Below are 69695 nucleotides of genomic sequence, written 5' to 3'. Positions count from 1 at the left end.
TTTTGTTGTCTGATTGCTGATGCTAGAACTTCCAACACTATGTTAAACAACAGCGGTGAGAGTGGACATCCCTGTCGTGTTCCTGATCTCAGGGAAAAAGCTCTCAGTTTTTCTCCATTGAGGATGATGTTAGCTGTGGGCTTTTCATAAATGGCTTTTATGATGTTTAAGTATGTTCCTTCTATCCCGACTTTCTCGAGCGTTTTTATTAAGGTTACTGAATTTTGTCAAATGCTTTTTCTGCACCGATTGAAAGATAATATGGTTCTTATCTTTTCTTTTATTAATGTGATATATCACGTTGATTGATTTGCGAATGTTGAGCCAGCCCTGCATCCCAGGAATGAATCCCACTTGATCATGGTGAATAATTCTTTTTATATGCTGTTGAATTTGATTTGCTAGTATCTTATTGAGAATTTTTGCATCCATATTCATCAGGGATATTGGCCTGTAGTTCTCTTTTTTTACTGGGTCTCTGTCTGGTTTAGGAATCAGAGTAATACTGGCTTCATAGAATGAGTCTGGAAGTTTTCCTTCCCTTTCTATTTTTTGGAATCGCTTGAGAAGGATAGGTATTATCTCTGCTTTAAACGTCTGGTAGAACTCCCCTGGGAAGCAATCTGGTCCTGGACTCTTATTTGTTGGGAGATTTTTGATAACTGATTCAATTTATTCGCTGGTTATGGGTCTGTTCAAGCTTTCTATTTCCTCCTGATTGAGTTTTGGAAGTGTGTGGGTGTTTAGGAATTTGTCCATTTCTTCCAGGTTGTCCAGTTAGTTGGCATATAATTTTTCATAGTATTCCCTGATAATTGCTTGTATCTCTGAGGGATTGGTTGTAATAATTCCATTTTCATTCATGATTTTATCTATTTGGGTCATCTCCCTTTTCTTTTTGAGAAGCCTGGCTAGAGGTTTATCAATTTTGTTTATTTTTTCAAAAAACTAACTCTTGGTTTCATTGATCTGCTCTACAGTTTTTTTAGATTCTATATTGTTTATTTCTGCTCTGATCTTTATTATTTCTCTTCTTCTGCTGGATTTAGGCTGTCTTTGTTGTTCTGCTTCTATTTCCTTTAGGTGTGCTGTTAGATTTTGTATTTGGGGTTTTTCTTGTTTCTTGAGATAGGCCTGGATTGCAATGTATTTTCCTCTCAGTACTGCCTTCGCTACATTCCAAAGCGTTTGGATTGTTGTATTTTCATTTTCATTTGGTTCCGTATATTTTTTAATTTCTTCTCTAATTGCCTGGTTGACCCATTCATTCGTTAGTAGGGTGTTCTTTAACCTCCATGCTTCTGGAGGTTTTCCAGACTTTTTCCTGTGGTTGATTTCAAGCTTCATAGCAATGTGGTCTGAAAGTATGCATGGTATGATTTCAATTCTTGTATACTTATGAAGGGCTGTTTTGTGACCCAGTATGTGATCTATCTTGGAGAATGTTCCATGTGCACTCGAGAAGAAAGTATATTCTGTTGTTTTGGGATGTAGAGTTCTAAATATATCTGTCAAGTCCATCTGATCCAATGTATCATTCAGGGCCCTTGTTTCTTTATTGACCGTGTGTCTAGATGATCTATCCATTGTTGTAAGTGGGGTATTAAAGTCCCTTGCAATTACCACATTCTTATCAATAAGGTTGCTTATGTTTGTGAGTAATTGTTTTATATATTTGGGTGCTCCCATATTCGGCGCATAGACATTTATAATTGTTAGCTCTTCCTGATGGATAGACACTGTAATAATTATATAATGCCCTTCTTCATCTCTTGTTACAGCCTTTAATTTAAAGTCTAGTTTGTCTGATATAAGTATGGCTTCTCCAGCTTTCTTTTGACTTCCAGTGGCATGATAAATAGTTCTCCATCCCCTCACTTTCAATCTGAAGGTGTCCTCAGGTCTAAAATGAGTCTCTTGTAGACAGCAAATAGATGGGTCTTGTTTTTTTATCCATTCTGATACCCTATGTCTTTTGGTTGGTGCATTTAGTCCATTTATGTTCAGTGTTATTATAGAAAGATATGGGTTTAGAGTCATTGTGATGTCTGTAGGTTTCATGCTTGTAGCGATGTCTCTGGTACTTTGTTTCACAGGATCCCCCTTAGGATCTCTTGTAGGGCTGGTTTAGTGGTGATGAATTCCTTCAGTTTTTGTTTGTTTGGGAAGACCTTTATCTCTTCTTCTATTCTAAATGACAGATTTGCTGGATAAAGGATTCTTGGCTGCATATTTTTTCTGTTCATCACATTGAAGATTTTCTGCCATTCCTTTCTGGCCTGCCAAGTTTCAGTAGAGAGATCGGTCACAAGTCTTATCGGTCTCCCTTTATATGTTAGAGCACGTTTATCCCTAGCTGCTTTCAGAATTTTCTCTTTATCCTTGTATTTTGCCAGTTTCACTATGATATGTCGTGCAGAAGATCGATTCAAGTTACATCTGGAGGGAGTTCTCTGTGCCTCCTAGATTTCAATGCCTTTTTCCTTCCCCAGATTAGGGAAGTTCTCAGCTATTATTTCTTCAAGTATACCTTCAGCACCTTTCCCTCTCTCTTCCTTCTCTGGAATACCAATTATGTGTAGATTATTTCTCTTTAGTGCACCACTTAGTTGTCTAATTTTCCCCTCATACTCCTGGATTTTTTTTTTATCTCTCGTTTTCTCAGCTTCTTTTTCCATAATTTTATCTCCCAGTTCACCTATTCTCTCCTCTGCCTCTTCAATCCGAGCCGTGGTCGTCTCCATTTTATTTTGCAGCTCATTAATAGCATTTTTTAGCTCCTCCTGGCTGTTCCTTAGTCCCTTGATCTCTGTAGCAATAGATTCTCTGCTGTCCTCTATACTGTTTTCAACCCAACGATTAATTTTATGACTATTATTCTAAATTCACCTTCTGTTATATTGTTTAAATCGGTTTTGATCAGTTCGTTAGCTGTCGCTATTTCCTGGAGATTCTTTTGAGGGGAATTCTTCCGTTTCATCATTTTGGAAAGTCCCTGGAGTGGTGCGGGACTGCGGGGCATTTCCCCTGTGCTGTCTTGAATAACTTGCGTCGGTGGGCGGGTCCGCAGTCAGACCCGTGGTCTGCTCCCAGCCCACTGCTGGGGCCACAGTCAGACTGGTGTGCACCTTCTCTTCCCCTCTCCTAGGGGCGGGATTCACTGTAGGGTGGCGTGGCCTATCTGGGCTACTTGCACACTGCCAGGCTTGTGGTGCTGGGGATCTGGCGTATTAGCTGGGGTGGATCGGCAAGGTGCACAGGGGAGGGAGGGGCAGGCTCAGCTCGCTTTTCCTTCAGAGATCCACTTTGGGAGGGGCCCTGCAGCACCGGGAGGGAGTCAGACCCGCCGCCGGAGGGATGGATCCGCAGAAGCACAGAGTTGGGTGTTTGCTGGGGCAAGCAAGTTCCCTGATAGGAACTGGCTCCTTTTGGGATTTTGGCTAAGGGATGGGCAAGGGAGATGGCGCTTCCCAGCGCCTTTGTTCCCCATCAAGCTGAGCTCTGTCACCCGGGGCTCAACAACTCTCCCTCCCGTTGTCCTCCAGCCCTCCCACTCTCCGAGCAGAGCTGTTAACTTATAACCTTCCAGATGTTAAGTCCCGCTTGCTGTCCGAACACACTCCGTCTGGCCCGTCTGCTTTTGCCAGCCAGACTCGGGGGTTCTGCTCGGCCGGCAGGCTGCCCCTCTGCCCCGGCTCCCTCCCGCTAGTCCGTAGCGTGCACCACCTCTCCACCCTTCCTACCCTCTTCCGTGGGCCTCTCGTCTATGCTTGGCTCCAGAGAATCCATTCTGCTAGTCTTCTGGCGGTTTTCTGGGTTATTTAGGCAGGTGTGGGTGGAATCTAAGTGACCAACAGGACGCGGTGAGCCCAGCGTCCTCCTATGCCACCATCTTCCTCAACACCCTTTTAGTTAGACTGATAGAGAACATGCAAATGCAGTGGTCATACCGATGGTCTGTGCCGTTGCTAAGATGTAATGAAAGTGGTACTTAAAAATTTTTTTTTAAGTTTATTTATTTTGAGAAAGAGAGAGCATGAGTGGGGGAGAGGGAGAGAGAATTCCAAGCAGGCTCTGCACTGTCAGTGCAAAGCCCAACTCAGGGCTGGAACTCACAAACCATGAGATCATGAACTCAGCCAAGATCAAGAGTCTGATGCTCAACCAACTGAGCCACCCAGGTGCCCCAAAATGATGCTTTATCTGTTTTCTTACTCTTTAAAAAAAAACCTATCTCCAGTACTCTCATGAGAAGAATGCCAGATGAATTCCACTATTCTACAAAATTTTCCATCAGTACTTCTAAAAACTGGTAAGGTCATCAAAAACAAGAAATGCCTGAGAAAGTGTCACAGCTGAGAGGATCCTAAAGAGGCATAACCACTGAATAGAGCGTGGTCTCATGGATTGGATCTAGCGATAGAAAAAGGTGAATGCAAAAGAAACGTGAATAAAATATGGACTGTAACCACAATATAGTAATAATGGTTTATTAATTTTTTTTGAAAGTTTATTCGTTTCTTTTGAGAGAGACAGAGCACCCAAGCAGGGGAGGGGCAGAGAGAGAGAGAGGGAGCGAGAGAATCCCAAGCAGGCTCTGCACTGTCAGGGCAGAGCCTGATGTGGGTCTGGGCCCCAAGAACTGTGAGATCATGACCTGAGCTGAAATCAAGAATCAGACGCTTAACTGACTGAGCCACCCAGGGGCCTCCCCCGACCTTTTTTTTTTTTTTTTAAGTTTTTCATTTATTTTGAGAGAGACAGACAGAGCTCACAAGTGGTGGAGGGGTAAAGAGAGAGGAGTAATGGTTTATTAATCTTAAGAAATACAACAGACTCGGGTAGGGTGTTAACAAAAAGGGAAATTGGATGTGTGATCTGTTGAGACTGTACTATCTGGGGACTTTTTTTTGTAAATCTAAAATTATTCATCTTGAAAAAAGTGATGAAGTGATTTAAGGAGGTTAGGTTTTTTAAGTTTATTTTTATTTCTTTTGAGAGAGAGAGAGAGAGAGAGAGCACGAGTGGGGGGTGCATAAAAAGAGAAGGAGAGAGAGAATCCCAAGCAGGCGCCACACTGTCAGTGCAGAGCCCAGTGTGGGGCTGGAACTCACATACAGTGAGACCACGACCTGAGTGGAAACCAGGAGTTGGATGCTTAACTGAATGAGCCATCCAGGCACCCAAGGAGGTTAGATTTTGATCTTCAAAAAAAGGAGAGAGACAGCGAGAGAGAGAGGGGGTGGGGAGAGTTGATGAAAACAACCCTAGATTAAATTAAAACAAAGTGGATTGTTCAGTGTAAACATTAACTTTTGCTAACTGACCTTCTGTCGGGTGAAATCACACCAGGAACTTACAGACATTTCAGTCCTTGAATTGAGGGACAGGAGTGAATGACAAAGACAAAAAGAGTGGTAAACTGGCATCGGAGTTTATTTCCTCAGAGTATTGATCATTTATATAACATTTTTTGAGAATCTCTACTGTGCTAGCGCTAGGGATACAGCAATGTGTAAAACTGGGATCACTTGTGATCAGTGAGAAAAAGACAGATACATGGCAATATTATAAGATACGTACATGGAGAAAGGCTTGAGGTGCTATGGAAGAGTTGAAGAGGCAACAAGGGAAAAAGAAAAGGGGAAATGGGGGCGCCAGGGTGGCTCAGTCTGTTGACTGTTTGACTCTTGATTTCAGCTCAGGTCATGATCTTGAGTCCTGTATGGGGCTCCACGCTGTCATCTTGGGATTCTCTCTTACTCTCTCTCTGTCTCTCCCCTGCTCATGTGCCCTCTCTCTCTCTCTCTCAGAATGAATGAATAAAGTTAAAAAAAATAAGAGGGCCCCAGAGCTCAGTAGTTGGACCTCTCTTCTTCTCTGTCTATACTTACTTCCTCGAGGATCTCATCCAGTTCCACACTCAATATGTGTCTTCAGGGATTGATGATAAACCTAAATCTCCAGGCTGAATTAACACACTGAATTCCAGATTTGTTTGTCTGACTACCTAATCAAATTCTCCACTTGGATGTTATAGTGGGCAGGCCCCAAAATAATTTCCATGACCTCCACCTCCTGATATTTACACCCTTATGAAATCCCTTCCCTCTTAGCATGTGCTGTCTGGACTTACTAACTTCTAATAAACAGAAAAAAGACACAAGTGATGGGATATCAGTTCTTGGATTAGGATTTACAAAGACTGTGGCTATTGTCTTGGACAGTTTCTCTCCCTGTCTCTTGCTGAGATCATAGTACTGAACACCTCTTTCAGGAGAGATTTCCATGCCATCCTGTAAAGTCATCTTTTGGCTTATGAATTAGCTGTGCTTCTTTTAGGTGACACTTTGATCTAGGAACCTGTGGCTAGATTCCAGGGAATTCTTTTTATATTTTTTTGAAGAGAGAGAGCGAGAGCGAGAGTGAGAGAGCACTTGTGTGAGCAGGGGAGAGACAGAGGGAGGGAGGGAGAGAGAGAGAGAATCTTAAGCAGACTTCATACCCAATGTGGAGCCAGACACAGGGCTCAATCTCACAACTGGGAGATCATGACCTGAGCCAAAATAGAGAGTCCATTGCTTGACCAACTGAGCCACTAGGGGCCCCCCAGGGATTCTTTTTAGGTAATTAATAGAATCATGCTTTAAATGCTGTGACTTTAAAAATGTATAGCCACTGAGCTCAGATTGTTGACAGGACTTCCTTTCAAGGGGCTCTGTGCAGGAAAAAGCTCTAATACAACAATTAGGATAAAGAATTTGCCATAATTTCTAAGATTTCCTCTTCCATTTGAAATGTCACCTTCAGTCCTCAGGCTTATATTTTTCCTTTTATAAAAATCTATTAGGGGGCGCCTGGGTGGCTCAGATGGTTAAGCATCCAACTCTTGGTTTTGGCTCAGGTCATGATCTCATGGTTCATGGGATTGAGCCCTGAGCTGGGCTCCGTGCTGACAGTGTGGAGCCTGCTTGGGATTCTTTCTCTCTCTTTCTCCCTGTCCCTCCCTCACTTTCACTCTCTTTCTCTCTCAAAATAAATAAACTTAAAAAAAAAACTATTTGAAAAATATTGTAAACTACCAGTGAATGAAAAATAAATCACTGATAATCTGGCTGCAAAATGATAACCAGACAAAATACTAACCAAGTACTTGAAAAATGCATCTGGTGCTTCCTGGAAAACTGAATGACAGCAGGGCCATTAACCATTCTCAGGGAAATAGACTTTCTATACTTCTTATCACTGTTCTTTCTTACCAAAAATCCTCACTCCTTTTTTTTGGGGGGGGGGTGTAAAAAACATATAACATAGATTTGCAATTCTAATCATTTTTAGAAATGATTAGTGGCACTAATTGCATTCACAAAGTGGTGCGACCATTTAGCACTATTGATTTCCAAAACTCTTTCAGTTCCCCAAACAGAAACTCTGGATCCATTAAACAAAAACCCTTCTTTCCCCCTTCCTCCAATCCCTGGGTAACTACTAGTTACTCTTCATCTCTGTGAACTTGCCTACTCTACATGTTTCTCTAGTTACTCTAGATATAAGTGGAATAATGCAGTATTTGTCCTTTTGTGTCTTTTTCACTTAGCATAATGTTTTCAGGGTTATTAAGGGTTGTAGCATTATCAGAATTTCATTCCTCTTTGGGGCACCTGGGTGGCTCAGTCGGTTAAGGGTCAGACTCTTGGCTATTGTGAAGAATGCTGTTATGTACTATCATGTTCAATATTCTGTTTGAGTCCACGTTTTCAATTATTTTGAGTATATATCTAGGTGTGAAATTGCTGGGATGGGTATTCTATGTTTAACATTTTGAGGAACTCCAAACTCTTCCAAAATGGCGGCACCATTTTACATTCCCACCTGCAGCATGCAAGGGTTCCAGTGTCTCCACATCATCATCGATATTTATTTTCTAGTTCTGTCATTGCTGTTATTGTTACAGCAGTCCTAGAGGATGTGAAGTGGTAGCTCTTTTTTTTTTTTTTTTTAATTTCCCAAACCACTAAGCACGACACGGTTGTCAATCTGCAACAGGAAAAGCTCATGAGGATTTGTGGGACATTCTCCCAATGCACATCAGCTCTGTGGCTTGGCCACCAGCCCCTGGGGAGATGAACAAAATAGACATCAGTCTTTCTCTTCACGAAGCAACAAATACTTCATTAGGAGGAAGAATGACTTTGATAAACCGATGGTATTCATAATAGATGGTTTTCCTGAAATTTCTCCTGTCTCTTCCCCACATTCCCTCAGATTATCCTTTCTATGCTTCTTGATCTCTTGGAAGACATTTTGCAGATGAAAGCAGAAGCCTGTGGACTTTTATTTCCAAAGCTAAATTCCACAGAAGGTCTTTGAAAGAGGCAGTGAGAGAAAAGTGTTCATATAGACAATTGGGAAGGGATGTTTGGGAAGGGGTGGAGGTAGGGGAGGGTCTGTGGATACCAGGGGGCTAAGGACCCAGTCATGAGCCCTGGCAGCATCCCAGGGAAGGGCAGACCCCTCACAGAGCAGCTGTAAGGGGAGCTGAGGGATCCACGTGGAAACCCTGGGTTTCCAGTGCTGGTGCTGCTGCTGCTACAGTGTTGAGGCCGCGAGGCCGCCCTCTTCCTGGGCATGGTGGCCCTGTCCACGGTGATGAGAAACCCAAGAGAAAAATGGAAAAGGAGCAGCTAAAAGATGAACGGGACGGCTTCCAGACCAGGGCTCCAGGCCACTCATCAGATACACTTACAATGCCTCTGCTAATCTCTTTGAACAAGGAACCAATGACCAGTGGCGGCCCCTATTTTTTCCCACCTCATCATGTTGGCAGCACACATGACCCTGGAGTCTTAATAGTCCTGGTGTGGAGGATTTATGGAAATCATAAACTTTTACACCTGTCGATGCATCTTCAGTGGGTATGTTTTCCACTAGACAGAAAGAGAAGTCATCTATCCGGTTTTCTATTGGGGGCCCATTGCTCCTCACAATGCCCTCCATTTTGTGACAATTGAGCCATTTCTTGTTGTGTTGTTGTTGAAGGTTGTGAGTTCTAGCATGCAGGAAGAGCTGGAGACAGCACAAAAAACACCTGCATGTGACTTGTTCTAACGCCCGAGTTGAGGAAGGAGGTCTGTTTACTGGCCTTTGTGAGGGAGGTTTCCCACCATGCCTGAGGAACGTTGAAATAGTGGAGACCTGAATCTGTTCCTTACCAAAGAATGCAACGTGTGTGGTGACAGGTGGGTAGATAAAACATGAGGAAGCCATAAAGATAATTGCTGTGTTTGGACGGACCCAGAACTAATCGTACAGCGAGGAATCTCGTCTACCTGTCACCCTACCAGACTCATCAGCCGGAAACTGAAGCTGGGAACTTCAGTCACAGTTCAGATTTTGGCTTTAACTTCCTTCACTTGTTTGTTGTTATTTTAATTGAGGCAAAACTACAAACAGTAAAGTGAACAAACACGTACAGTTCAATGAATAGTTCCATGTGTAAATACGCAACCAGATGAAGATACAGAAAAAAACTCTAACACCCTAGAAGTCTCCATCATGTATCCTCCACAAGAACACTCTAAGCCCTTCCCCCCCCACTTAACAACAATTAGCAGCTCAAATTATACAATTATTTAAAAATTTTTTAAGTTTATTTATTTTTGAGAGAGAGAAAGAGAGAGAGAATGTGGGTAGAGAGGGGCAGAGAGAGAGGAGCCACAGAATCCGAAGCAGGCTCCAGGCTCTGAGCTGTCAGCCCAGAGCCCAACGCGGGGCTTGAACCCACGAACCGTGAGATCGTGACCTGAGCCAAAGTCAGATGCTCAACCAACTGAGCCACCCAGGCGCCCCTACAATTATTTTCTAGTTTAAAAATCGTCACCCGGCAAGGAAATATTCCACAAAACATACTAGGTCTTTATATTTAAAACCAGTCATTTGTTGCCTGGGCCTCTATTTATTATTGTCCTTTATAAGATGTAAACTCAAAACTTATATAAGTGTCTTTTATCTCTGTTGGGCACAGATTTTCAAGTCTCCTGGACTCTCCACCTCGAGCACTTGGGTAGCAGGGTTTTCCTGATTCAGGTTTCTTGGATGTGGAAAAAGAGTGAGTAAACCCCCTGGCTGTCCCTGAGGGGAGCTGTGTGCTCTAGGTCTGTAGTGAGGAAGGCAAGCCATCATTCAGGGTCACTGTCCCCAGGGAAAGATTTGTGAACATTTCTTTTTTAAGTAAGCCAAATGCCCAATGTGGGACTTAAGTAAGCCAAATGCCCAAGATCGAGAGTTGCCTGCTCATACTGACTGAGCCAGCCAGCTGCCCCTCCCAGGGAAAGATTTAGACCTGGACTGTTCCATGTGGCCAGTGCCTCTAGTTTAGCTATAGCCTCATCATTGCTGCCACCAACCTCAGACTCCCCCATGGCTCCCTAGATCAGTAGGTTTAGACAGCCTGCATCAGTAGGCTTAGTGGTTGCAGGGGCCAACATTAGGTGACCTTGTGTGACATACACACGCCTGAAGGCATTTCACAAGCATGCACACATCCAAACACCAGACTCTCATCCCTCAGACCCTGGCAGCCCCCAGCCCGGGGAGTGTAGTCAGCTCCCCGGGGCTGCCGGTTCCTGTAGGCCTGAGGACTGTCCTGGCCACTGAAGAAACCTGAGCGAGATCAGGGAGAGGACCTGAGCCCCTCCCACAGATGACAGTACATCTCAGGGGACGAGCCCTGTTGTGTGGCCTGTGACATTCAGATCGTCTGGTTTCACTGGGAATTAAACCGCTGAGGAAAAGGGTGGTAAGTATTGGGATTCTGAAGTGGTAACACATGAGAAGGGATTCCAAACCTTGCTGTGTTTCCCCCGCCTTTTCCAAATCCCTTTAGCCAATGCCAAGGGTGAGAGTTGAAACTCTGGCGACTGCCTTCTCAGATCCTGCCCTGGGAGGCTAGTCATTTATTTCGGAAGATTTACTCAGCCCCTCGGGGAAAGGGTCATGGTTTATACCGAAGCCAGTGGGGAAAGGATCGCTTGTTTTACTGAATGCAGAACATCTGTGTTTATTCCATGCCTTTTTCTTTTGTGTTGGTTGGTTCATCGTAAATCACTTAGGAGGGTAGGTGGCCGATTCATAAAATCTGATATTTCCTGTCAAAGAAAGTCCCGTAGATCATGGGGCACCTGGAGGGCTCAGTCGGTTAAGCGTCCGACTTCGGCTCAGGTCAAGATCTCCCAGTCTGTGAGTTGAGGTCATGATCTCTCGGTGTGAGTGCGAGCCCCGTGTCGGGCTCTGTGCTGACAGCTCAGATCCTGGAGCCTGTTTCAGATTCTGTGTCTCCGTCTCTCAATGCCCCTCCCCCTCTCATGCTCTGTGTCTCTCTCTGTTAAAAATAAACGTTAAAAAAAAATTTTTTTTTTTTAAAAGAAAGTCCCGTAGATCTTCCATCGGCTGTGACCCATCGGCTGTGATGTTCCGTGGTGCAGGGCAAACAGGACGAGGCATATTTTAGGTCGGGAAGTATAGTGAGCACACGTCTAAAAATGCTGTGCTCAGAGGGCTGGGCCAGTTTCCTTCCAGTGTGACAAAAGGCAGCAGATGCCCTCTAGACAGTCATGTTTTCAAATGGTCATCCCTTTGCAAAGGGTTACCAGGGAACACATTTCATTTACTTTGTGTTTTGCAGTAATTCTTTTTTTATTGATTGCTTTTTAGGGAAAGAAAGAGAGAGAGTGAGCGGGAGGGGGTCAGAGAGAGAGAGAGGGAGAGAGAGGATCCAAAGTGGGCTCTGTGGTGACATCAGAGAGCCTGATGCGGGGCTCGACCTCATGAACCGTGAGATCATAACCTGAGCTGAAGTTGGACCCTTAGCCGACTGAGCCACCCAGGCGCCCCTTTGGTAGTAATTCTCGAAGGGATTCTTATAGAGAGAAAAACAAGTTGGAGAATCAATGGTGACATCAGAAAACAGGGGAGAAATGCTAGAAATTATGGCAAATTCTGTCTTCTAATTGGGGGATTAGAGCTTCTTCCTGGACATGGGCACAGATCGCCCCTTAAGGTTCTGTTAACCCTCTCTTTCTGAGCTACATTCTCAATTCTTTCAAGATTCCCCGAATTCTCGTCCTTATTATAGCACCAGCTCAAGGTACCTGGTCTTATCATCTCAGTAAGATCCAGGTACAGATGTGGCTCATCAGGTGTAGGTCCTTAAGCACAGCTGCTGTAGTTCATTAACTCTTGCCTAACATTACATATCAAGGTTCCCCGTCACCCAATTTCCATTAACATGGCCCTCAGTCGTCTTTAGCCCTGTTCTGATTTTGCTAAGTTAACATTTGTTAAGTGGGGCACGGGGTGCCAGGTGGTGAGTTGTGGTTCAGTAAAAGACCACAAGAGAAAATGAAATAGAAAAGTTTATTACTCGCAGACCCTGGAGGCAGTACCCAGCATGCCTCGAAGGGCACCATGGGGAGGCGAAGGCAGGGGGCAGCCAGAAAGAGCAACAAAACTTGGGGCCCATGCTTTATTAGGGAATGTGGGTAGAGTGCTTTGGGGTCCCCCTCTAGGGCCGCATTGGTGAATATCAACCCAAAAAGGTGGGGTTTCGGTAAAGCCCCACGGGGGTCTTATTGAAGGGGCGCATGAGGCATGCAGGTGCTGGGAGGCAGGGAAGACCGTTGATGACAAGGGCTGTTGGGAAAGTCAGGGCAGGAACTTGGATTTGCCTGGACTCTGGGGCTGCCAGTGAGGCATGCACTTGCACGAGGGGCTAGTGTCAGTTCAAGGCCTCTGCAGGCAACCAAGATGGGTGACAGGGGAGCACAGAGCCCTGCTGAAGGGGCCACTAGATCCCAGAAATCTGTTTTGGATTTCATTTTCTTTTTAAAATTTTTTAATGTTCATTTATTTTTGAGCGAGAAAGTGCATGCGCGAGAGAGACAGAGCACGAGTAGGGGAGGGGCAGAGAGAGAGGAGATGCAGAATCCCAAGCAGGCTCCAGGCTCTCAGCTGTCAGCACAGATCCTGATGTGGGGCTCGAACTCACGAACCTCGAGATCATGACCTGAGCCGAAGCTGGACGCTTAACCGACTGAGCCACCCAGGTGCCCCTGGATTTCATTTTCTAGTGTGACTAGCCATCCACTAAGGGGGGGGGGGGCCCATTTTCCTCTCCCTGAGGCCCACACAATTCCTCTAGTGGGGCCCGGAGCTATAATTTTCATCTCCTGCAAACTTTTTGGTGAGTTTGTTTTAATTAACGAGACTTTATAAACCGAATAGTAAGGCAAAGCTGTTTGCCTTAACCTCATCTAGGCTAATAATATATGTATGATCATAATCTCTAAGCAATTTGGCAGGGGTTTGTCCCCTAGGGCTCTCCATTATAAGACTCATATTGCACAATCTGCCCTCTATCAGTGTGGAAGATGGCAAGATGAGCGAAAATCAAAATGGTAAGGGAAACATCCATTTGGTGAGCACATGTGAATAATGTCTTTTCTGAGGTCAAAAGCGTGGGGGTTCCCTGGGAGTGAGTACTAACACGGAATCTTTGGAGGAGACTGGTGGTTGGTGTAAGGTATTTAGAGATCTTAGGGCCGGGAAATAGGCAGTATTAGAGACTGGAGTAAAATTTCTGTCCATCTGGGGGACCACTTGTTTAAAAGCTTGAGGAGCATGTCTTTGAGTAGGTCATTGTGCGTCTTTATGTCTGGCCAAGGGGGCCTGTTGGCTAAGTGGTAACTCCATGAGATCCTATGTTCCAGAACCCGTGATTGAACACTTGGGAGGCGAAATGGGCACCTTGATTTGAATCCATAATGTCTGGTGGGTCAAAGGGAGTGAACATATGTCTGGTTAAGGAGGAGATCATGTGACAGGAAGCAGCATGCCTGGAGAGAGCTGTCAGCACAAGTCACCAGGTAAGGGATCAGCGATGATGGGCACATACCCAATAGCTCCAGCAGAGGGCAACGGTGACCCAAGAAAACATATTTGCCATCCCGCAGGGTCTGTCCCCCTGCTGCCCAAGCCCCACCTGGGAGGCTTTCAGGATTTTGTTTGGGAGCAAAGGAGGTAATTGACTACCCCCACTTTGGCTAGAGCCAGGGTGAGGGCCCGAAACAGGCCATGCTTGTATTCCCAGACAGTGAGGACTGTCCCTCCCCGATGGCCTGATGTAATATGGGCCCACTCCACTAGTGGGTATGCCACCTCTGGAGGAATAGTTGTGTCTGGGGCAATGTTGGGTATTCTGGTTCATGTGGGGTCTTGAACCAGGCAAGCCTTCTGGATAAGGATCTGCAGTGCGGTTATAATCTGTTTCTGTTGTCTGCCGGTGTGTGGGTGGGTTCGTGCAGACACAGAGTGACCAGAATCAGCATGTGAGGGTGGGCTGTTTCTCTCCGAATGGAGGCACCCCAGATAGGCCTTCCCTGAATCATGAAATGACCCCTTTGCCATTTTCTAGGACAGACAACGAGATCATTGGCTACCATCCAGAAGTCAGTAAAAATGAGCGTCCTTGGGAGTCTCGCTTTTGCAGCCTGTGTAGAGCCAGGCACACCGCTACTGATTCTGCTAGTTGGACCAGGCCAGGAGGGCCCTCCCGACTAGGAATGTGCCGCTGGCAGGATGATAAACTGAAGCCTTCCAGGCAGCTGCGTTGTGTACAGGGACTTTGCTGCGGTCAGTGAAAAACACCAATTCCCTTTCCACTTTTTATTTGTTTGTTTGTTTGTTTGTTTGTTTGTTTAGAGACAGGGCATGAGTAGGGGAGGGGCAGAGAGAGAGGGAGAAAGAGGGAATCCCAAGCAGGCTCCACCCTGCCAGCGCGCGGAGCCTGACGCGGGGCTCGAACCCACGAACCGTGAGATCATGACCTGAGCGGAAACCAAGAGCCGGATGTCTAACCGGCTGAGCCACCCACGCGCCCCCACTGCACCTCAGTGTCAATGGACAAGGGGCTGAGCGTGGAGGAAGCCGCATCCCCTCATAATTTGGAAAGGCCCTTAACACGAAATTTAGCCCTTTCTTGAAGGTATCGTTTCCTTTTTTTCAGTGAGGCCTCCGTGGCCAGGCCAAGCCTCTGCTGAGTCGAATCTCTGACCCAAAGCAGGGAAGGGCTTGTGTGTAAAGCAGTTTGAACTGTGAGAACATTAATGCCTCTTTCTCTTAAAGGGCCCAGTAAGCTGCCGAGATTCCGTGCTCATATATGTATGGTGAGTACAAGGCTGCTATCTGGAGCAGACGGTCGGTCCGGAACCCGCAAGCAACAAGGTAGAGCCACGTTTAGTCCAGTGACTCCACGAGGCATAATCAGGTATTGCCAGTAATTCAACTCAAAGTTCTGGGCCTGGAGGAACTAATGGCAGGGCCTGCTGTAAGGCAGTTGATTAAGCTTTTCCCCAGTAGAAAGAGGCTGATTTGCTTACAGCGGCATAAATGGGCCTCAGGAGACTGGAGAGGCGTGGAATGTGTTGCCCCCCAAAGGTGAAAAGGCCTCGCATGTGCTGTGCCTGCCGAAGCGTAGCAGGAGGCTTGACGGTGAGCGGTTGGTATTTTCCAGAGAGATCGACTCCGCAGCCCTCAGCGGACTGCACTCTGCCAAGAAACTTGACAGAAGTGGCCCGTCCTTGGACCTTACACGGGGCAACGGCAGTCCTCTGTGCTGTGAACGTTGTGTCACTAGATAAGAGTCTTCCTGTGTGGCATTCTCAGAGGGCCCCCATAGTAGAATGTCATCTATATGATGTCAGAGGCGGCAGTGGGTTAGTTTGAGTGGATCTGGATCTTGTCTGCGGAGGCTAGAGGCTATATCTGATGGGGGGCTATTCAGCTCCTCCATGGACAGCCAAGGAAAGGTATATCGGATGCCCCTGGAAGTGAAAGAAAATTGAAGTTGTCTTCAGTCTTCAGTCATTGGAACCCAATAAAACATGTTGGCTACAGCTAGGACAGCAGAGAGAGGCCCTGAGCCCTTGCAGACCACCTATTATCTCTACAGTATTGGGAAGGGGAAGCCTTGATGGCAGGAGCTGGTGCATTTAAATTTTGATAGTCACTTGTTAGTCTCTATTCATTGGTGGTCAGTTTTAACACTGTCCACGGCTCTTAAAGGGTGAGATGGTAGGGCTAATGACCCCGGGGTCAAGCATGTCTCTAACGAAAGGGCCAAAGTCCTTCTGTACTTTGCTTCAGCCAATATGTTGGTGTATTTAACATTTTCACTACAGGAGGCGATTGGACAGGTTCTCATTGGGCAGCTCTCCAGAGAAAGGCCAGGAATTTGGGTTTATTCCCAGGCATGTCACTGAGCGAGGGCACTGGTACTTCTGATAGGAAAAAACAAGAGAGCTGGGGGCCACCACCATTGGCAACTGTTCTAGACATACGGTGCCAATAGACACATCTAGATTAATATTCACTCCCTTTAGAGTTTCAGCTGCCATGCCTTGTAGACTGTAGGGTCACTGGGGGAACTGAGAAGGGTTACCTGGAATTGTCCCGACTTGAGCTCCTATGTCTAATAGGACCAGTCGATATATAAATGGGTGACTGTCCTTAGGAGGCGGGGCAAGCTCCAGGGAGCCACCAGGTCCCTAGGGTAATGCCCTGGGGAACTGATGGCTGCAGTTGGGGAAGTTGTTTGGGAGCAGAGGGGGCCTTGAGATCTTGGGCCATTGAAGTTGGCCTCTGTTAGTGAGATCATTGCTTGTTTTAGGGAGAGGAATTTGCACCAGGGCTACTGTGGGTCAAGGTCATCAGAGACCAATTGGCAGAACTGCCAGTATAGGGCACTGTGCTGTTAAGAATCATTTTAAGGGTCGCTTCCCAATAGGCTTGGCATGGGGCTCAGGGACCAGGAGGTGGGAAGGGTGTTCTGCAAGGAGCGTTGCAGGGCCTGGCGCCCAAGGGCTGGCATTGGGGTTGTGGGTTGTCTAGGCCCACACCTGGGAGTCTGTGTGAATATCTCCTTCATCGCTGACCACCATGTATATTCCCTCCAGGGCTTCCTGAATCGTATAGGAGGCCCCATGAAGTAAAGGAGTCCAGACTTGTAATTGGGGTGGGGGGTCGCTACAGGGAGAATTCTCTGGATTTGGGGTCGATTTGGGGCCTCTTTGGAATTAGATATAAAATCCAGATCATTTGGGTTGCTACATTTAAAGAAAATGAGAGGGGTGTCTGGGTGGCTCAGTCAGTTAAACGTCCGACTCCTGATTTCGGCTCAGGTCATGATGTCGGTTCAGGTCGTGAGCTCCCGGTTCGTGAGTTCAAGCCTCACGTCAGGCTCCGCACTGACCGTGGGGAGCCTGCTCGGGATTCTCTCTCTCTCTTTCCCTCTCTCTCTTCCCCTCCCAAGTGCGCCCCCCTCAAAATACATAAATTAACTTAAAACAATAAATGAGAAACTCATTGGACTATACCAATCTCAGGGAGAAGGAGTCGGGCCTCGTCTAGTGTCTTCCACTGGCTTTGAGAGGGTGGTTTACGTTTAATGGGTAGCATGCGAACTTCCTTGGGTGTTTTAGGTGGTACCAGCACCAAGTGCTCAGGCCATTTATAGTTCAGGCCATTCGATCTTGGGCCACCATGCCCGGGGCGGGGGGGGACCCATGATATTCCATAGGGCTGGGGTGGGGGACGGAAGGACCACAGCAGCAACAGAACTGCAAATCTGGGCTGCACGTGCGTTTGCAAGGAGCCACGCCTTCCCCAGCTGGGGTGTCCCTGTTGTGCTGGTTAGGACTTAGGGTTCTGGTGGAGCCCACCAAGACAGCAGTCAGAGAAGAGGGGTCTGCCCCTCCTCCTTCTAAGGGCGCTGCTGGCACCTTTATCCAGCAGCCCACACTCGGATGGAGGTTGCGACTCACATGCCCCAGCCATGAACTCATTCAACAGGACCTTGAGAAAATCATAGTTCATTTACCTACCAGTTGGCAGCGGGTCTGTGCTGAGAGTTGTGAGACATACCCAAAGTGGATTCCCTGCTGGGGGAATTCACCCTCTGTGGGCGTTAGCAGGTAGAAGACACATCCACCACCAAGCTCTGAACTGTATTCGGGGTCTTCTTCCCTTTACCTTTAAGGCTAAAGCATGTTCACAGCCAGGGAGTTTTCTTGGCCCATCCTGTAGAATCCCAACAGTCTGCCTTGCTTCCTTTCTCCCTCTTTCTCTTATCTTCAGTCCAGGCTGGCCGAGGGTCTGCTAACAACAAATTCTCTAAAAATGGGTTGGCCTCCCGTGCAACCCGGAGGCGCCTAAGCCATTAGACAAGCAGGTCCTACTCAGATCTTTCCTTGTTAATGACATCGCAACCCTGACTTCTGCAGTGACGCTGCTCGATTTTATGAGCCACCTCCGAAAACACTTTAGCAAGTGGTGGCCCAGCCGCACCTCTGATGTTATCTCCAGGACATTCTTTCTCATTGTTTTTGCAACATGTGTAAGCTAAGAATGTTCCAAATATTCAAGTTATGGTTACTGTTTGCTTACGACTTCCCTCTTTGATGCCTCTCTCCCCTCTTCCAACTTCATGTCAGGGGCAAAGAGAAACCAGGTGGTACCTTCAACGCTTTGCTTAGCAACCTCCTTAGTTAAATATTCAAGTTCATAACTTATTAGTTCTACTTTTCCCAAAACACTAGAACACAATTCAACCAAATTCATTGGTACGTTATAAGAAGGATCTTTTTTCTCTTCCAATTTCCAATGACATGTTCTGTCCATCTGAAACCTCACCGGAAGCATCTTTAACAGTCACATGTCTACCAGTACTCTATTCAGGATGGTGTATGTATCATCTAAGATGATAAAAAAAACTTTCTCTAAAGCCCTCTCCTTTTTTCTTCCTGAGCCCTCAAAAGAGTTGCCTTTGACATACATTTATCTACTAACAGTCTCTTCTGGGCAATTGAAGCATTTTCTAGCATGCACTTCAAAACCTTTCCAGCCTCTACCCATTACCAACTTCTAAGGCCACTTGCTTCTATATTTTTAGGTATTTGTTACCAGGAAGTAGAACTCCATATCCCAGTGCCAAAATCTGCACCACTATCTGGTACAAAGAACAGTAGGGATAGAAGCTATGCATAAACCCAACAACATTACTCCCACTGAGTAAGTCTGAATTAGCTACCATCACGGCTGAATGTCAATGTGCTGGGTCAATAATATGCCAATGTTGGATCAACAATGTGAGGCCATTTCTCAAAGAGACCAACTAGAATATGGATGCTGAATTGGTCACATTAGATCACTTTCAAGACCAAAGGGCAGTGGTTCATCTTGACCCGGATCAACCCATATTCTGGCTAAGTATTTCTTGCCTTCATGACTCCGCTAGAATAACCGTTCCAAGGCACAGAGAAGCACATGATTCACCCACACAAACTTATTCGTAACAGTTCATTGAGCCAAAGAAGACATGCATGGAGCGTGAAAAAAGGCATGGCAGGGGGATCATGACCACCAAACCCCCTGGTTCAAATTCGCACTCTGCCACACAGAAGCTGTCACTATCATAGAGCAATGGGATAGCTTTGTTAAATTTACAGTGCACCGAGAGCCAGTTAGGAGATGATACTCTGCAAAGACAGACAACTATTTCCAAATTGAATTACATACTCTAAATCAATGACCGCACTACAGTTCTTTATTCCCCATAGGTAGACTAAATAGTTCCGGGAACAAAATGGTACAAATTGAAATAGCCCCATGTACCGAACTCCTAGTACCCTACCTGGGGATTTCGTTCCCTTCATCCCTACAAATCAGACTATGTATATAACATGGGGGTCTTGGTATCCAGAATGGGAACATTTCCACCAGGAAACACGGGAAGAGCATCATATGTCAGATTCTGCTGACTCCACCATCATATCAGTTTCCTAGGCTAAGAGGCCAGAAGTCAAGGAAAAGAGTCACCGACCTGACTGGATTAATAAAGCCTCAGCATCAGCAAGACGCAAAGCCGATCCTTCCAGTATGCCTACACATTCTTTTCCTCCGGAGTTGTTCCACTGGGGTATCTCTTGGTACCTCCTTGCCCCACTTTGATGGTAAAGGGACATGGTAAAGTATGGAATGTAGGAAGTCTGACCTCTCAAAGATTAGGCCAATCCTGGTTATGGCTCTTACACCAGGACTGTCAGTGGTACCTAGGAGGTGTTATAGCAGAGAGAGAAGGAATCACACTCACAGAACTGAGATTAGGAGCAATGATGGGATCTATAGTTCATCAGACTTATTTCCTTTGGTAAGTTCTCCCTGAAGGAGCATTTCCATGGTGGTGATCGAACTTATTACACACATCATATGCATTGATCCAGCACAAGAGATGGGCTATGTGGGTTGTGGGACACCACCTAGATACCCCAGGCTGTTAGGAGTTTTAACAGATAGTGGCTCATAACAGTATCTATCTCTTGGAATTACCCTTGGTGAAAGGAAGGTATACCCTGCAATGTTGTATCCCAGGGGCACTGCCTGTATCCACTAACAGGTCAATGGGGGGTGCAGTGTAAAAAGCTGATTTCTACATATACATAGATGTGTGTGTGTGTGTGTGTGTGTGTGTGTATCTATTATACATATATATATTTTAGTAGAAATATCTGGTCTAAGTAGGGCCGTTAGGGTCAGATTTCTTTCTTTAAAAAAATTTTTTTTTAACGTTTATTTATTATTGAGAGACAGAGCATGAGCATGGGAGGGGCAGAGAGAGAGAGGGAGACACAGAATCCGAAGCAGGCCCCAGGCTCCGAGCTGTCAGCACAGAACCGATGCAGGGCTCGAACCCATAAACCGCGAGATCATGTCCTGAGCCGAAGTTGGACGCCTAACTGACTGAGCCACCCAGGCGCCCCTAAAAAAATTTGTTTTAATGTTTATTTATTTTTGAGAGAAAGACAGGCAGAGCACAAGCAAAGGAGACACAGAGAGAGGGAGACACAGAATCTGAAGCAGGCTCCAGACTCTGAGCTGTCAGCACAGAGTCCAACACGAGGCTTGAACTCAGGTACCTCGGGATCATGACCTGAGCCAAAGTCGGACACAACCGACTGAGCCGCCCAGGCGCCCCAGGGTCAGATTTATTCCAATGCTGCTGAGCAAACAATTGCATTTGCTTTAAATAAACAGAAAAATTACCAAATCTACTATTCGTATTGCCAAGCAAAATACATTACAGTTGTCAACTCTGAATTTCACATGGGCTGGTTTTACCAGGCTTCTGGAACTCAGTCTAGGAAAGTTAGAGGAAAAGACTTCAGGTTTCTGCTCTGACTTGTAAAGGGCATGAAAGATGTCATTCCTGTCCTCACAAAAAGAAGAAAAGAAACTACATAAACTGAAAACTATTCTTAGATCCATCAGAGAACTTAGGTCCCAGGGCACCCACCACTTGCCAAACTGAAGAGACAGAAAGCTACATAGAATCACAGCTTCCAGGGAGCAGAGGCGCCCTGCTGGAGCTGGCAGGAAGACTTACACCTTAATTAAAGAATTTTGTCAAAGTCTCAGCAGTAGACCAGTTTGGGATTTAAAAGCTCTGAGGCTGTGGGGCTCCCACACATTCATGGAGCCCCACCAAGTTCTCCCTATGCAGAGAAAAAAAAAAAAAAAAAGAATAAAATGCCTTTTCCTTCCAAGAGGCTGAGAAACAAAGTAAACATTTTGAAATACACTCAGAGCCCGGGGAGCTGTTCTTGGCTCTACTTTCTGTAAGGAAGGAGGGTCCTTAAGAGAAACGATGTCACCAAAGCCTTATCTGGCCTGGAGAAAGGCAGTCAACTTCAAACCCGCTAGCCTTTCTATCTCATATATCCGGAGAGAAAAAACAAAAACAAAAACAAAAAAATGAAACTCATCTGAAGATCACAGCTCAGAGACTCTTACCCACCACAAAGAAAAAGAAATAAAGAAATGAGATTAATATCCTAAGGGCTCTAACGGAAAAAGCAGGCTATACGCTAGAACAGACAGATAATACAAGGCAGACAGTTGGAAACTCTAGGAAGGAATGCATGGAAATGCTGGAAAGCAGAAACTCTGTAATGGAAATGATGAATGCCTTTGATGGGCTCGACAGCAGCCTGGACACGGCCAAGTGAAGAATCCATAAGCTTGAAGGCTGGTTAGCAGAAACCTTCCAAACTTAAATGCAAAACAAAAAACAGAATTTTAACCGTGAGACAGCAGCAAGCAGTGTGATATCCCTGCAATTGGGAATGCCAGAGGGCAAAAGGAAAATTGAGAATAACAATGCCTGAGCATCTTCCCAAATTAAGGACAGATCAAAAATCAGTGGAAAGGCCCTAAGGGGACTGATTTCTTTCAAGACGAGGCAAATGCACCCAGGCAGAAATTGTATCGTTGGTTGCCAGAGTTTGGATGGAGGTCATCGGGATTGCACGTTAATAGTTAATGGAATGGTTTCTTTTTGGGAGTAATGAAAAGGTTCTAAAACTAGGTGATCATTACAGTTTCAAAGTTTTCCCAGATACTAGACTTAGCAGAAAAATACTTCAAAGCAGCTATTAAATACGTTCAAAAACATATTTACATGTTTACACCCTACATATTTTAAAGCGTTACGTTTTTACGTATTAAAAAGATGTTACGTTCTTATTTGAGAACGAAAGGCATGAGAACGACAGCTTGTCAAATAGAAGATATCAACAAAGAGAATTTGTGACTTGGAAAGTACAGTTGCTGATGCGCTAAATCCACCCAAGTGTCTCCACAGTTGATTTGAAATGGCAGCAAAAAAGAATTCTCGAACGTGAAGATAGGGCCATAGAGATTATGACGCCCAAAGGGCAGGAAGAAAAAACACTACTGAATTCTCCAAGACAGCATAACACCTTTGATGTGCAGAATGTAGCCTTTTCAGACTGGCTTCTTTTATGTAATAATTTACATTTATGGCTCAACCATGTCTGTCCTCTCTTGATAGCTCGTTTTTTGTTTTTTGTTTTCTTTTCTTCTTTTTTAAGGTAATGGTCCATCCAGACAATGGACTCTTTATTTATCCATGCACCCACTGACAGATGTTTGGGCAATGATGAAGAAACTGCTATGAACATCTGTGTGCACATAAGTTTTCAACTCATTTGGGTAAATACCAAGAAGCGTGAGGGTCCCCATGTTTTCTCTTCAATTCCTCTCTGGCATATTGTGCATTTGCTATGTATGTGTTTTATAATAGCAGGTGGGGGCGCCTGGGTGGCTCAATCGGTTAAGTGTCCGACTTCGGCTCAGGTCATGATCTCATGGTTCGTGAGTTCAAGCCCCACGTTGGGCTCTGTGCTGACAGCTCAGAGCCTGGAGCCTGCTTCGGATTCTGTGTCTTCCTCTCTCTGCCCCTCCCCCACTTGTGCTCTGTCTCCGTCTGTCTCTCTCTCTCAAAAATGAATAAACACTTAAAAAATATATAATATAACATAATAGCAGAGTGTATTTATGTGCCCCTCCCTCACCCACCACAGCAGGAGACCCTTAAAGACCTTGTCTTACCCCCTGCTGTCTTCCTGGCACAGAACAGGTCTTCACAAACATTACCCGAAGGAATCAATAAGCCTGTAAGAGTAAATGCCTTTCTGAGCTTACCATTGACTTAGCCCCCGCCCTCCATCGCTACCCACCCTGCCCACATTTCGAGTAATTTCTTTTCCCTGTGAACCCATGGTTGCATCTGAAGTGAAGCAGAATGTTACTTTCCAAAATGGAAGGATTGCACCACATTGCACTTGCTTGAGTTTAACTCACAGTGACTTTCATTAACTCTTTTAATCAAAATTCAGGACTACACAAGCCGCGCGCTGACCTTCAGTACTTTTCACAGGACAATCCCAAGCCGTTCGCTGTGAGGTCTCACAAGCGACACGTCCTGACAGGCATTGCAACCCACGCAGTAGGTTTATTTTATTTACAGACGTGGGGATCAAAGTTCAATGCCACTTCAGGGCACTGCTGACGAAAAGAATTTTCGCAAAGTACACCTTTAAACAGTGTTGGCTGTCAGCTGTTGGAAGTATCTCAGCAAAATACCGCTTGGTGACTTTAAAGACAGCGGTTACCCACCTGCTCCCCCCAAAGAGCCTGGAGAAACAGCTTCTGGGGCCCATTGAGGAAAAAGTGGGATCAGGATCAACACACGCTTACTGTGACGTACTGAATGGAGAACTTTCTCCCTTTGAACTTTGCGTAATAAAGTCATTTTGCTCACGTTGGAGATCGCTTGTTCGGCCACGATGGCCTTTCAGGACCTCCTGGATCAAGTTGGAGGCCGGGGGAGATTCCACATCCTTCAGATGGTTTTCTACAGCATCTTCAACCTCATAGTGTACCCTCACATTTTATTGGAGAGCTTCACTGCAATCGTCCCTGGTCACCGCTGCTGGGTCCACATCCTCGACAATGACACAGTCTCTGCTAACAGCACTGGGATCCTCAACCAAGATGCCCTCCTGAGAATCTCCATTCCACTGGACTCAAACCTGAGGCCAGACAAGTGTCATCGCTTCCTCCACCTGCAATGGGGGCTCCTTCACCTGAATGGGACCTTCCCTAACACAAATGAGCTGGACACAGAACCCTGTGTGGACGGCTGGGTGTATGACCAGAGCTCCTTTCCCTCCACCATCGTGACGGAGGTAAGAGGCCCCATTTGCCTCTTGCGAGTACGAGGTCCGGGTGTTTAGAGGTAATAGCACAAATAACGAACATGCTCCAAGTTCTTGAATCACTGTTTGGGTGCTCGTTCTTTATTATTTCAGCAAATAGTACTTACGTCTTTCTTAGATACCACCAATCTGCATATTTTATGAGTCTCATGAGCTAAAAAGTAGACGTGACCTTGAGATTCTCCGGCTTTTATTCTCAGGAAGACCAAAGGTTAAACACATAGTTTGTGTAATGTGTTAAAGGTGTTGTTTGCAAATGAGACACATCTGGGGATATTGATCAAAACTTCCCAAAGCACTGACTGTGTCTCCAGCCAGCCTTAGGAGATTGGTAGTGAAACTCTGCCATCGGTAAATGTTTAAAGCTCTTCAAAGGATTGCATTCTGTGGCCCAGGCTGAGAACCGCTTCATATGAATATAGCCAACAGGTTTAGATGAGTCTTCCTACAGGGAGTTGTATTTAAGCTGATACCTGAATGATAACGGTCAGCTAATGCAAAAAACAAATGGAAATTGGAAGAAGGGGGGCTGATATACAGAAGCTTGTAAATCATCTCAGTTGTTTCTTTAAAAAATTTTTTTTTTAATCTTTATTTATTTTTGAGAGAGAGAGAGACAGAGTGTGAGCAGGGGAGGAGCAGAGAGAGGGAGACACAGAATCTGAAGCAGGCTCCAGGCCCCGAGCTGTCAGCACAGAGCCCGATGTGGGGCTCGAACTCACAAACCGTGAGATCGTGACCTGAGCCAAAGTTAGACGCTCAACTGACGGAGCCACCCAGGCGCCCTATATCTTAGCTGTTTCAATCAGGTTTCCATGAGGGGTTATAGGCTGCTATCGAGCGCTCCTTTGCTGGTTTCCTTCTCTTCCAGTGGGACCTGGTGTGTGAATCTCAGTCACTGAAATCAGTGACCAAATTCTTATTCATGGCTGGCATGTTGGTGGGAAACATCATATTTGGCCATTTATCAGACAGGTGAGTGTCTCTGGATCACTGGGATATTTTCTCGGGGGTATTTTCATGAACGAACATACCATTCTTCCATTAAGCAACAGTTGTTGTTACTTACACTGTCCTGGGGTTTCCTTAGTCCTGAGGGGTCTAGAAATACATGGGGAATCACAGTCAGTATAGCAAATGCTATTTTGTCAGCTGTGAGCTCAGTGTACAGGACACAGAAACAGCAGCTCCAGCAGACATGGGGACATTTTAGGACAGGGTTTAGGAAGGAGGTGACACAACATGTGGTTTAGGAAGGTGAGAAAAAGTTAGCCGTGGGAACAGAGGAAGGACATAAGATCCAGCCTGTCTGAAGGCACACATATGTAAAACAGTGTTGCAGATTTTGGCCTGGGAGGCCATATTCAGTCCCTCCTGGACCCTGTGAACTGAGCGCTTATGGATTTCCAGAGCATGATCATCATGTCCCTGTTTCCCAAGTGTGATGGGCAGGCATTCCCATTAAACTTGGGGTGTCCACAGCAATGTGTTTTGATGGTGTAGAAAAAAAACCTTTTCCAGTAACCTTGATTGATATTTTTGTTGCCAAAAAAAAGCACTTTAAAGGTAAGTTTTCAACCATGTAAAGGTAAGTTTCCAACCATGTCTGACTTTGGCTCAGGTTGTGATCTCATGGTTCATGAGTTCGAGCCCCACATCGGGCTCTGTGTTGACAGCTCGGAGCCTGGAGCCTGCTCCGGATTCTGTGTCTCCCTCTCTCTCTGCCCCTCCTACTCATTCTCTCTCTCTCTTTCTCTCTCTCAAAAATAAATCAACATTAAAAAAATCAACCATGTAGTTAATCTAATGACAACTGCCATTACCATTTGCGTGGGTGTATCCTATGCCTGACGGTACATCTCCTGAATTACACAGCCAACCATTGCCAGCACTGAGCACCTCTCCTCTGAGGATTATGGGGGATTAAGTTTCCCTTTACCACCTACCAGCATAATGTTATCTGTTAGGGCAGCTCAAAACTGGGAACTCTGAATGTATGACAGTAAATGTAGCTTATAAAAGTGTTCAGAGCCAGCGGGCCCATGTCTAACAGTTCTGTAATGCAGAGCCACCCACGTACAGGAATAAAAATAAAACCACATATCTGTGGCTGATTCACTTTTTGAAAAGGGTGCCAAGATCATGCAGTTGGTGAAATATAGCCCCTTCAACAAAAGGGGCTGTGATGACTGGATACCCACATGCAAAATAATAAAGTGTGATCCTTACCTAAAGCCATAACAAAGGTTAACACAAAATGGATTAGTGACTTAAAGATAAGAGCTAAAACCATAAAACTCTTAAAAGAAGACATTAGGGTAAATCTACATGACTTTGGGTTTGGCAATGGATTCTTTGGAATGTCACCAAAAGCCTGAGTGGCCAAAAACTAGACAGATAGATCAGACTTCATCAAGAATTAAAAACTTTCTGGGGGCACCTGGGTGGCTCAGTCGGCTAAGCGTATGACTTCGGCTCAGGTCATGATCTCCGGTTCGTGGGTTCGAGCCCTGCATCAGGCTCTCTGCTGACCTCTCGGAACCTCATGCCTGCTTCATATTCTGTGTCTCCCTCTCTCTCTCTCTGCCCCGCCTCTCCTTGCTCTCTCTCTTTCTCTTTCTCTCAAAAATAAACATTAAAATTTTTGTTAAAAATTAAAAACTTATGTACATCAAAGCACATTATCAAGAAAGTGAAATGATAACCTATGTAATGGGAGAAAATATTTGTCAATTATATATAAGCCATAAAAATAGGCAAATAGACCAATGGAATGGGTTTAACATTCAGAATACATGAAGAACTCCCACAACTCAACAACAAAAAGATAAACCAAAAAAATTTTTTTCAATGAATAAAGGACTTGAATATACATTTCTTTAAGAAAGATGTACAAATGGTACATAAACACATGAAAAGATGCTTGACATCATGATATTTAAAAAATGTAAGCCAGGGGAGCCTGGGTGGCTTAGTCGGTTGAGCATCCAACTCTTTTTTTTTTAAATGCATTTTATTTTATTTTTTCAATTTTTTAAAACATTTATTCATCTTTGAGAGGCAGAGAGAGACAGACAGAGCATGATTGGGGGAGGAGCAGAGAGAGAGAGAGGGAGACACAGAATCCGAAGCAGGCTCCATGCTCTGAGCTGTCAGCACAAAGCCCAATGCGGGACTCAAACTCACTGACTGTGAGATCATGACCTGACTCGAAGTCAGATCCTTAACTGACTGAGCCACCCAGGTGCCCCGAGCATCCAACTCTTGTTTGGGCTCAGGTCATGATCTCACAGTCTTGGGATCGAGCCCCACGTTGGGCTCTGGGCTGAGCATGGAGCCTGCTTGAGATATTCTCTCTCTCTCTCTCTCTCTCTCTCTCTCTCTTGCTCTCATAAGGGAAGGGGAAAAAATTAAGCATACTCTTGTCACACAATTCAGCAGTCGTGCTCCTTGGTATTTACCCAAAGGAACTGGAAACTTCTGTCCACACAAAAGTCTACCTACGGTTATAGTAGCTTTCTCTGTAATTTCCAAACCTTGGAAGCAACCAACGTTTCTTTCGGTAGGTGAATGCATATACGCTGTTGTACATCCGGATGATGGAATATTATTCAGTGCTAAAAGTGAAAAAACCATGGAGATAGTAAAAAGATGAGGGGTTGGAAGGAGAGAGAGAGAAATTAATAAGCACATCGCAGAGGCTTTAGGGCAGTGAAACTACTCTGCAGGCTGCTGTAATGGTGGGTACCTGTCAATACACATGTGTCAAAAACCACAGAATGTACAACACGAAGAGTGGACCCCAATGTAAACGGGGGACTTTGGGGGATAATGATGTATCGTTGTAGGTTCAATTGTATCAACTGTTTCACTTGGTGCAGGATATTGATAGGTGGGGACATTGTGCATGAGTGGGGGCAGGACGTATGGGAAATCTCTGTACTTTCTGCTCAGTGTTGCAGTCAACTTAAAACTGGTCTAAAAAATAGAGTCTATTTTAAAACACACACACACAAAAAGTAGTTTAATAGAACAAAGAAAAAATAGGAACATGTGGTTCATAAAGCCTAAAATAATAGTTATCTGGCTCTCTACAGGAACTATTTGCTGCTTCGTGCTGTAATAGCACTCTGAGGCTTTTTGTTCGTGTTCTTAAATCATTTCTCTCTGCCCTTGACCTTCTACAGCCTCTACTGATCTGTCTTCAAAGAGTCTCTCTTGTGTCAATATAATCGTTAAGCCCATCTAGTGAATTTTTATATCAGAAGCTACTTTTTCAGCTCTCGAATTTCAATTATTTTTGGCTTATCTGTTGCCGTCTCTCTGAGAATGCTGATTTCTGAGCTGTGATTTTCATATGTTAAAATCATATTTTATTTCTGTCTTAGAGGATAGTTATGTCACCACTTTAAAATCCTTGTGGGTTAGTTCCAAACTTTGTCTCCTCTTAGCAGAAGGTCCGCCAGATTTCCACTCTATTGGGAATGGATTTCCATTTTCTTGGTTCTTCCCATGCCAGGATACTATGAATTATATCTTGAATATGATAATATTAAGCTTGAAGATTCTATTTGCCATTGTTACTCACCAGTAACACTGATTCCATTTATTTATTAATTTTAATTTTTTTTAGTGTTTATTTTTGAGACAGAGACAGAGTATGAGCGGGGCGGGGAGAGAGGCAGAGAGACAAGGAGACACAGAATCCAAAGCAGGCTCTAGGCTCTGAGCGGTCGGCACAGAGCCCGACATGGGGCTCAAACTCATGAACCACGAGAGTGTGACCTGAGCCAAAGTCGGAAGCTTAACCGACTGAGCCACCCAGGTGCCCCCGATTCCTTTATTTCAGCAAATAACTTTCAAGCCTCAGATTTTGAACTCAAGACTGTTTCTTACACAACAGCTCCAACCTCAGTTCAGAAATTTGTCTAGAGTTGACCTTCTTTGAGCTTATTCTTTACATATATGCTTTAGTGGCTATTTAGGGGATGCGTGGTAGACATGATTTAAGGATTCCCTCTTTGCCACTTTCCCTTGCTGGAACTCTCACTCTCTTCATTGTTTCTAGTACCCCACCATCGGTGGCCTTGTTCCCCAGACCACAAGATGCATGGCGTTCACTTTGCTTACTGTGTGGATTGCACCTTACTCCAGTCTAATAGCCATGGAAATAGGACCCTCCCTGTATCGTTCTCCATCTGCCCTCCTTGGAGGGAGCAAACACTCCTCCCCACAGTCCACCTGCTTCTGTTCACTCTCTAGTAAGCTCAGGTAGTTCCTTTTTGTGTTCTGTTCATGTGTCTTTTCTGGCAGAGTGGAAGGCAAGCAGTAGCATTTAAGGCTTTTATTCCTGGAACCTGAAATGTATCCATCAGAGGCTTTTAAGAGGATTATTATGACAGGATCTTTTAAATCTTATTCTTTTTTTTTTTTTTTTTTTTTTGACGCTTATTTATTATTGAAAGACAGAGAGGGACTGAGCGTGAGCAGGGGAGGGGCAGAGAGAGAGGGAGACACAGGATCTGAAGCAGGCTCCAGGCTCCAAGCTGTCAGCACAGAGCCCGATGCAGGGCTCGAAACCACAAACCGTGAGATCATGACCTGAGCCGAAGCTGGACACTTAACCGACTGAGCCACCCAGGTGCCCCTTTTAAATCTTATTCTTGATGCTTGATGCTCCTTTGATAATTCACTGGGAGAGCCAGTGAATTATGGTGGTGGTAGGGAAACGGTTTAAGAGGCTCTCAAAATAATCCTTAGGAAAGATGGTGGGCATTTAAATTAGGAAGGTGTAGGGGCGCCTGGCTGCATTGGTGGGTTAAGTGTCCAACTTCGGCTCAGGTCATGATCTCGCAGTTCGTGAGTTCGAGCCCCCTGGCGGGATCTGTGCTGACAGCTCAGGGCCTGGAGCCTGCTTTGGATTTTGTGACTCTCTCTATGTCCCTCCCTGGCTTCCTCTGTCTCAAAAAATAAATACATGTTTACAAAAGAAGAAGAAGAAGAAAGGCCTTCTTTGGTAGCAATAATTTAAAAAATTAATTAATTGATTAAGAAGGTGTCTTGGAAATGGTAACAAGTAGCTGTATTTGGAACGTATTTTGTAGGTAAAGGCAACAGAGTTTCCTGATGGTTTTGGATTCTTAAGGAGGAGGCTTTGGTGTGGCAAATAGAAGGTCAAAAAATGGTATCTATAACTTCAGCCTGAGAAAATGGATAAATGCTGACACTGTTTAGTGATATGAGGAAAACAGAGAAAGCAGCCCATGGGGAGGAGAAAGTCAAGATTTCTGTTTTGGGCATAATGTATTGGCAGTGCCTATTAGTCACTCAGCAGGAGATACCAGGTAGAGCAAAACGATACTAAGAATATGGTCCTGCTTGAAAGCAATCTGTCCCAAATATAACCCTTAGCCAAGGCTGTACTCAATAAATACCCAAGTAGCCATCTTTCCATGACCTTCCCATTAAAGGGGGACAGGGGGAACAATATACGGCCAAGCAAGGAGATTCTAAATGGCTGCTTCAATGTCAAGGCCAGCATCCATTATGATGTGAATATCCCTCCTACCCATTCGAATACTACTTTCATCTACAACTTAAAATGATCAGTTTCATATTTTTGTCTGGGGATCTTCCTCCTTTCCTGTGTTGAATAGATATTTTACATGTTCAGATGGAAAGCAAGTGAAAACTTACTGGTTTGAACTTCTCACACAACTTGAACTTCTCTCCTTAGTTCCAATTCAGAAGTACATTGTTGGTGTACCCCAGGAGAAGCCAACGGTCTAAACCCCTGGTGAGGGTAGCCAAGGCTATAGACATGGGCTATTGAAATCCAGATAACTACCTTAGCAACGTGATCATAGCCTCCTTGTGCTCAAGGAACACTTGTCTGAGCTTAGATAGATTTACTCAGCATTGGTTCCTAGAACCCCTTCCCTTGAAATATCCAATGTCATCGCCCATTTTCTATTATTTATTTATTTTTTAGAGACCCATCATCCCATTTGCTGGTACATTCTCAGCTTAATGAGTAATAACACTCCTTCTTGGTTTCAAAAGTACCCCCACTGAAGCTGAACATTTTATGTTCACCCTACTTACTTATTCCAGACTGCAAGAGATGGGAGCGGGACCCCTGCCTCTCAGGGTTTGGAGAAAAGTGATCATTGCTGGCACATTCAAGCACTTTGATGGTGAAGAAAGACTTTATTGTAACCCCTTGATCCATCATACCGACTTTGAGAATATACAGAATGTCATGAGGTTATTTTCTGCCTACCTTCTTTCTGGGTCACAGGAACATTAAGAAGTTGGGCTGAAGAGGAGAAATTGATAGAGTTGAAACTGTCTACTTGTTCTTTACTGACCATCAGCAACAATATTCCTTCCCTATTCTCACCTCACATTGAAAGGACTCTCCGAGCCGCCAGCAAATAAGATGCAAACACGTACTTTACTTTTTTTTAACCTTTTGTTATTTTCAGACCAAAAAACACGTGCTCATGGTAAAAAATTAGAACGTAGATAAAACATATACATATATATGTGTGTGTGTGTGTGTGTGTGTGTGTATATATATATACATACATATATATATATATATATATATATATATATGTATATATTTTAGGGGCACCTGAATGGCTCAGTTGGTTAGATGTCTGACTTTGGCTCCGATTATGATCTCACGGTTCGTGGGTTTGAGCCCTGAGTCTGGCGCTGTGCTGACAGCTCAGAGCCTGGAGCCTGGAGCCTGCTTCAAGTTCTGTGTCTCCCTCTCTCTCTGCCCCTTCTCCCCTCATGCTCTCTCTCTGTCTCTCAAAAATGAATAAACATTAAAACAACTTAGAAAAAGGGGCACCTGGGTGGCTCAATCAGTTAAGCATCTGACTTCCGCTCAGGTCATGGTCTTACAGTTGGAGACTTCGAGAGTTCGAGCCCTGCCTAGGGTTCTGTGCTGAAGCTCAGAGCCTGGAGCCTGCTTCAGATTCTGTGTCTCCCTGTCTCTGACCACCCCTGCTTGTGCTCTGTCTCCCTCTTTCTCAAGAATAGACATTTAAAAATTTTTTTAATTAAAAAACCTTAAATCGTTCATAATTCCCATTCTACAAGACAACCGACCTAAACTCTTCAAAAAGGTAATGTCCCGAGAAAAGTGAGTGGAGTGATCATTCTAGATTTTAAAAGATTCACAAAAACATAACAATCATATACAATGTGTAAATACTGGAGCATAGACGGAAAAAAAGAAAAATAACAACGAAAAAATCATTTGGAGGAGCTTTTGGGCAACTTGAATATTGTCTGATAGCTGGCGGTGGAATTATTGTTAGTTTTCTTTAGGTGTGATGTCAGAGTTGTAATGATATAAGAAACTGCTTGTATTCTTTTTTTTTTATTGTTTATTTATTTTTGAGAGAGAGAGAGAGAGACAGAGTGCGAGCAGGGGAGGGGCAGAGAGCAAGGGAGATACAGAATCTGTAGCAGGCTCCAGGCTCTGAGCTGTCAACACAGAGCCCAACGCAGGGCTTGAACTCACGAACCATGAGATCATGACCTAAGCTGAAGTCGGATGCTTAACTGACTGAGCCACCCAGGCGCCTCTCGAAACCGCTTGTATTCTTAATACACGCATGCTAAAAAAAATTAGGAGTCTGTAACTGCCATTGAAATGGTTCAACAAAAAGAGTCTGTGAGTGGGGTGTGTGTGTGTGTTCACACATGCAAAGAAATAAAGCAAATATAGCAAAATGCTATCTAGTGGTGAATCTGTTTGGGAATTATACCAGTGTTAATTATAGTATTCATTTAAACTTCCATATTTAAAAATTTTCGAAATAAGAAGCTAAGAACAAATCCGCTCAAGTGGGAGCCAACATTCAATTTATCATATTTACAGACATCACAAATATATGTTTTAAGTAAATTTGGTAAAAATGAGTATGTAATTATGTAACCTCTTTTTAATTTTTAAAAATATTTTTATTTATTTTTGAGAGGGGGAGAGAGAGAGAGACAGAGCACGAGCAGGAGAGAGGCAGAGAGAGAGTGAGACACAGAATCTGAAGCAGGCTTCTGGCTCTGAGCTGTCAGCACTGAATCCAACGCAGGGTTTGAACTTGTGAACTGCGAGATTGTGACCTGAGCCGAAAGTTGGATGCTTAACTGACTGAGCCACCCAGGCACCCCTGTAACTTCTTTTTACACTTACGTTTACAGATCTACATCACATTTTCTTTTCAAATAAAATATTTTTTCAAATAATTAGGGAATGAACATATAGCCAAAAAAAGAAACACACACAAAGCTTCTCTAATTACCTGCATCAAACACAATTATTATTTAAAAAAAATTTTTTTTTAAGTTTATTTATTTTTGACAGAGACAGAGTGCAAGCATGAGCTGGGGAAGAGCAGAGAGAGAGGGAGACACAGAATACGAAGCAGGCTCCGGGCTCTAAGCTGTCAGCACAGAGACCAACGTGGGGCTCGAACCTGCGAACTGTGAGATCATAACCTGGGCCGAAGTCGGACGCTCAACCGACTGAGCCACCCAGGTGCCCCTCGTCAAACACAATTATTAAAACATTACTGTGTTAGCCAAGATAGCTAGTTACAGTAAGAACCCAAGAATTATAATTGGTTATTTTAATAAAATCGTGATTCTCGCTGTTATCATAGTTTGGTGTGAGTCATGTGGCCCCCATCTTCTAGGCAGTGGCTCAAGGAACCAGCACCTTCCATTGTGTGACTTTTTCATCAGCACATTTTTTGTTTCCAGCCATGTTGTCAGAAGGAATGAGCAGGACCCGAGCAGACGTTATATGGACAGGCCTGGGAATGGCTTAGGTCCCTTTTGTCCACAGTCCTTGGCCAGCATGCAGATGTAAGACTGTAACAAATATAAGACTAGGGGGGGTGGCACCTGGGTGTCTCAGTTGGTTGAGCTTCTGACTTGATGTTGGCTCAGGTTGTGATCCCAGGGGATAGAGCCCCACACGAGGCTCTGTGCTGAGTGTTGAGCCTGCATCAGATTCTCTCTCTCTCTCTCTCTCTCTCTCTCTCTCTCTCCTACTGCTGCCCCTCTCCCCTGCTTGCACTCTATCTCTCCCTCTAAAAAAAATTAATAACAATTTAAAATAAAAAAACATAAGACTGGGAAGAGTAATCTTCCTCTGCATGCTGGTGGGCGGAGTCATGGTGAACATATAGCCAAATTACACAATTAAACACAAAATTAAACACAAATTACACAATTAAACACAAAACTAAAAGGCAACCGATGGAATGGGAAAAGATATTTGCAAATGACGTATCAGACAAAGAGCTAGTATCCAAAATCTATAAAGAACTCACCAAACTCCTCACCTGAAAAACAAATAATCCAGTGAAGAAATGGGCAGAAAACATGAATAGACACCTCTCTAAAGAAGACATCCAGATGGCCAACAGGCACGTGAAAAGATGCTCAACATCACTCCTCATCAGGGAAATATAAATCAAAACCACACTGAGATATCACCTCACACCGGTCAGAGTGGCTAAAATGAACAAATCAGGAGACCAAAGATGCTGGAGAGGTTGTGGAGAAACGGGAACCCTCTTGCCCTGTTGGTGGGAATGCAAACTGGTGCAGCCGCTCTGGAAAACAGTGTGGAGGTTCCTCAAAAAATTAAAAATAGAACTACCCTATGACCCAGCAATAGCACTGCTAGGAATTGACCCAAGGGATACAGGAGTGCTGATGCATAGGGGCACTTGTACCCCGATGTTTATAGCAGCACGCTCAACAATAGCCAAATTATGGAAAGAGCCTAAATGTCCATCAACTGGTGAATGGACAAAGAAGTTGTGGTTTATATACACAATGGAATACTACTTGGCAATGAGAAAGAATGAAATATGGCCTTTTGTAGCAACATGGATGGAACTGGAGAAAGTTATGCTAAGTGAAATAAGTCAGGCAGAGAAAAACAGATACCATATGTTCTCACTCATATGTGGATCCTGAGAAACTTAACAGAAGACCAGGGGGAAGAGGTAGGGGGAAAAAAAGTTACAGAGAGTGAGGGAGGCAAACCATAAGAGGCTCTTAAAAACTGAGAATAGACTGAGGGTTGATGGGGGGTGGGAGGGAGGGGAAAGTGGGTGATGGGCGCTGAGGAGGGCACCTGTTGGGATGAGCACTAGGTGTTGTATGGAAACCAATTTGACAATAAATTTCATTCAAAAAAAATAAGCAAAAAAATAATTAATGAGACAATAGCTTTATATTTTACACAGCACAAATTTCTCTTCTTTTGAATATCAACCATCGATGGCTGAATGATCGTACTGCTCATTTCGTGAGACAGTGTCTTCATTAGTCTAGCCATGAATTCCTTTCATTGGTGTATGTATCTGTTTCATTTTTTCCTTATGCCCCAGTCCCGTTTCCTTCTTCCCAATATAGGGTTCATGATAATGCATTAACTCTATGTCTTTACATTCATATGGGTTTTTACAAAATACATGACATTGTTTGGTTTACATATATTTTAATTCACATATTTATGTAAACGTGTGATTATCTCTTTCTTTTTCTTTTGTGCAAACACCGCTATGGTTTTGAGGGACATGCACATTTCTACAGATACTTCTAGTTCATTCTTCTGGTTGCTGCATGATGCTCCACAGTGGAGATCCATTATGATGCTCTAATCCATTTTTTGGTGATGGACAACCAGATTATTGCCAAATGCCTGCCACTTTAAATGCGCTACATTTAATAAGTTTTATATGTGATTTTTCCCTGTGAGAATGCACATGATCTATCTTTTAAAAAAAATTTTTTTAATTATTTTTTTATTTTAAAGAGACAGAGAAAGCCCAAGCAGGGGAGAGGGGCAGAAGAAGAGAGAGAATCTTAAGCAGGCTGCATGCTCAGTGAGGAACCCATCATGGGGCTCGATCCCACGATCCTGGGATCATGACAGGAGCCAAAATCAACAGTTGGACGCCCAACTGACTGAGCCATTCAGGTGCTCCTACATGATATAATCTTTATTTTATTTTACTATTTTTAATTAATTTATTTAAATTCAAGTTCGTTAAAATACGGTGTCATATTGGTTTCAGTAGAACCCAGTGATTCATCGCTTACATATAACACCCAGTGCGCATCCCAACAAGCCCTCTTTAATGCCCATCACCCATTTAGCCCATCCCCCCACCGTCCTCCCCTCCAGCAACCCCCAATTTGTTCTCTGTATTTAAGAGTCTCTTATGGTTTGTCTCCATCTCTGTTTTTATCTCATTTTTCCTTCCCTTCTCCTATGTTCGTTCATCTGTTGTGTTTCTTAAATTCCACGTATGAGTGAAATCATGTATTTGTCATTCTCTTTAATACGGCTGCTTTTTGTTTTGATGGACCAGACTTTCCAATGATTGTCATGACATCATTTCATTAATTATAGCATTTATTTACATAGATTTTATTCCATTTTAAATGGAGAGACAAATGCATGTGATATAAGTACTCAGAATATAAAAGATTTAACAATGCATCATAATTTAAATATTCTGCAAGGGTAGAAGGATTTCAGAGCCCTTGTCCGATCCCCTTGTTTGTCTGTTTATAAGTATTACTGGTCATACAGAACCAGCACAGGCATCTTATCCAAGTTGTCTAGAAAAAGGCCCTTTCTCCCAGAAAACTGTGAAGCACAGAATTCTCCTTCCTTTTTAAAAATACCTTCTCCTTCTCTGTTTCTTGATGTTCATCTTACCCAATCCTTTCCTTCGAGAACTTGCTCTAAGTTCTGTGTCTGGGTTGTGGCTCCCATCCATCTTATTTTAGGGAAAAAATGTTCAAGACCCAGACTTGGCAGAGAGAGGCTCTTAGGCAACCCATCAGCAATTTTGATGTATTGTTCCATGGATGTTCCTTTTACATAATTTAGCCATGACCTGCATGGTCCCGGAGTCCCAAGTACAGATTTAGATCCTGTCTTAGTCACCTTAGGCTACCACAAAAAAATACCGTAGACTAGGAGGCATAAACATCAGAAATTTATTTTCTCAAGTTTCCGAGACTGAGAACCCAAGATTTAGGTGCAGAGAGATTTGGTTCCTGGTGAGAGCTCCCTTCCTGGCTTAAAGACAGCTGTCTTCTTGCCACAGCCTCAAATGGCAGAAAGAGAAGGAGAGCAATCTTTCTGATACCTCTTCTTATAAGGGCACTAATCCCATCCTAAGGACCCCAATCTCATGATCTCATCTAAACCTGATTACCTCCCCCAAAGCCCATCTCCAAATACCATTTCACTGGGGATTAGAGCTTCAATATATGATTTTGGAGAGGGGGACACAACTCGGTCCATTTTTTTAAATTTATTTATTTTGAGAGAGAGGGAAAGAGCGCATGAACAGGGGAGGGGCAGAGAGAGAGAGAAAGAGAGAGAGAGAGAATCCCAGGCAGGCCCCCTGCTGTCAGCACAGAGCCCGATGCGGGGCTCGGTCTCACAAACCACGTGATCGTGACCCCAGCCAAAACCAAGAGTTGGACGCTTAACTGACTGAGCCACCCAGGCACCCCAGATCCCTTCCTTGTGTTGTAGACACTGCACTGACTCTCTATTATGTTAACTGCATGTGATAGTACAAGGGACATTTGTGATGTGTTAAAATCTCCAGCATTGCAACCTGTCTTATACGGCTTCAATTGGCCTCAAAGATCTGGTAGAAGACTGGGGAAGAAGCTTGGTTATACTCAGGGTCTATTTACAAACAGGAAGGTTGCTTCCGGGAAGAAGGATCTATTTACAAACAGGAAGGCTGATTATCTGTTGATTCTTTCAAGTCTCAAGGACAAAGTTTCACTTATTAAAACACCCCCTAAACTTCAAAGCGTGCCTTCTTTTTGTTAATTTTTCCATCAGGTTGTTATACTTCCTGTAGCTAACCTGTTCCCACTCCTCAGGTTTGGGAGGAAGTTAATTCTCAGGTGGTGTTTCCTCCAGCTCGCCATTACTGACACCTGTGCAGCCTTCGCACCCACCTTCTTCATTTATTGCACCCTACGCTTCTTGGCTGGCTTTTCTACCATGACCATCCTGACAAACTCTGTGATGCTCAGTAAGTAAAAACTTCGGATATTGACATTCTCCAAGACTTAACTTTGACTTTGAAATCCCAACTTTGAAGTCAAAATCCTGCTTGTTTGTTTTTTTGTTGTCGTTGTTCAGTTGTAGAATGGACAGTGCCCCAATTCCAAGCCACGGGAATAGCAATGATCACCTGTGGTGCTTGCGTAGGACAGATGATCCTGGGAGGACTGGCTTTTGCCATTCGAGACTGGCATACCCTTCAGCTGGTGACTTCTGTACCATTATTTGTCCTTTTTCTTTCCTCAAGGTATAAGCTTTCTTTCTCCCTTTGTCTTAGAGGATACTGGATGCAAGATACATGGAATGAGGACATAAGAATTCTGTTTGATCCTTAGTTAACACTTGAGCACATGCTCTCCTGATAAGTCTCCAGTGTACAGGTCAAGAAGCTGAACACGTAGGGTTGTCAGATAATATCAAGGACACTCCGTTAAATTTGAAATTCAGATAGATAATACATTTGTGTGCATGTGTAACATTCCAAATACTACAGGAAGCATAGCTACACTAAAAATTATCCATTGTTTATATGAAATTCCTGTTTATTTGAGATTTCTGTGCTTTTATTTACTAACCTGATAAAATACAGGGCATCTCGTTAAAGTAAAATTTCAAGTCAACAAATACTTTTCAGTGTAAGTGTGTCCAAAATATTGCATGGGACATAGTGATACTCAAGAGTTACTCATATTCACTGTTTATCTAAATTCGGATTTAACAAGGCACATTATTTTGATTTGCCAAACCTGGTAACATCCCCCTGAATAAGATGGGGCGGGGGGGCAATATGACTCCTACTCAATGTTGCCATTAGTGAAAGTGTACTGCTTGGAGAGGTTATCCTTACAGTTTCCTAGTTACAGAATCAGCTGCTTTTCTATTGGCTGGCACAACAAAACAAGAGGTAGGTATCAGATGGGAGGGTAGAGGCGTTTCAGGCCAAAGAATGTGTGAAAAATGGGCACATGAGAATTGGCTGCACCTGTCTGTCTTCTTTGATCAGGTGGCTGATGGAGTCTGCTCGGTGGCTGATTATGACCAACAAACCCGAGGAGGCCTTAAAGGCACTTAGAAAAGCTGCACTCTGGAACGGAAGGAAGAATGCTGGAGACACCCTAACCATGGAGGTGAATAGGAAAGAGAGTTGGTTATGGGGTGTAGGGGAGACACAACCTGACATATGCACTAGGTGGTGTCCGTGAGGTGAAAAAAGGGCGGGAACACAAGTCCGGCTTGGGATCTTCTCTCCTCATTGTCCTGGTTCTCAATGGCTGTCAACATTGTTTGAGTTAATATAAAGAGAGAGTATCCTGTTGCTGAGAACGAGACATGTATGTTTTACTCAACAGGACCAGATAGCTCTTAGTGTTTATGGCTGTAAAGATTGTGTATTTGTCTCTATGTTAGAGAAAAAGTAACAAAGACTAATCCATTTCTTTCCACTAATATTCTGACGGCCTTTGTTCAAGATAGTTAAGATCAGTAGAAGGGAGGCTTAGGGACCATGCAGAATAGAGCATAAGGAGGATCACTTATTTGTTAATTAGGTCATACACTCTTTCATTAATGGTGTATTACTGAGTGCCTCCCTGGGCCACTTCTGTTCTCTCCAGGAAATATGGCATTGGCCACAACAATCCAAATCTGCTTTTTGGAGTTTACATTCTACTTATCACAAGTTCCAAGAGCATGACTCAGTGGAAATGCCTCAGAGAAGACTTTTTTTTTTTTTTTTCCACCCTGGGCTTGAAAGGCAGATATTGATGTGGGTCATAAAGTAAACCATTCATCATGTCACGAACGTATAACTTATTTATCAAAAAATCATAATGTGCTAGGCGCGGTGCTGGATCTTGACCAGCAGTGTGGTTCAGAATTCCATGTTTTAAGGAACTTTAGTATTAATAAGAGAAAAATTCATATTCATTTTTAAAGTAACATGGATTATCTCTTCTTAAATTTTTAACTGTACAATACAGTATTGTTAACTCTAAGTACAATGATCTCTAAGACTTTTTCATCTTGCGTGACTGAAACTCTCTACCCATTGAAATGCGATTTCCCATATCCTTTGTCCCTAGTCCCTGGTCAACCATTCCATTTATTGTCTTATTATTTTAGTATTTTATATACTTCATATAGGTGGAATCATGCAGTGTTTGTCCTTCTGTGACTGCCTTATTTAACAAAAAGTCCTCAAGACTCATCTATGGTAGTAGCGTATAGCAGGATTTCCTTTTTTTATGGATGAATAATATTCTGTTGTACGTATACACCACATTTTCTTTGTCCATTCATCCACTGATGGTCATTTAGCTTGCTTCCATGGTTTGGCTGCTGTTGCAATGAACATGTGGATGCAAATATCTCTTCTCTGTTTATAATTCTTTGGGATACATAACCGGAAGTGGTGTTGCCAGATCATATGGTATTTATATTGTTAAATTTCCTGTTGGCAATGATAAGAGAATGGAGAGAAAGCTAATAGAGACAAGGAAAAAATCATCTACCCTTGTTTAATTGAAAAAGGGAAGGCTTAGGGTTTAGACAGTCAAAGAGGAGCAATAAAACATTGCTGGAAACATGTTCAATGCACATCTGAAAGATTTTTCTTTTTCTTTTTCTTTTTTTAATGTTTATTTATTTATTTTGAGAGGGGGAGGAGAGGCAGACAGAGGAGAGAAAGAATCCCAAGCAGGCTTATATGCTTAGTGCGGGGCCCAACATGGGGCTTGATCTCATGGCTGTGAGATCATGACTGGAGCTGAAATCGAGAGTCAGACACTTAATCGACTGAGCCACCTAGGTGCCCCGAAGGATTTTGCTTAAAACAACTTTATCGAGGTATGATTAACATACAAAAAGCTGTACATATTTAATTTATACAACTTGGTGAATCTGATAAGCACACATCCAAACATCATTACCACCACCTATGCAATCAACATATCCATCACCTCCTAAAACTTTCTCCTGCCCTTTTTATTCATTACTTTTTGTGATAACACTCAATAATACACCTACTAATAGCAAATTTTCAATATGTAGTATAGTATTATAACTATAGACAACTGTACATAGACAACTATAGACAACTATAGTTGTATTATAACTATAGACAACTGTGAATCGTTAGGACTGATTCACCTTGCGTAACTGGAACTTTGTACTCTTTGACAAATATGTCCCCATTTCCCAAATCCCCCAGCAGCTGGCACACACCATTCTGTTCTCTGCTTCTTTATTTCCAGTCTTACATCTTAGTCTCTAACCTTTTGTGAATTGATTTTTGTGTACAGTGTAAGATAAGTTTCCAGTTTCATCCTTTTATATGTGAACATCCAGTTTTCCACAACACCATTTATTGATGACACTATCCTGTCCCCACTGTGAATTCTGACACCACTGTCCAAGATCACGTGACCGCATATGCTGAGTTTATTGCTATTCCGCTCCATTGGGCTGTAGGTCTGTTTTTATACCAGTACCGTAGTCTTGGATACGGTGGTTTTGTAATATATTTTGAAATCGGAACATGTGACACCTCCAGCTTTGTTTTCCGTTTAAAACTTCTTTTGATTATTAAGGGCCTTCTGTATGAATTTCTGGATTTTTTTCTTTCTTTATTGAAGAACAGTTGACACACAATGTTACGTTAGTTTCAGGGGTACAACACAGTGAATCAACAACCTTATATATTATGCTGTGCTCAACACAAATGTAGCTACTATCTGTCACCATACAACACTATTACACCATTAACTATACTCCCCATGCTGTACTTTTCTACCACATGACTTATTCATTCCACAACTGGAAACCTATACCTCCCATTCCTCGTCATCCAATTTGCTCACCTCCCACCCCTCTGGCAGCCATCAGTCTGTTCTCTATATTTACTAATCTGTTTCTGTTTTTTTTTTTTTAGTTTGTTTTGTTTTGTTGATCCCACAGATAAGTGAAAACTTGTGGTATTTGTCTTTGTCTGATTTATTTCACTTAGCATAATATCCTCTAGGTCCATTGATGTTGCCACAAATGGTAAGATCTCATTCTTTTTTATGGCTGTATGTGCATATATGTGTATGTATACATATTTATGTATATGTATCTATATACATATACATACATTATATACATACATATATATTATACACATACCACATCTTCTTTACCCATTCATCTACCAATGGGCATTTGTGTTGTTTCCATATCTTGGCTATCGTAAATAATGTTGTAAGAAATATAGGGGTGCATACGCCATTTTGAATTAGTGTTTTTGTTTTCTTTGAGTAAATACCCAGTAGTAGAATTACTGGATCATATGACATTTCTATTTTTAATTTTTGAGGAACCTCCATGCTGATTTTGGCAGTGGCCACACCAATTTACATTCCCACCAACGGTGTTGTATCCTCTTATTGGATTGTTCCCTTTATCATCAGGCAATGTCCCTCTTTGTCTCTTGTTACTGTCTTTGTTTTAAAGTCTAGTTTATCTGATATAAGTATTGTTACCCCAAATTTTGTTTTTGCTTCCATTTGCATGGAATATTTTTTTCCCCATCCCTTCACTTTCAGTGTGTCCGCGTCTTTAGGTCTGAAGTGAGTCTCTTGTCAGCAGCGTATGGATGGGTCTGGTTTTTTGTTTTTGTTTTTTTTAATCCATTCTGCCACCCTATGTCTTTTGATTGGAGCATTTAGACCATTTACATTTAAAGTAATTATTGATATATATGTACTTATTGCCATTTTGTTAATTGTCTTCTGGTTGTTTTGTAGCCCTTCTTTGTTCCTTTCTTCTTCTTTTGTCCTCTTTCCTTGTAATTGATGACTCTCTTTAATGTTGTTCTTGGCTTTCTTTCTCTTTATTTTTTGTCTATTATAGGTTTTCTTATCTTTATTTTCATGAGGTTCATATATAGCATCTCAAGTATACAGTAGTCTATATTAAGTTGATGATTACTTAAGTTTGAACACATTCTAAAAGAACTTCCTCTTTATCCCCTTCTCCACATTTTATGTATATATTGTCATATTTTACATCATTATTTTGTGAGTTCCTGAAACTAATTCTTTACATGTAATTGATTTTACTAGTTTTGTCTTTTAACCTTCATACCAGCTTTCTAAGTGATTGCTCTACTACCTTTCCTGTAAATTTGCTTTTATTTATGAAAATGTTTTCCTTTTAGAGTTTTCTCACTTCTAATTATGGTCTTTTCTTTGCCACTTAAAGAAGTCTCTTTAGCATTTCTCATAGGGCCAGTTTAGCGGTGATGAACTTTTTAAACTTTTGTTTGTCTGGGAAACTCTTGATCTCTCCTTCAATTGTGAATGATAATCTTGCGGGGTAGAGTATTCTTGGTTGTAGGGTTTTTTTTTTTTTTCCCTCTCAGCACTTTGAATATGTCACTCCCTTCTGGCATGCAAAGTCTTATGATAGTCTTATGGAGTCTTATGGAGTTTCCCTGGCCTCTTACTAGTGGCTTCTCTCTTGCTGCTTTTTAAAATTCTCTCTTTATCTTTAATCTTTGGCATTTTAATTGTCATGTGTTGTGAAGTGGAACTCTTTGGGTTCATCTTTTTGGGGGGCTCTCTCTGCTTCCTAAATTTAGGTGTGTTTTTCTCTGCCCAGGATAGGCAATTTTTCATCTATTGTTTCTCCAAATAAGTTTTCTACCCCTTTCTCTTTCTCTCTTCTTCTAGGATCTCTATAATGTGAATGTTTGTTCCCTTGATGTTATCTAAGAGCTCCCATAACCTATCCTCATCTTTTAAAATGCTTTTTTATTTTTGCTCTTCAGCTTGAGTGTTTTCCATTACCCTGTCTTCCAGATCACTGATATGTTCTTCTGCATCCTCTATACTGCTGTTGATTCCCTCTAGTGTCTTTTTCCATTTCAGTTATTGTATTTTTTTTCTCTGATTGGTTGTTTCTTATATTTTCTGTCTCCTCGTTGAAGTTCTTAGTGAGTTCATCCACTCTTCTTTTCAGTCTGATGAGCATTCTTATGACCATTACTTTGAACTCATCAGATAGATTGCTTATGTCCTTTCCTTTAGTTCTTTGTCTGAGGTTTTGTCTTGGCCTTTCATTTGGAGCATGTTTCCCTGTCTTCTAACTTTGCTTGACTTTTTGTGTTTGTTTTTATGAATTAGCTGGAACAGCCATTTCTCTGAAACTTGAAAGAATCATCTTATGTATGGTCAGCCCCTGTGTAGACTCTGTGTACCTGGTGCCTTTTGCTGGATGGCTGGCTGGAGCTGTGGCTGGGGATCCTGGGGCACTCCGTGCTAGGGCTGTCCTGGTGGGATGCCTGGAGCTGAAGTGGGCATGGGCCAGGGTGGTCCCACCTTGGTCCTTGGAAGGACAGCTGAAATTGAAGTGAGTGCAAGCTAGGGTATGCTGGGGCTCTCTGTACAGGGGACACCGCAGCAGGTGGTTGGAGCTGAGGTGGGTGCAGTCCAGGGAGGGTCCAAGGGTACTCCACACAGGAAGCACCCTTGAAAGTCATCTGGAGCCAAAGTGGTGCAGGCCTGGAGTGTTCCAAGGTGCTTTACACCTGTGTCATGTAGGAGAGACAGCCAGAGCTGTAGTGAGCATTGGCCAGGGGTGTCCTGGTGTGCAGCACACTGGGGCCACCTTGGTGGGATCACTGGAGCTGGTATGGGCTAGGGGCCCAGGGCTCACTGAGGCAGTAAGCTGGCTGAGGCGCCTGGACCCTGCTCCCATCTATGCTATCAAGGTGGAGGGGAAATGTAAACCCTGGCATTCACCAGCACCTCTGACCTGGAGAGTGTTCTAACAGCAACCCTGACATTTGGCAGAGATGTAGGGCTTAATCTTTTATTTTTAATAAACATAATCTTAATCTTTTATACTTTATTTTAGGTGCTCTTTTCAACTTTGGCCTTTTTTTCCCCCTGAGCCCTAGGGCAGACAAGTCTGTTCATAGTCCTTCAGCACTATCCCTCCTCGCTCCAGTTTGCAGTGTGACCGAGATGGGGGTTCCCTTAGCTACCGTGTCTCCATCTGTCTTGCCATTCTCTGTGTGGTCTTTCTGTCATTTGTTGTGCAGAAGCTGTTCAGTCAACCCTCAGTTCTTCTTCAGGATCAATTTCTCTAAAAATAGGTATAGATTAGTGTGCCCTGTGGAGGAAAGTGAGTTCAGGTTCTTCCTATGTTGCCACCTTGGACTGGAACTCAGGATTGTTTTCTTCCTTCTCCCCCTCCCCTCCTCCTTCTTCTTTTAAAAACATTTATTTGAGGGCTACCTGGGTGGCTCGGTCAGTTAAGCAAATGGCTTCAGCTGGGGTCATGATCTTGCGGCTGGTGGGTTCACGCCCCACATCAGACTCTCTGCTGTCAGTGCAGAGCCTGCTTCGGATCCTCTGTCCCTCTCTCTCTCTCTCTCTCTGCCTCCCACTCTCTCTCTCAAAGATAAACAAATACATACATACATACATACATACATACACAAACATTAAAAATTTTTTAAAAATTTGACACTTCATCATGCAAAGGATTTGATGCAATTTACAACACTCACATATGTGAATCATTTGTGAGGGAAATAGAAATCAAAATTAAAAAAACATTAAGATTGTAGAAAGAATAACACTAACACATAGACAAAAAAATATGTATATTCTCTAATATATTCTGAATCTGTCCAACCATTTCTCAACTCCATTTTTATTACTGCACTCCAAATCCTTCTTCCCTCTGGCTAGCTTCTCTCCCACCTCCATTGTTGCCCCATTCTCATCCATTGTTTAGAAGGAAGCCAGAGGATCCTTCAGAAATGTAAGCCTGATCCTGTTAACCACCTCGCTCCTGCTTAACGGCCTCTACAGACTCCCTCTTGCATGTAGGATTAAAGTCATGTCCTTAAATATGGCCCACTAAGCTTTTTGTGGTCTGGTGCTGACAACCTCCAGTGGCCGTTGTTGATTTTGAGCTGCCCAATATCCATTTGTACTTCCAAATTGCAACCTGGTCTTCTTTTAGGGAATCATCCCTTTCCCATTGGACACCGTCTGGTGGAACCGTCAGTCAGGTGCCATGTTTTTTTCTAGGCATGGGGCAAGAATTTTTTTTTTTTTTTTTTTTTTGCAAGCATGTCTTAAGGGCAAGGCCAATTGATGGTCCAAGAATGTGAACGTTGGTGAAAGTTGACATCCAAGGGGCAAGCACCCAGACCTGGCCATTCTTACTACAAGACTCTTCCTGGACTTCCTGCTCCCTAGCACTTTGTAGATTCCCAAATCCTACCTATTTGGAAGCCTTTCCATCAATTCAGGATTGTTTTCTCTATTTCTGTAAGGGATGCCATTAAGATTTTGATAGGGATTGTATTAAATCTGTAGGTTACTTTGGGTACGATGGCTGGTTTTTTTTTTTTTTTCAGTTTACTTATTTATTTTGAGAGAGAAACAGTGTGAATGGGAGATGGACAGAGAGACAGGGAGACAGAGAATCAGAGGCAGGTGCCATACTGCCAGCACAGAGCCCAACACAGGGTTTGAACTCATGAAACTGCGAGATCATGACCTGAGAGATCGTGACCTGAACCACAACCAAGAGTCAGATGCTTACTTGACTGACCCAGCCAAGCACCCCTGGGTGTTTTAATAATATGAACTTTTTCGGGGCGCCTGGGTGGCTCAGTCGGTTAAGCGTCCGACTTCGGCTCAGGTCACGATCTCGCGGTATGTGAGTTCGAGCCCCGCGTCGGGCTCTGTGCTGACTGCTCAGAGCCTGGAGCCTGTTTCAGATTTTGTGTCTCCCTCTCTCTCTGACCCTCCCCCGTTCATGCTCTGTCTCTCTCTGTCTCAAAAATAAATAAACGTTAAAAAAAAATTAAAAAAAATTAATATGAACTTTTTCAATCCATGAGCATGGGATGTATTCCCTTTTTTCCTATGTCTGCTTTAATTTCTTTCTTCAGTGCCTATAATTTTCAGTATACAAGTCTTTTGTTCCCTGGCTAAGTTTATTCCTCAGGACTTTGTTTTTTTTTTTAATGTTTTATTTATTTTTGAGAGAGAGAGAGAGAGAGTGCACGAGTGGGGGAGGGACAGAGAGAGAGGGAGACACAGAATCCAAAGCAAACTCCAGGCTCTGAGCTGTCAGCACAGAACCGGACGCGAGGCTTGAACTCACGAGTGATGAGATCATGACCTGAGCCGAAATCAAACACTTAACCTAGTGAGCCACCCAGGCACCCCAGGACTTTATTATTTTTGAAGCTATTGTAAACAGATGTTTTCTTAATTTCATTTTCAGATAGTTTGTTGCTGGTGTATAGAAATGCAACTGGTTTTTATATTTTGACTTTGTATCCTGAAACTTTACTGAATTCATTTATTAGTTCTAACAGTATTTTGGAGGTGTCTTTAGGGTTTTCTACATATAAGACGATGTCATCCACCAGTGGAGATAATTACTTCTTCCTTTCTGATTTGGGCACCTCATGTTTCTTTTTCTTACGTAATTGCTCTGGCTAGGACCTCCCAACCCTATGTTGATTTAAAGCGGCATTCTTGTCTAGGAAAAGCTTTCAGTTTTTCACCATTGAGTATAATATGAGCTGTGGGCTTCTCATAGATGGCCTTTAAGGTAAGTTCCTTCAATACCTTGTTTCTTGAGAGTTGTTTTTTTTTTTTTTTATCGTGGATGTGTGTTGAATTTTGTCAAATGCTTTTTTACATCTATTGGGGTGACCGTATGATTTTTTTTTAATGTTTATTTATTTTTGAGAGAGAGACAGAGGATCTGAAGCAGTCTCTGTGCTGACAGCAGAGAGCCCGATGCAGAGCCCAAACCCACGATTTATAATATCATGACCTGAGCTGAAGTCAGATGCTTAACTGACTGAGCCACCATGGCGTCCCGAAATGATCATGTGATTTTTAACCTTCATTCTGCTAATGTGGTGTATCAGATTTTTAAAATTTGCTTATGTTGAATTATCCTTGCATCCCAGGAATAAATTCCACGGTGTCATGGTATGCAGTGTGCTGTTGAAGTTGGTTTACTAATATGTTGCTGATAATTTTTTTTACCTTTGTTCATCAGGGATATTGGCCTGTAGTTTTTTTTCTTCTGGTGTCTTTGTCTGACTTTGGTATCAGAGTCATACTGCCCTCATGAAACAAATTTGTTAGTGTTTCCTCTTATTCTATTTTTGGAAAAGTTTGAGAGGGATCGGTGTTGATAATTTACATGTTTGTTAGAATTCACCTGTAAAGCTATCTGGTGTTAGGCTTTTATTTCTAGGATACTTTTTATTACTGTTTCAATCTCCTTGTTAGTTATTGGTTTCTTCAGGTTTTCTATTCTTCTTGATTCCATTTTGGTAGCTTGTATACTTCCAGGAATTTATCCATTTCTTCTAGGTCATCCACGTTTTGGCATGTAATTTTTTATTATAGTCCCTTATGATCTTTTTTTAATTTCTGTGGCATCAGTTGTGATGTCTCTTCTTTCATTTCTGATTTTATTTGTTTGAGTCTTCTCTCTTTTTTTATGGTCAGTCTAGCTAAAAGTGTGTCAATTTTGTTCATCTTTTTTTAAAAGAATCAACTCTCTTATCGATATTTTTATTTTGGTTTTTTTTTCCCCCCTAATTCGTGTTTGTGCATTTGAAGGAGTCACCTCCTCCAGTCTTTACAGTCTGGCTTTGGCAGGAAACATAAACCCTCCACCAGTCACCATGGGTGGGATTCTGGGGAGACCAGTGAGCAGGGTTCATCAGCGAGCCTGCTGTCTGGGTCCATGGATGTGTGGACCATTTGCCAGAATCTGCAGGTGGGTCCACTGCTAGGTTCATGAATAGATAGGTAAGGTTATGGGCTTGATAAAGCCTCTTTGAAATAAAGCAAGGGTGGTATGTGAATACCGAAGAGGGAGACATAACCTGGATCACAGATGTGTAGGAACGTAATGCTACTTGAAGGTAGTTACATTTGAAATGGGTCTTACAGGTTAAGGTAGAACTAGCCAGGTTTAAACCAGGCAGGGATAGGGGCACCTGGGTGGCTCAGTCGGTTAAGCAGCCGACTTCGGCTCAGGTCATGATCTCTCACAGTCTGTGAGTTCAAAACCCTGCATCAGGCTCTGTGCTGACTGCTTGGAGCCTGGAGCCTGCTTCGGATTCTGTGTCTCCCTCACTCTCTGCCCCTCCCTCCCTCTCTCTCAAAAATAAATAAATATTATAAAAAATTTTGCAATTTAGAGGAGTCCAGATGACTGCAGAGGGGCCGAGCCAGAGGTGTGCTGGTAAATGTTTAGCACCTAACGTTATAGGAGGAATAAAAAATCCATAGATCTCAAATTTCTGGTGATTGTCAACTTCTATAGTAGGAACACCACCACCACTGTCAGTCAAAGCCACGAGCATCATGGCAACTGCTTCACAAACTATCTAAAAATTTAACAAGGGGCTTTTGTGAATTTGTACCCACTGATTCCAGGACACCAATGGGCAAGACTTCAGACAGGAGGCTACTGCATGCTTTCCACCCCAGCGTGGTGTTATGATTGGCACAGTTTTTTTTATTTACTAGCAAAGGAAAATCAGAGAAACAGATGCGTTTAAAAAACAAAGATCCAGCGGACTCTCCGTTTGAATAGAGCCTTCCTCTTCCTTGAATAAGAATTTTTTACCAGGTAGGAGTAGCTCCTTTAGTGCCCACAAATGACCTCGCATTGCCTCCCTCAATTCTTCTGGAAACATCTCTGCTTTCTCACTGAAAATGAATGGCCTTGGTGAAGTAACGTCAGTGTCTCCCAAACTTTTACTCCGATATCGGCTGTGATTTGAGGCCAGCCTTACAGGTACAACAGGCCTCATCTGGCCCAAGTTTAAGGTGTCCTTGGAGCCCATTCCTAGAATGCCCCTGTGATAGTGGCTGGTGGTCCTGGGTTTCTGAGTGTTAGATGCAGGAAGGAGATGCTATCATGACTCTTCTCTTCCAAGAGGGTAAGTCCAGCATTTTGCTGCTTGAGCGAGCTCTGCAACTCGAAGACATTGTTGATCTGGTTGGTCTTCATTTGATGGGGAGGGGGGTGGGTATTTCTCCCAAGTCCCTTCCTCATGGAATTCTTCCAGTGGACTTCATGGTATTGCTTCATTTTTTTAAAGTTTATTTTGAGAGAGAGAGAGAGAGAGAGAGAATGAGCAAACGGGGAAGGGGCAGAGAGAGAGAATCCCAAGCAGGTTCTGAGCTGTCAGTGCAAAGCCCGATGCCAGGCTTGAACTCACGAACCCATGAGATCATGACCTGAGCCAAAATCAAGGTTCGGTCACTCAACCGACGGAGCCACCCAGGTGCCCCAGTATTGTTTCATGTGTAAAAGTGAGATGAGAATTAAGTTGATAGTATCTGACTATTTAAGAAATAATTAAGTATCCGAGGTGTGTTGGCTAGAATTCCATATGCATGTTTGCAACCTCACATATGGCTAGAAAATCCTCATGAGGGGCGCCTGGGTGGCTCAGTCAGTTGAGCGTCTGACTTCAGCTCAGGTCATGATCTCACGGTTTGTGGGTTTGAGCCCCGTGTTGGGCTCTGTGCTGACAGCACAGAGCCTGGAGCCTGTTCCGGATTCTGTGTCTCCCTCTCCCTCTGTGCCCCTCCCCTGCTCACACTCTGTCTCTGTCTCAAAAATAAATAAACATTAAAAAAAATTTTTTTAAAGAAAAGAAAATCCTCATGAAAAGGGTGCTATTATCTTTCTTCACCTATTTCTTCTTGTTCTTCTTATGCTTCTCATTCTTCTCGTTCTCCTCCTCCTCCTCCTTCATTTTCCTGATGACAGGGACATTGGGGTTTAGAAATATTTAATCACCTTGGGCACGGTATATACCCAGCATGTTGCAGGGCCATTAAATAACTCCAAATTATCACCAGCTCAGGTATAAATTATTCTACACCAAGACCCCACCCTGGTTTCATCCTCAAGTTTAATTCTAGGCATCTCATTCATGGAGACACAATATTCCAGGATTTCCCTCAAAAAGACTTAAAAAAATTTTTTTTCAATGTTTATTGATTTTTGAGAGACAGAGACAGAGTGTGGGTGGGGGAAGGTCAAAGAGAGGAGACACAGAATCCGAAGCAGGCTCCAGGCTCTGAGCTGTCCGCACAGAGCCCGACGTGGGGCTCGAACCCACGGACCATGAGATCACGACCTGAGCCAAAGTCGGACACTCAACCGACTGAGCCACCCAGGGGCCACTCAAAAAGACTTGAAGAACCAGGATAAAGATTCTCAGGAAATGTCATTGTTCCTGAGATAAACAGTTTCTCTGCAAGGACAGCCGGGAATCCAGCTTAGCTCCCAAGTCTTTCGTGCCCATTTAGCATAAATGGAGCTTTGGACCTTAATCCAAGTGACTTGCATTTGATTCCCTTTCTGGTCTGAATATCTAACGTACTCATCCATTTTCATGCCCTGCAGCCCACTCAGATCTAGTGTTTAAAAAGTCCTTGTTGTGGGGCGCCTGGGTGGCCCCCTCAGTTAAGCAACTGACTTCAGCTCAGGTCATGATCTCACGGTTCATGGGTTCAAGCACCACGTCGGGCTCTGTGCTGATGGCTCAGCGCCTGGAGCCTTCTTCAGATTCTCTGTCTCCCTCTCTCTCTGCCCCTCCCCCTCCTCGTGCTCTGTCTCTCTTGTGTCTCAAAAATAAATAAACAAATTTTTAAAACAAATGTTTAAAACAAATTTTTTTTTTAAAAAGTCCTTGTTGCTACATAATTATCCTAAAGCTCCTTTCACTCCTGAATTCACCTTTCACATGCAAGGACATCTTTGGTGTCTCTATCTCCTACTAAATATAATAGCATATGGCCTAGCTTATCCTCCGTGAGGGGCCTCCTGGTGCCTACGTTTTGTGACAACTGAACAGTTTCGTGTTGCCATCGTTCTTAAAGGTTTTGAGATCCAGCATGCAAGAGGAGCTAGAGGCAGCACAGAAAAAAATTTCTCTGCGTGATATATTCCGCACGCCTACACTGCGCAGAAGGATCTGTTTGATGTCCTTCGTGAGGTGGGTTTCGCGTTGTGCATGAAGAATATTCAATGGTGGAGACGTGAATCTATTCCCGTCAAAGGGTACGACCCGCTGCGGGGACAGATTTTGAGATAAAACGTGGGGATGCTATAAAGAGAACTGCATTTTTAGGGGCACCTGGGTGGCCTAGTTGGTTAAGCATCTGATTCTTGGTTTCGGCCGGGGTCATGATCTCACAGTAGTGGGATCGAGCCCCATGTCGGGCTCTGCAATGACGACGTGGAGCCTGCTTGGGATTCTCCCTCCCTCTCTCTCTGCCCTTCCCTCTACTCTCTCTCTCTCTCTCTCTCTCAAATAAATAAACATTAAAAAAAAAAGATAATTGCATCTTTTAGTTAAGGAAAGACTGACCCAGAGCTAATTGTACAATGAGTTTTATTTATTACATCACCTGCAAGGCTCATCAGCTGGAAACTGAGGCTGTGAACTTCAATCACAGTAAAGACTTTGGCTTGATGTTTCTTCACTTGTTCTTTCCCATTTTAATTGAGATAAAACTATAAACAGTAAAGTGCACAAACGTATACTGTTCGATGAATATTTACATATGCGTACATGCAACAATTCCCCAAATGAGGATATAGAAAAAGAAATCTAAAACCCTAGAAAGCCTCATTATGTATTCTTAATAACTGTACCCTCACCCACCAAAAAAGGGTAACAATTATGACCTCCATCATCATGCAGTATTTTATGACAGTCTTTAAATCATTACCATGTAGAATATTCTATAAAACAGACCATGCCTTTTTACCACCAACCACTGGCTGCCTGTCTGACAATATTTACGATTGTCATTTGTAGAATAAGGTCTAAACTTCATGACGTCTATCTTTTTCTTTGGTTCCACAGGTTTTCAGTCTACATGTCTTTTTATGGCCTGATTCTCCACATCCAGCACATTGGAAGCAATGTTTTCCTGTCCCAGGTTCTCTTTGGCCTAGTCAACATCCCATCCAGTTATATTGCGGTTTTGGCACTGAATCATATAGGCCGTCGAATATGCCAGATGATTTTCTTTTCCTTCCTTGGAATCTCCATTCTGATCACCACATTTCTGCCCAAAGGTGAGAAAAGAGCACAGGTTGAAGAAAGGAAATAGCTCAGGGACTCAGGGACTGTGCTCACACAAGGAAAGGGAGAATATGTTTCTAATGATCCCCTAAAACCAATCTGAGGATTTAGGACAGATTCTACCATTAACGTGGTGGCTGGGAAAGAGTCAAAGGTCAGTACACGTTGGCTCGGACATATGGCTATCCTCATCACATGTGAGAAGTATCTGGTAATTGGTACCATTTCTTCCTAAAAGTTTCTCTAGGAGAGCAGTGGACCACTTGCCCTTTGGCTATGACCAATCACGCTTGTAATTCTAAATGATGGTATTGTGTCCATTATATATAATTGTGTCCCATATGAGGACACAATTTACCATCACTTCCTCTGCCTGGTTGCTTTCTGGTTACTACAGCTTCAGTGACAATTTACTCCCTGATGTCTAGTCTTGTATTAGGTCACCATCACTGCCATCCTGGTGTTGGGAACTTTTTGACTTCAAGGAAATCAAAGTATCTTGTCTCCAGGTGGAGAAGTATACCATAGGAATAAGCAGTTAAGGAGTTAAAGCCTCTCTTAGAATCAATTTCGCTAAATGAAATGATCATATGTAATGAATAGGGGAACCCAGGTGGTCTCCACGCTTCAACTCCCAGCAAAGTTGTACACTTTACAGGATCCCAAGTGGACAGCTGTGCCCTGATCCTGGATGTCAGCAATGATACATGTTTGCTGCTGGACTACACAGCTTACTCCAATGTTATATAATGGTTTCATGAAATTTTTTAAAATTATCGAATACAAAACTGAACCCTGAAATTTTCTTCCAGGGGTCTCCACAGTCCAACTATTTTTTCCCTAATACGGATCTTTATTCTTAAATCTTCAAATATTACTCTAGATCAGGATGCCTGGGTGGCTCAGTCGGTTAACTGTCCGACTTCGGCTCAGGTCACCATCTCACGGTTGGTGAGTTCGAGCCCCGCGTCGGGCTCTGTGCTGACAGCTCAGAGCCTGGTGCCTGCTTCGGATTCTGAGTCACCCTCTCTCTCTTCCCCTCCCCTGCTTATGCTCTGTCTCTCACTCTCACAAATAAATACACATTAAAAAAGATTTTAACACATAGCACTCTAGATCGAGTTCCACTCCAGCTTATCCATACCATAAAACTCCTGTTCTTATTTTTTTTTAATGTTTATTTGTTTTTGAGAGAGAGACAGAAAGAGAGTGAGTGAGAGGGGGAGGGCAGTGGGAGAGGGAGACACAGAATCCAAAGGAGGTTCCAGGCTCTTGAGCTGTCTGTACAGAGCTTGACATGGGGCGCGAACCCACGAACCATGAGATCATGACCTGAGCCGAAGTCAGATGCTTAACCGACCGAGCCACCCAGGTGCCCTGAAACTCCTGTTCCTTTATTATTCTACTGCAGTACTAGCCCTACGTCAATATTGTGTACCCAGGGCTTAAACTTCTCAAGGATGTGGATAAGTTTCACATCCTTCAGTAAGTATTCCTATCACAGTCCTACTTTGTACATGCAAGGCAGAGGGAGACACTGGGCAGAATTAATGAAAGCAAACTCACGTTCCCCTCTCCATCTTTGGCAAATCTCTGCCATGTAAGAGAGAGGTAATGAAAATAACTCAGGTTTTTTCATCTCTGTTGAAGTTGTAACATACAGATCGGTCACATTTCTCAGCTACTCGTCACTAGACATTCTCTGCCCTGTGCGCTTTCCCTGCGATGCGTCTAACACATGCGAATATTCTAATTGTGTCTTTTTCATTTATCATTTGGTGGATGGTGGTTCCTTTGGCTCTAATTTTCTTCCCAAGTCTCACTGGTCTTCCTCTCCAGAAATGCAGACCCTGCGTCTTTCTTTGTCATCCCTGGGAGTCGGAGTTTCTGCAGCAGCTATTGTGAGTTCTTCTACCCATGGAAACGAACTAATCCCTACCATAATCAGGTACAAATCTCATGGAAGGTCCCGTAGGGGCAACACAGACCATTCCCAGCTAGTGAACATTTAGAGCAGGAAGAAAACTGAGTCATTATCCAAAGCATCAGTTATAATAGCATTGGCAATAACAAAAATTGCAGCCAGAAATTATTAAAATCTGCTTTGGCTAGGCACCATGTTGAGTTTTTTAACGTATCCCCTCACCTAATCTATTGAACCACAAAATCCACTGAACTACGGATAAGAGTAGTTTTTAAATAATGAAAATCTGTCCTAATGGCACTTGAAAAAAGTTGCCAGCAAATGACAGAGCATATTTGAAATGTAAGAGTATATTGTCAACCTTCATGTATCTAAGCACTGTTGTGGTATCTCTCATAATCAAAGCAAAATAATAAATCACCAATTACATGTGTGGATTTATACCAAATTATTTTTGTATTGTTTGCACCCCAAGGGCAACTGTTACAGGAATCCTGGGGATTGCTGCTTATATTGGGGCAGCGCTGTCTCCCCTCTTGATGATCCTAACTGTGTATTCCCCCCACCTGCCCTGGATCACGTATGGAATCTTCTCCATCCTCGCTGGTCTTATTGTCTCACTCCTTCCTGAAACCAGGAATCAACCTCTGCCTGACTCCATCCAGGATGTGGAAAAGGAGTGAGTAAACCCCCTGGCTGTCCCTGAGGGGAGCTGTGTGCTCTAGGTCTGTAGTGAGGAAGGCAAGCCATCATTCAGGGTCACTGTCCCCAGGGAAAGATTTGTGAACATTTCTTTTTTAAGTAAGCCAAATGCCCAATGTGGGACTTAAGTAAGCCAAATGCCCAAGATCGAGAGTTGCCTGCTCATACTGACTGAGCCAGCCAGCTGCCCCTCCCAGGGAAAGATTTAGACCTGGACTGTTCCATGTGGCCAGTGCCTCTGGTTTAGCTATAGCCTCATCATTCCTGCCACTAACCTCAGACTCCCCCATGGCTCCCTAGATCAGTGGGTTTAGTGGTTGCAGGGGCCAACATTAGGTGACCTTGTGTGACATACACACGCCTGAAGGCATTTCACAAGCATGCACACATCCAAACACCAGACTCTCATCCCTCAGACCCTGGCAGCCCCCAGCCCGGGGAGTGCAGTCAGCTCCCCGGGGCTGCCGGTTCCTGTAGGCCTGTGGACTGTCCTGGCCACTGAAGAAATCTGAGCGAGATCAGGGAGAGGACCTGAGCCCCTCCCACAGATGACAATACATCTCAGAGAAGTCCTGTTATGTGGTCTGTGACATTCAGACCATCTGGGTCCACTAGGAATGAACCTGTTAAGAAAAGAAGGAAAGTAGTAAACCTAGGTATTTTTAAGTGATCAAGAATTGGAGAGGATTTTAAAACTTTGCATACTGCCCTTGCCTTTTCCAAATCCCTTTGGCGTCTGGATCCTCTGTCGTCCAAAAGTGAGAATCGAAACTACCAAAGCTGCCTTCCCAGATCCTGCCCCGGAAACTTGGTCTTCAGAAAAATTTTCAAACCCTTGGGGCAGGGGTCACGGATTTTATCAAAACTGGTGGGTCAAGAATCAGCTTGCTCTGGAGAATGCAGGACATGTACGCTGACTTGAGGTCTTCTCACTTTTGTGCTTGTTTGTTGGTCTCATTGTGTTTTTACCAGGAGAAAAGCCTCAAGAAAAGTAAAGCAGGAAGATCCCTTCATGAAAGTGACACAGTTTTAAGGAATTCCAGGAAATAACTGCCACTCAAATAGTAAGATAGAAGAAGGAAAATCAGGACCGTTCCCAGAAATTGGAAAAGTTTGTAAAATAAAATAAAAAGATAGAATGGAATAACAGATCCCATCTACGATTGCAGGACTAAGTAACTATGGATAAAATATCTACAATCCATCAAAATAAGAAGTTTGAGAAAAGTCGTAATACTTTTGAAAAAAGATTTTATTATCCAAGTCTAGTTGACATACAACGTTATATTAATTTCAGGTACACCACATAGTGATACAATTCTGTATATTAAAAGTCATAATATTTTTAAAGGAATCATAGTAAAATATATGTAAAATTGTAGACCTCCAGCATGTTTCTGGATAGAAAGATGGGATAGTATTAAAGACACTGATTCTTGATCCAAAACCAGACAAAGACCCCACTAAAAAGGAGAACGACAGACCAAGATCCCTGATGAACATGGATGCAAAAATTCTCAACAAGATACTAGCCAGCCGGATCCAATAATACATTAAAAGAATTATTCACCACGATTAAGTGGGATTTATACCTGGGATGCAGGGCTGGTTCAATATCCACAAGTGAATCAACGTGATACATCACATCAATAAAAGAAAGGACAAGAACCACGTGGTCCTCTCAATAGATGCAGGGAAAGCATTTGACAAAATACAGCATCCTGTCTTGATGAAAACCCTCAAGAAAGTAGGGGTAGAAGGATCATACCTCAAGATCATAAAAACCATATACGAGAGACCCACCGCTAGTATTATCCTCAATGGGGAAAAACTGAGAGTTTTCTCCCTAAAGTCAGGAACATGACAGGGATGCCCTCTCTTGGCACTGTTATTCAACATAGTGTTGGAAGTCCTAGCCTCAGCGATCAGACAACACAAAGAAGTAAAAGGCATCCAAATCGGCCGGGAGGAAGTCAAACTTTCGTTCCTCGCAGATGACGTGATACTCTATGAAAAACCCAAAAAAATCCACCAAAGACTGCTAGAACTGATCCATGAATTCAGCAAAGTCGTAGGAAATAAAATCAATACACAGAAATTGGTTGCAATCCCAGACACCAATAATGAAGTAACAGAAAGAGAAATCAAGGACTCAGTCTTTGACAAAGCAGGAAAGACTATCCCATGGAAAAAAAGTCTCTTCAGCCAGTGGTGTCGGGAAAACTGGACAGCGGCAGGCAGAAGAATGAATCTGGACCCCTTTCCTACACCAGACACAAAAATAAACTCAAAATGGTTGAAAAACCTAAACATAAGACAGGAAACCATCAAAATCCTCGAGGAGAAAGCAGGCAAAAACCTCTTTGACCCTGGCCGCAGCAACTTCTTACTCAACGCGTCTCCGGAGGCAAGGGAAACAAACGCAAAAATGAACTATTGGGAACCTCATCAAAATAAAAAGCTTCTGCACAGTGAAGGAAACATTCAGCAAAACTAAAAGGTAACCATCAGAATGGAAGAAGATATTTGCAAATGACATATCAGTTAAAGGGTTCGTATCCAAAGTCTATAAAGAACTTCTCAAACTCAACACCCAAAAAACACATAATCCAGTGAAGAAATGGGCAAAAGACATGAATCAACACTTCTTCAAAGAAGACATCCAGATGGTTAACAGACACGTGAAAAAATACCCAACGTCACTCAACATCAGGGAAATACAAATCAAAAGCACAATGAGATACCACCTCACACCTGTCAGAATGGCTAACAGGAACAACGCAGGCAACAACAGATGTTGGCAAAGATGAGGAGAAAGAGAAACCCTTTTGCACTGCTGATGGGAATGCAAACTGGTGCGGCCACTCTGGAAAACAGTATGGAGCTTCCTCAGAAAATGAAAAATAGAACTACCCTACGACCCAGCAATTGTACTGCTAGGTATTTATCCAAGGGATGCAGGTGTGCTGTTTCAAAGAGGCACACGCACCCCCATGTTTATAGCAGCACAATCGACAATAGCCAAAGTATGGAAAGAGCCCAAATGTCCATCGACGGAAGAATGGATAAAGAAGATGTGGCATACACATACAATGGAGTATTACTGGGCGATCAAAAAGAATGAAATCTCACCATTGGCAACAACGTGGATGGAACTAGAGGCTATTATGCTAAACCAAATTAGTCAGTCAGAGAAAGGCAAATATCATATGACTTCACTCATATGTGGAATTTAAGGTACCAAACAGATGGACATAAGGGAAGGGAAGCAAATATGATATAAAAACAGGGAGGGGGACAGACCCTAAGAGACTCTTAAATATAGAGAACAAATGAGCATTGATGGAGGGGTTGTGGCTGGGGGGATGGGCTAAATGGGCAAGAGGCACTGAGGAAGACACTTGGGACAAGCACTGGGTGTTATATGTAGGGGATGAATCACGGGATTCTACTCCTGAAATCATTATCGCACAACATGCTAACTAACTTGGAGGTAAATTAAAAAAAAAAAAAAAAAAAGACATTGCTTCTGCTTCAATTAATGGTAGAGTAGTTGATGGAGTAATTACCATGGAAAACTCCATTCTTTTGGAACAGCTCAGGAAAGAGTTCCAAGGGTAACTGCAAATTAATACTAGACAAGCTGATTCAGGAAAATGAGGCTCATAGAGGGAGGGTGGGGCAGGTTTGGGGGGCAGCGTTTGCCAGAATGAGATGCGAGTGTCTAAACACCAACAGCAGATGCATTTGCAAATCAAAAGAAGACCACAGGGTGCCTGGGTGGCTCAGCCCCTTATTCAGTTCAGGCCATGACCTCACAGTTCTTGAGTTCGAGGCCCCGCATTGGGCTCTTGTGGTGTCAGCACGGAGCCTGCTTCAGATCCTCTGTCCCGCTCTCTCTCTGTCCCTCCTGCACTCGCTCTCTCTCTCAAAAATAAAAAATAAACTTTAAAAAGAAAAATGAAAAGAAGTCCAGAACGATATGGTAGCATGTATAATACTTAAAACTTGATGATTTGGGCATCGTAAATCACTAGTAGAAATCAATGATTACATAAGTGCCATTAACTCACTTTATAAATAAATGCTTAATAATTTCATTTTATTCTCTAAGCCAAAAAAATATATTCCATGCAATTAAAAAGATAAGTGGAGGGGGAGCCTGGGTGGCTCAGTCAGTTAAGCCTCTGACTTCGGCTCAGGTCATGATCTCACAGTTTGTGAGTTCAAGCCCCGCACTGGGCTCTGTGCTGACAGCTCGGAGCCTGGACCCTACCTCGGATCCTGTGTTTCCCTCTCTCGCTGCTCCTCCCCTGCTCATGCTCTGTCTCTCTCTCTCTCTCTCTCAAAAATAAATAAACATTAAAAAAATTAAAAATAAAGATTTTAAATAAAAATTAAAAATAAAAATAATAATTTTTATTAAAAATAAATAAGTAAATAAATAAAGAGATAAGTGGAACAATTAAGCCATGTTATTCAGTACAAAACCTGCCTATGAGCTCTTGGGATTGAAAAAAATGTTCTGAATAGTCAAGCAAACGCCAGGAATGTAAGCAGAGGTAAATTGGACTGAAAACTCATTTAAAACCTCCATTGACAAGTCCTAGAGAAATAGGCAAAATCTAAAATAATATTCATAAGAGTGATAAAAGCTATTCACTTTTAGTGCTGTACTTTTATGAGATTTAAATTGTTTGTATTCTAAGTTTAAAAAGGATAATGCAACATTTTAAAATATTCTAACGTATCATCAAAAGTAAATTGCAAGAGAAATGAAATTTTTTCAAAATGACTATATATTAATATGTATATCTAAAAATATGCATAAAAAATACATAATTTAGTATTAGGTAGTTAACAGCCAGGAGCATATACTTTTCAAAAGAAAAAAAAGTCTCCTAATCATAAAGCTATGAAAAAGTCTACAAAGCCACTGGAATTTAAAGACAGTCAAACTAAAGTAGCATCCTTTGGTCTTTCCAAAAGACCAAAGATTTGTAAATAGAGATCTGTCAACCGATGGCAGAGTTATAAAATAACACATGCTATTGAACGTTCAACACACAGGATGGTGTCATGATGAAGAGCTTTAAAAGTCTTTAATTGATCCAGTAATCACTTATGCAGCATATAACAGCTCCCCAGCAATATGCTGGGAACCCGGGATACAAAGAGGAAGTGAGAAAAAGAAAAACGTAAAAGCCGATGTAGCGGTTCTGAGTCCACGTGTGCACCTGCGACATCACGCTTTTATCTTCTACCCGCAACGAAATGGTACCGCGCTCAGTCCCTCCCGGCTGGTGGAAAATCGCAAATCCGTTCGTTATTTTCCCAAATCCTCCACATCGGAGCTATCTAGCCTCCGTCTTTAGGCTTCCTAGACCCTCAACTCCACAAGCTCTTCTCTTACTAGCTGTCCTGCAAGGCCTCTAGGTATCCCGTGGGCCTCAGAACTTGAAACAAAGTCAATCAGGCTTGGATTTTTTTGCCTTTCTCCTGCCAAATGCCTTCCAGGAGATCAAAAGGCACAGGAATGACAACCAGCAAGATGTGGTCTATAGTCCGCAGCTCTGTTCCCAGGGAGGTGGTCCAGGAAGGCTCAGACCTCACCAGAACCCCAAAGGCAATGAGAAACTGTCTTATAACAGGCATTAGCAATGTCATCACCACTTTTTAAAAAAAAATTTTAATGTTTTTTTTTCATTTTTGAGAGAGGGAGAGAGAGAGCGCAAGCAGGGGAGGGGCAGAGAGAGCAAGGGGGACAGAGGATCCCAAGCAGGCTCCAGGCTCTGAGCTGTCAGCACAGAGCCCCACGGGGGGACTCAAACCCATGAACCTCCTCGAGATCATGACCGGAGCCGAAGTCGGACCCTCAGCCTACTGAGCCACCCAGGCACCCCTGCGATGTCATCCTCACTTACCACGTGTCTTCAGTCTGCACAATGGACTCCATGACTTTATAATATCCACAACCACAGTTGGAAACTTCAGCAGTCCACAGTGGGGCATCAAGTATCATTGGACTGAAAAACATTTTGGGGGGGGGGTGCCTTGGTGGCTCAGTTGGTTGGGCGTCCCTTCCGCTCAGGTCATGATCTCGCAGTCTCTGAGTTCAGGCCTCACGTGAGGCTCTGCCCTGACAGCTCAGAGCCTGGAGCCTACTTCGGATTCTGTGTCTCCCTCTCCCTCTATCCCTCCCCCACTCACACTCTGTCTCTCTTTCTCTCTCTCAAAAATAAAATAAAAACATTTTAAAAGTTTTTTAAAGTAAATCTTTTTTTTTTTTTTTAACGTTTATTTATTTTTGAGACAGGGAGAGACAGAGCATGAACAGGGGAGGGTCAGAGAGAGAGGGAGACACAGAATCCGAAACAGGCTCCAGGCTCCGAGCTGTCGGCACAGAGCCCGATGCGGGGCTAGAACTCACGGACCTCGAGATCGTGACCCGAGCTGAAGTCGGCTGCTTAACTGACTGAGCCACCCAGGCACCCAAAATAAATCTTTTTAATGTTTTATTTATTTTTGAGAGAGAGAGAGCACAAGCGGGGGAGGGGCAGAGAGAGAGGGGGACAGGGGATCCAAAGCAGGCTCCGTGCTGACAGCAGCGAGCCCCATGTGGGGCTCGAACTCATGAACCATGAGATCACGATCTGAGCCAAAGTGGGACGCTCAACCGCTTGAGCCACCCAGGTGCCCCTCAACAGACTTTTTGGTTTACCACACCAAGCTTTTGTGATAATGGGATAGTTTTATGAAGCTTCTCTTTCTCCACTATCTCCACGATCACCGCAGTCACTTGCTTCCCTCTACCATGGTATCCTCTACTAATACGAAGGGACTACAGGACAATCCTGGGGAAGACAGGTGGTTCCTGGAGTACACTCATCTTACTAACACACTTCGAATTATGACATTTTCCCACTGGGCACGTCCCCGGCAATCGCGAGAAGTACCACCCATAGAGAACACATCTATTCTCACAATATACTCAGCAGTATTAATCACCACTGCTTGAATGTGTATTGGTCCCCAAAGTCCCACCTACAAAATTGCATCGGTCCATTGTGCAATCTGCAAGTTACTTCCAAATCCCATCAAAGTCAGTTTCCGATGCAATACCCCCTGGTAGCACAGCAGATGGTTCCTCGATATCCCCAAAATATGAACAAAATTCCTTGGTTGCCGTAAATTCTCCCAATACACCTTGATCAGTGCGTAATGTCTCCGGTGCTCCTCAGAAGCTGCTGGATTTTGGACTTTGCCCCAGTTCTGTTTGTTGCTGAAGGGAATAAAGTTTGACCAGAGACATCACATCAAAGCCTTTGGATCAATACTAGGCCACACGGCATTGACCTTACCGAGGGGAGCTAGACTGTGTGCTGTAAATGTGAGAGGTCACTGATGATCTTCAGTCTGGCTCTTAAAACTGTACTGCCATCCCCTGGACTGAAACCCAGAGAGAATATCCCTGATGAGTAAACTCTCAATCGCTCCTGTGGGTAACCCCTGATGGAATGATCAGATACATATGGTCCTATGGAGTGGATCTTTCATTGGCCTGTTTAACTGTCCCATAACCTAAAGAGCCTTTACCTTAGCTTGTGTCTATGCTTCTGTGAGTTTTGTTGCCCAGGAATGGAATCACTTTCCAGAAACACAAGAGCATATGTAACTGTCTGGGGAGCAGGAGAAAAATATAATCGTCCCCAGTAGCCTGGTTCTGCAGATTGCACAAACTGGTCCATCTGAACCTGGGTGAGTGTCTCATTATCGTATTTCAGTGATAAATCCAGGCTCAAGGTGCAAGGCCCCTAATAGAAGTGATAGCTCCCATATTTCTATCCCTAGCTGCTTAGCAGGTGACATAAATTCATCCCAGGAAGGGAAGCGTTTTACTAGAGATTTAAAGACCACCGAAACAATCCTCAGTTGCTGTGTATGTGCTCTTTCTCCATGTTCGCATCATCAGCCGAGTTCAACATGAAGAAGCTTCATAAAATCATTTTATTTTTATCAAGAGGATCTGTCAGGCACAATTCAGTCTCTTTAAAGGGACTTTGTGCGGCTGAATCCTATTCTGTGGCCACACCTGGATCCTTCCGAGGTCTTTTCAGATGGTTTCATACTTACATCCCCACTTGGTGTAGAAAGATGTTTTTCTGGTAGTATCCTGGATTTGGTATTTCTTTAGAACCCAATCCTAAATTGTGGCTCACTTGCTGCCTAGAAAACTGTCATGTCCTGGATCTTCTTACTTTAGTAGTTCTTGATTCAATTTGTTTCTCTCCCTTCACTTTTTCCTAAAATCGGCAAGAAGAAATCAAATGGCTTCTTCCATGTTTCGCTTGAAAATGATCTTAGCTATGTCACCCAGCTCATGAAGCCCATTGTCTGCTTTCCATGTGTCAGTAGGGACAGTGTTGCTAAGCTTTCTGCCCTAGATAATAAGAAGCCTCGTTCTTCCAGTTTCCAATAAGATTTTTCTCGCTTTTCTTTAGGAGCTCGCTAGCAACCAAGTCAAAGTGAAAATTCTATGAATTCTGGGAGTGACATCAACTAGATGACAGAATAAGGAGCCCTAGACCTGCCTTCCTCACAAAGTTAACAGCGACCAAATGACAAAATTCCTCCCATGAGAATTCAAAAGCCAGCTAGAAGATTCCTGCACCCCACATGACCATGAGGCCAACTGCATCAACCAGTAGGGCATTCCTCACGGTCTCCACTCTGGCTGGTCAGGGTCCCTCCCCACACTTAACACTGGGGTGCATGGGCTAGGAAACCACTAACTCCCGTATTCTTTCTGGGGAGGAAAATCAGAAAATTGTATGCCCAATTTTAAGGGGTTTCTGAGAAGTCACCAGAATATGCAGTACCACAGAGAGACACTAGATGGAGACCAAGGGTGGTAATTTACTACAGCACCAGCTAGGCCACAATACCAAAAATAAACACCAGGGGGAGCGCCTGAGTAAAAAGCAGCAACCCCCGCCCCCGCCCCGCCCCGCCCTCAGACACAGGGGTCCCAAGGTCACTGTGGCCCAACCTCTGGCTCTTTGGCCGAGCACACCTATAATCTTTAATTCCTAGTGCAAATAAGTAGGCAGTTGTGGAATGCCTATTACACTGGTATTCTGTGGGTTGGCAGATTTATAAATACATTTCCTAATTTCTAGCAGTTTACTTTTCCTCGCAGGAAAATTTCCAATGTGGCACAAAGCACGTTTAATAATAGACCCCAATATCTTTAGCTCTTCTGTAAAAGGAAGCCAAAAAAAAAAAAAGGATAAACCAATGTCCGGTAATGTTTCTGTATTTTATATTATTTGGAAATGATTTAGATATTCAGTGAATCACCATCATTTAACTTGTCTCCATATATCTTCAAGATTTCAAGTTACAAAAAAAGAAATTTGGAAACTATTTTTAAGTAGACATACCATAATGCATAATTATTGTTGCAAAGGTCATTTATAAGCTTTTATCTCACACCTATTGATTTCGCTATTTGTTTCCACAATTATGTTTAGATCACTCATGAAGATTTCACGAGACATTAAACAGCTGTGGTCTTAAGTTATTTTCTTGCTAACAAATCCTGTAACAGATAACAGGAGCTTATGTGACCTTTAGTAAAACCTAGGTGGAATAAGAATTTTTCATCTGCGTCGTGCTTAATGCTAATAATGCTAAAGAAAGACCTGTTTTAATTAAACCTACACATGTAAACTACCTTCTATTTACTGAAGATTATTCTAGATCATGTGAATTTGAAAAACACTTAGGTTAGTTTCTGCATATCTAAGAATATACTTGAATGGAAACCAATTTGACAATAAATTTCATATATTGAAAAAAATAAAATAAATAAATAAATAAATAAAAACCAAAAAACAAACCAAATATGGAAAAGAAAAAAAAAAAGAATATACTTGATTCATGTAAGTGCTTGTCTGTCCTTCAACCAAAAATTAATTTTGCCAATAGATCTGGGAAATAGAAAAAAAAATCCCACATTTATAACACACATACATAGACATCCATACACACACCCCCAGATGCAGAGAGATCTTACGGCTTTCATTTTAAAGTTTGAGCCATGGTCCAGGTGTGATAATGCAAAACCCACTAGTTTATAAAAGACACATTGGATCCAAATCATGTTTCTGGCTGATGGAATAAGTTAAGGTCACCTGCTCGGATGGCTTAAACTTTTCACTAATATTTGTGAGGAAGATTTTTTTTTAAATTTTTTTTTAACATTCATTTATTTTTGAGAGACAGAGAGAGACAGAGCATGAGCGGGGAGGGGCAGAGAGAGAGAAGGAGACGCAGAATCCGAAGCAGGCTGCAGGCTCTGAGCAAGCGGTCAGCACAGAGCCCGGTGCGGGGCTTGAACCCACAAACTGTGAGATCATGACCTGAGCCGAAGTTGGATGCTCAACTGAGCCACCCAGGCACCCCTGTGGGGGAGATTGTAATGCTTTTTCATAAGACTAGTCTTCAAATAACTTTTCCTTTTTAAAATTTTTCTTCTGATAAGAATGGTGTTGGTTCCTAGAGAAGCCCTATGTGCACCTTGCAATCATAGTAACAGTCCTAAGGTCCAGTCTGTCCAGAACATTGGCCCTTGTCAAGGAAATGTCCGGGGAGGGGGGCTCGCCACAAGTAATATGGGACCAGGCAAGTGCCCTGGCGTTCCAAGATAATACCATTACCATTACCTGGCTGAGACCCACACAATAAGAATCCACTAAAATTTATAAGAACAAATAAATGAATTCTTCAATGTTGCAGGGTGCCAAATACAAAAAAATCATGATGTTTCTATATACTAGCAATAGATGGACCCAAAGTGAAACAGAATAAATCATAACATTTGCGATCACATCAGAAAGAATATATGTTTAATTTTAATAAAAGGCGTGTAAGACTTGAATGCTGAAAACTACATATACTGTCTGCAAGACACATATTTTGGTCTTTTTGTGTGTTTTTAATGTTTGTTTATTTATTTTGAGAGAGAGAAAAAGATGTGAGCGGGGGAGGGGCAGAGAGAGAAGGAGAGAGAGAATCCCAAGCAGGTTCCACGCTCAGTGCGGAGCCCCATGCGGCGCTTGATCTCATGAACCGTGAGATCATGACCTGAGCCAAGATCAAGAGTTGGACGCTTAACTGACTGAGCCATCCAGGCGCCCTGAGAGATTGATACATTTGGGTTCTAAAGACCCAAATAAATAGAAAGAGAAAGGAGGGGAAAAGATATTCCATGTGAATATTCACATTTAGATTACAAACAAATCTCAAGTGAAATAAGAAGAATACGAGAGGACAAATATAATGCCACTTATAGGAAATATACAAAAAAGGCAAATTCATAGAGAAAAAGAATAGATTAGAGGCGACCAACAACCAGGGAGATCTACTTCATGAGCACAGAATTTTTGTTGGGAGTGACAGAAGTTTTAGAAGTAGATAATCATGGTGGTTGCACAGCACTGAGAATGTAATTAATATCACTGGTTTGCACATTTAAATGTGATTAAAATGGCAAATTTTATTTTATGGATATTTTCCTATAGTAAAAAAGAGACACAAAAATTAATATTAAAAGAAAAAAGAGAGAACAAGTAAGAACATTGATAAATATGGTATGTCGCTGACAAAACATCAAATAAGAATTATCTGGTCCTTTGAAGGAAGTATTTGCTGGCTCTTGGGGTACAGCACTCTGGGGCTCTGTGTTGATTTTTCTTAAAAGCATGTTTCTGTTCATCATTTTCTATAGCTTCTATTGCTCTGTCTTCTCCCTTGTGTCCCCATGGCTAAGTCTATACGGTAGTTTTTTTCCTACTGAAAAGTAACTATACTTTTTCAGTTCTAGAATTTCAATTATTTTGGTCTGTGTGTGTCAGTTTCTCCCCCACGAGTGCCGGTTTCTCAGCTGCGATTTTCTTTTTCTTTTTCTTTTTTTTAAATTTTTTTTTAACATTTATTTATTTTTGAGACAGAGAGAGACAGAGCATGAACGGGGGAGGGGCAGAGAGAGAGGGAGACACAGAATCTGAAACTGGCTCCAGGCTCTGGGCTGTCAGCACAGAGCCCGACGCGGGGCTCGAACTCACGGACCACGAGATCGTGACCTGAGCCGAAGTCGGCCGCTTAACCGACTGAGCCACCCAGGCGCCCCTCAGCTGTGATTTTCATACGGCATTAAAGCACTTTTTGTTTTCCGTCTTTGAGGATATACTTATGCTACCACTTTAAAACACTTACTGGTTAACTCCAAAGTTTGTCTCATCTGAGAAGACTTGAAAGATTTCCACATCCTTGGTAAAGGGCTCCATTTTCTATGGTCCTTCACCAATCAGGAGATTTTGAACTGTATCCTTGCTGTGACAAATATTAAGTAGTGGACCATCAGCATCATTCCTTTTTCCTCTCCCTTTTGATTTGCAGCTAATCAGACAACCATACCCTTTCTAAAGAGTGCTTTGGAGGGGGGGGGGGGGCGCCTGGGTGGCTCAGTTAAGTGTTGGACTTTGGCTCAGGTCATGATCTCACAGTTCGTGAGTTCAAGCCCAGCATCGGGCTCTGTGCTGACAGCTCAGAGCCTGGAGCCTGCTTCAGATTCTGTGTCTCCCTCTCTCTCTGCCCCTCCCCTGCTTGTGCTCTTTCTCTCTCTCTCTCTCTCTCTCTCTCTCTCTCTCTCTCCTCTATCTCTCTCTCTCTCAAAAATAAGTAAATGTTTTTTTTAAAAAAATAAAATAAAGAGTGCCTCTGCACAGCATACCAGGACACCCGTGAGACCCATCCGTCTGAGCACCTCAAGGTGGGTGGACTGGACTGCCCAGGAGACGACAGAACGAGAGAAGTGGTAATGGAGCTGGCAGCAGCAGACCCGGTGACAGCAGAGAAGGTGGTGACTGGTCTGGCAGCAATCCAGCGTGACCCTCCTGGCAACTGCACGAGGACGGTGACTGCAGCCGTGGGGGTCTGGCGGTAGCTAGAAGAACCATTGTTTGCTCTGGAGAAGGACAGCAGTGACGAGGGTGAGGAGGGAAATAA

The 69695-nt window shown here is 43.2% G+C and overlaps 1 protein-coding gene and 1 long non-coding RNA gene across 6 annotated transcripts; both read left to right on the top strand.

The window, feature by feature from the left end:
• The first annotated feature begins 10873 nt into the window (after nucleotides 1–10873).
• LOC128311745 (uncharacterized) lies at nucleotides 10874–24124 on the top strand. Its single transcript, XR_008290278.1, has 4 exons — nucleotides 10874–14688; nucleotides 15181–15322; nucleotides 23001–23121; nucleotides 23849–24124. It is a non-coding gene; the product is annotated as an uncharacterized LOC128311745 (long non-coding RNA).
• A 4-nt stretch (nucleotides 24125–24128) lies between these two features.
• On the top strand, nucleotides 24129–60965 carry LOC106981763 (organic anion transporter 7-like). 5 transcript variants are annotated; one of them, XM_015079920.3, is made up of 10 exons: nucleotides 24129–24659; nucleotides 25561–25664; nucleotides 38652–38806; nucleotides 38917–39085; nucleotides 39842–39965; nucleotides 52785–52900; nucleotides 53777–53991; nucleotides 55838–55946; nucleotides 56560–56601; nucleotides 57597–60965. In XM_015079920.3, the coding sequence occupies exons 1-10, from the start codon at nucleotides 24258–24260 to the stop codon at nucleotides 57655–57657; spliced, it is 1497 nt and encodes a 498-aa protein (XP_014935406.1). In that variant the 5' UTR covers nucleotides 24129–24257; the 3' UTR covers nucleotides 57658–60965. The 5 variants fall into 5 exon arrangements, with proteins under 5 accessions (XP_014935406.1, XP_014935405.1, XP_053058998.1 ...); XM_015079919.3 differs by having other exon boundaries at nucleotides 56398–56601; XM_053203023.1 differs by lacking the exon at nucleotides 25561–25664 and having other exon boundaries at nucleotides 38692–38806; nucleotides 56398–56601.
• The last annotated feature ends 8730 nt before the right edge of the window (nucleotides 60966–69695 follow it).

The sequence above is a fragment of the Acinonyx jubatus genome, chromosome D1 (genome assembly GCF_027475565.1).
Source record: "Acinonyx jubatus isolate Ajub_Pintada_27869175 chromosome D1, VMU_Ajub_asm_v1.0, whole genome shotgun sequence".
NCBI classification, from domain to species: Eukaryota; Metazoa; Chordata; class Mammalia; order Carnivora; family Felidae; genus Acinonyx; species Acinonyx jubatus.
The sequence above is the reverse complement of the archived record's forward strand: the minus strand, read 5'-3'. Positions and strand labels throughout refer to the sequence as shown.

Excerpts from the sequence above, each read along its gene's own strand:
- LOC106981763 (XM_015079919.3), top strand. The coding sequence starts at position 24,258 with ATGGCCTTTCAGGACCTCCTGGATCAAGTTGGAGGCCGGGGGAGATTC. Across the intron at positions 39,086-39,841 it reads GTCCTTTTTCTTTCCTCAAG|GTGGCTGATGGAGTCTGCTC; the intron begins GTATAAGCTTTC and ends TTCTTTGATCAG. Across the intron at positions 52,901-53,776 it reads TGTTTGATGTCCTTCGTGAG|GTTTTCAGTCTACATGTCTT; the intron begins GTGGGTTTCGCG and ends TTGGTTCCACAG.